Source organism: Quercus lobata, chromosome 9, assembly GCF_001633185.2.
Source record: "Quercus lobata isolate SW786 chromosome 9, ValleyOak3.0 Primary Assembly, whole genome shotgun sequence".
Lineage (NCBI taxonomy): Eukaryota > Viridiplantae > Streptophyta > Magnoliopsida > Fagales > Fagaceae > Quercus > Quercus lobata.
Window position 1 is genome coordinate 51,798,206 of NC_044912.1, and position 72,089 is coordinate 51,870,294.

The window sequence follows — 72,089 nt, forward strand, 5'->3', positions numbered from 1 at the left end:
TAGGCAGTAGAACCGTCGTCCCTTCTAGTAAGGCTTTGATCTCCCCTCTTGTAACAACGTTACAGGTAGGGCTAGTGGTTTCTTCTTTTTCTTTCGGGGGTTGGGAAACACATTGTAGGTTTTTTTCTTCCTTTTCCTTCTTTTTTCCTCTGTTTTGTTTTTTCTTTATAGAGTCTTGTTATTGGTTTTCGGTGTGAGTATGGAGGATCTATCAAGACAGTGGAATTGCCTATCCCTCTCCGAAAGGGAAGGGGATGATATAAGTTTTAACAGAGATCGATGCCGGCAAGAGTTCATCATTGCAGCGTTGTTCCTAACTAGGCATGCACTCAACATGGATGCAGTAGGCAGAACCTTCAAACCTCTTTGGAGATCTCAAAATGGTTTTAAGATTTCTAATGAAGGGGGTCACAAGGTTCTTTTTGTTTTTGACAAGGAAGAGGAAGTGGAGAGAATTATGTCTACTGGGCCGTGGAGTTTTGATGAGTCCCTTGTAGTGTTACAGCGGTATGAGAGGCACGTTGCATTGGATGATTTGAATTTCGACAAGGTCGCTTTTTGGGTGCAGGTCCATAATATCCCCATTAGCTATAGAACCAGATCAGTAGCGGAAGATATTTGTGAAGCTATTGGGGTGGTGGATCGCTCACCAGATACTTCAGAGTGTGAGTGTGGAAATTACATTCGGGTAAGGGTTACCATTGATGTCTTTCAGCCTCTCTGTCGAGGTAGAATAATAAAGCTAGAGGACAATGACAAGGTTTGGGTTACGTTCAAATACGAGCGGCTCCCTAATATCTGTTATTGGTGTGGCTGTCTTGACCATGGAGACAAGGAGTGTGATTTGTGGATTCAAAGCAAAGGTACCCTCCAAAAATCCTCTCAACAATTTGGATCGTGGCTAAGGGCAACCTCGTCGGGGCCATCTAAAGGTAATGTCGTTCGAGTTTCAGGGTTTTATGAGGACAGGAAAGAAAATTTATCTTCCCGCTGGCGGAGGACTGAGAAGTAGCGCTCAACTCCGATGACCACTCCAGCAACGGGTAGCACTACGGAAAAGGATATTGTGGATATGGAGGCAGACATTGGGGAATTTCCTAACAAGAATTCAACTGAGTCCACGATCCAAAAGGAAAGTATAAGTCCGAAATCTCAGGAGCACGAAAATATAGGGATGTCCTTTTCTTAACAACTGAATGATATTGATAAGGATCTCGGGATTTACGAGGATCCCTTAATTCAAGCCCAATCCGAGGAGTCTCAGAAAAATCACGAAAATTCTCCACTCTTTGATTTGGGCACGTTGAGGAAAGATTTGGATGTTAACCTTGGCATGTCACGTGCCCCCACTTTAGTCCCCCCTTTGGAAAATATCCCAATCACCCCTCCCTTAGAGATCATCAACTCCCAGACTCCACATATTAGCACTGCTACCCCCCATCAGGTTACGTGGAAACGCATCCCTCTCTCATTCACTGGGACTCAGCATCCCTCAATTAACTCAACTGCTTCGAAGAGACCTATTGATAGGGCTAATGATCATTGTGAGTTACCGAGTAAGAAGTTAGCAGTTTCAAACAATGACAGAGATAATACACATTCATTGGCGGAGGCTGCGGCACAGCCCCGCCAGTCCCAATGAGTTGCATAGTGTGGAACTGCAGGGGGCTTGGGAACCCTCTCGCAGTTCAAGAGCTTGTGGATTTGGTGCAAGCAAAAGCCCCCTCTGTCGTGTTTTTGGCCGAGACACTGGCAGATGAAGCTAGGCTAGATTACGTGAAAGACAGAATTCGTTTTGATAAGAAATTTTTTGTCCAGAGAGTAACTAGAGGCGGAGGTTTGGTGTTGTATTGGAAGAATGACATAGAAGTTGAAGTTGAATCATCTTCACTGAACCACATAGATGCTGTCATAAACAAAAGTTCGGGCAAAGCCTGGCAGTTTACCGGTTTTTATGGCAATCCCGAAAATCATAGAAGGAGTGAATCTTGGGATTTACTTCATCAGTTGCATGGTAGAAACTCCCTTCCGTGGTTATGTACAGGAGACTTTAATGAGATTGTTAAACAATCGGAGAAGTCAGGGGGACGATTAAGACCTCAAAATCAGATGTAGATGTTTAGAGAGGTTTTGGATGAATGCAAATTAATGGACTTAGGTTTTAAAGGCTTTCCTTTCACATGGAGTAAGCACTTCCGAGATGGTTTTTCGGTTTGGGAAAGGTTGGATAGAGCGGTAGCTTCGCATGAATGGTTTATAGAATTTCCGGGCACTAGAGTTACTCATATTAACAGTACTACTTTAGACCATAAGATGCTGTGGATTGATCTGGCTGATTTGGATTTTCAGCAAAAGAAAAAAGATATTCCGTTTTGAAGAAGTTTGGCTGTCAGATAAAGGTTGTGGGGATACGGTTGAGAGTGTATGGTTAGCTACTTATGAAGGGAATGAAGACACAAGGGTGATTAAGAAAATTGAAGTTTGTGGGGCTGAATTGAACAAGTGGAGTCGTGACCACTTTGGGAATATAAAAAGAGATTTGGAAAAAAAAAGAAAAGAGTTAGCTAAAGCAAAGCGTGTGGCTGTTCAGGGGGGTGGTTCAGACAAGATGTGGCAAATAAAAAAAGAAGTTAATGCTCTTATGGATAAGGAGGAACGGCTATGGAGACAAAGATCCCGAACTTTGTACTTAAAAGATGGTGACCGTAACACTAAGTTTTTTCACTGCCGTGCAACTCAAAGGAAGCGGAAAAACTTTATCCCTGGTGTTCGTAACCATTCTAATGAGTGGTGTACATGAAAAGACCAGATTGCAGAGTCTTTTCTGAAGTATTTTTCTGAGTTGTTTACCTCTTCAAATCCCGATCCCTTAGTAGGAGAGTTGGAGTCTATTCCTCAGGTGGTGACTGAGGAGATGAATACCATTTTAATAGGTGATTTTCAAGCTTGGGAAGTTGAGGTTGCTTTGAAACAAATGGCCCCATTAAAAGCCCCTGGTCCTGACGGAATGCCTCCGCTTTTCTACCAAAACTTCTGGAATTTGGTAAGCTCTGATGTTACTAGTACTGTGTTGCTTTTTTTGAACCAAGGTACTTTGCCTAATTCTCTAAATCACACTTTTATTACTTTAATCCCCAAGAAAAAGAACCTGGAGTTTATGACTGAATATAGACCCATTAGTCTTTGCAATGTACTTTACAAGATTTTTTCAAAAGTATTAGCAAATAGATTGAAGAGAGTCCTTCCTCACATTATTTCAGAACATCAAAGTTCTTTTTTGAAAGGTCGTTTGATAACTGATAATATATTAGTGGCTTTTGAGACTCTTCATTACATGAAAAATCATAACTCTGGAAAATCAGGTTTTATGGCGCTCAAGTTAGATATGAGCAAAGCCTATGATCGGGTTGAGTGGTCTTTTCTTAGAGACATTATGAAGCAAATGGGTTTTAGTGATAAGTGGATAGCCCTAGTCATGGAATGTGTCACAACTGTCTCATATTCACTCTTGGTAAATGGGGAGCCCCAAGGCAATATCAAACCTAGTAGAGGTATTCGCCAAGGGGATCCACTTTCACCATACCTCTTTCTTTTATGCTTTGAGGGGCTGCATAGACTTATCCAGAGAGCAGCAAATTTGGGTGAGATCCAAGGAGTTTCCATATGTCGTAATGGTCCTAAGCTAACACACTTGCTATTTGCAGACGATAGCCTTTTATTTTGCAGAGCTACTAAGCAAGATTGCCGAAAGGTGCTGGAGATTCTCTCTTCTTATGAGAAGGTTTCGGGGCAAAAATTAAATAGAGAGAAGACTTCTCTCTTTTTCAGCAAATCAACGGCTAGTGATATGCAAAATTATATTATGGCTGAATTTGGGGTAGCCGAAGTGAAGCATTATGAGGAATATCTTGGGTTGCCAACATTGGTGGGAAGGAATAAAAGGGCAAGCTTTGACAAGTTGAAACAACGAGTTTGGAAGAGACTCCAAGGGTGGGAAGGGAAGTTGTTGTCTCAAGCCGGTAGAGAAGTCCTTATAAAATCGGTCATCCAATCAATCCCAACTTTTACCATGAGCTGTTTCAAGCTTCCGGTTACTTTGTGTCAAGAGTTTGAATCACTCACCAGAAAATTTTGGTGGGGACAAAGGGGGGAGAGAAGAAAAATCCATTGGGTGAGATGGGGGGAGTTGTGTAAGCACAAGGAAGTAGGTGGTATGGGTTTTAAGGATTTAACAATGTTCAACGACGCAATGCTTGCCAAGTTAGCTTGGCGACTCCTTAATGACGATAAGTCTCTCTTTTATAGAGTCTTTAAAGCTCGGTTTTTTCCTAATGGTACACTCCTTGATGCTAAAGAATCAACCTCAGCATCCTATGCGTGGAAAAGTATTCTAAAAGGGAGAGATGTGATTTCTAGAGGGGCTCTTTGGAGAGTTGGGGATGGCAAACAGATCAGAATTTGGGGGGATAACTGGTTGCCTATTAAAAACAATGCCAAAATCACCTCACCAGTATTGTATGGGCAGGAGAATTCATGCGTAGCAGCTTTGATTGATCAGCCAACCAAACAATGGAGAACTGACGTGATTGATCATGTCTTCAGTAATGATGATGCAGAAGCAATTAAGAGCATCCCTCTCAGTTCATCGCAGCAACAAGACACTCTCATTTGGCCATTTACGCCTTCAGGGCAATATTCAGTCAAGTCGGGATATCGGTTTCTATATGAAAGGGAGAATACGAATCAGGTGGCAGCTGTAAATCCTGGTTTTTGGAGAAACATATGGAGTTTGGAAGTCCCTAGCAAGGTGAAAAACTTCGTGTGACGAGCTTGCAGAGAAGCTCTTCCTACAAAATCCAGCCTCTGCAGAAGGAAAATCATCACCGAGGCAACTTGTGAGAGTTGCAAGGTGATGGATGAAGACTGCTCACATGCTCTGTTTTTTTTGTTCCGAATTGCAGGTTGCTTGGATGGTGGATCCTCAATGGAGCTGGCTGGCAACGATGAATGGGAAAACAGCAATGGAGATCTTCGAGCGTGCATTCAATGAAAATAGAGATCCATCACTACTAGCTTTCATGACTTGGTCTATATGGAACAGACGGAACAAGATCCGACTGAGCGAAGTAGCATATCCAGTACATCACATCGACCAGCTGTCAAAAGAGAAGAAAGCTGAGTTCCAAAATCTCCACCCTATCAGACTGAAACAACAAGAGGTGATGCACACGAAGTGGAAACTGCCAGACCTGGGAGCTTTTAAGGTGAACTACGACGGTGCAACATTCGCAGGAACAGGGATAGCTGGTATTGGAGTGGTTATCCGCAACTTTGAAGGAGCGGTTTTGGCCTCTCTGTCGCAACAAATCCATCAACCAACTACTGTGGCACAGGTGGAAACACTTGCAGCAAGACGAGCAGTTGAATTTGCTTTAGAGATTAGTGTTACCTCAGCCGTTTTCGAAGGGGACTCAGACACAATCTCAAAGGAACTAAACAACCCTGAACAATCTTTAGCACTCCATGGACATTTGATTGAAGATGTTAAAGTCTTAACTTCTTTTTTCAATAGTTTCAGTTTTATTCATGTACGCCGACAAGGCAATAAGGTCGCTCATGCATTGGCTAGGTGGGCTATTAACTCGCCCTCTTTAACTGTCTGGATGGAAGAAGTACCATCAGACATTTCACATGTAGTTCAGGCTGATTTAGCCACAAATATCCAATAAAATTTCAACCGGTTTCTCAAAAAAAATCTACATAAATTATTGTAACAAGTATTATTAATAGAGTTTTGTATGTGATACATAAATTTAGAAAGGAACCTAATCTATACACACATATATATATTAGTAAATTATTTTCTATTTGTAAAACTTATTTAAAAAATTTTATATTTGAAAACAAATCTAAATACCCAATATCATATCTGAAAATTTATTGGAGATATAAGACTTTTTTTTTTTTTTTTTTCCAATCTAGCATCATTTAGTATGAATCTATTTTGGGGCTTTCTTCCATATTTAGAAGTTAGGTAATGACCTATGAACACATGTGATTTCAATTTTTTTTTTTTTTAAGAATCATGCGGTTTCAATTAAAGAATAATGTAATAGATCACATTTCTCAAAAAAAGAAAAAAGAAAAAAGAAAAAAAAAAAGCACGAATATGATTATATCAAAAGACTCCTTACATATATCACAATTTTGATGGTCTCACACGGCCAGCTTAGGCCTACACCTAAGGTCTCCACTACAAAAAGGCCCCTCCGCTTTATAAAACAGCTTCACCCCTCGAGACTATAAATTTTATTATAATAATTGATTTTTAAAAAATGGTTGTACACTATTTTTTGCATTTCTAATAATTAAAAGCCTAAAAATATTGGACCAGTAGAAACTAGAAACCTACTTGAAACCGTTTTAGAGAAAAAAAAGTATTAAATGTGCTAGATTATCGATGATAATTAATTTCGTAGTTTAAACATATTCTCTCTTATACTCTAAATACTTTATATATGGAGAGATGTTATTTCAACTACAAAACCCTTTGCTATAAATACCCCACTTAAATATATTACTTTATCTCAAATTGTATGATACCGTTGTTTAAACAATAATTTTCATTGTTTAAACAATAATATTTCTGACATGTATTTATATAACACTCAAACACATATTTCTAAAATATTAAAAATTGAATAATAATACCTAAACACTATTACCAATGGGCCATAATGTTAAAACTTTAGAGAAAAAAAGTATTAAATGTGCTAGATTATTGATGATAATTAATTTCATAGTTTAAACATATTCTTTCTTATACTCTAAATACTTTATATATGGAGATGTGTTATTTCAACTACAAAACCCTTTGCTATAAATACCCCACTTAAATATATTACTTTATCTCAAATCGTATGATACCGTTGTTTAAATAATAATTTTCACTATTTAAACAATAATACCTCTGACATGTATTTATATAACACTCAAACACATATTTCTAAAATATTAAAAATTGAATAATAATACCTAAACACTATTACCAATGGGCCATAATGTTAAAACTTATAAGCTAAAGCTCTGAAGTCTGAACACACCTCAAAAGAAATATTTTCAAAAACAAATGAAGCTTGAAAATACAAAGAGCACGCATTTCTTTGAGGTGTGTTCAGACTACACTTTTTTTTTTTTTTTTTTTTGATTTGTTCAGACTACTTTTTAATACTCAATTACGCAAATGATTTGACTCTATCGTATCAATGTCACATTAACATGAAGGAGAGAAAAAAAAATATACTGAATATAATATCTGAATATACTTGATGATTTTTTTGTATTCTGCATATATTAATCCAAATCCTTTTGGCCCGTTTGGTGATAGATTTTTTGTAATGTTATTTATATCTTTTAGAAATATGTGTGAATAAAAAAAATTTGTAAAAATAAGTATAATATTATTTAAACACTAAAAACTGTTGTTTAAACAACAATAATAAACAGGCCCCGATTCCAAAACGTTATTTATCCATCAATAAATAATATAAATTGAAATATCCTCAAGTTGATTGGTAAGAATAATATATGGTTCAAAGATTAATGAAATAAAAAGTCATTGATGAGATTATCATTGATTTTATTTCTATTTTTTTAATGGGATGATTTTAAGGTATTCTTTAAACAAAAGTTTTAATAAAACGTCCTCAAAGTTCAAAGATATTCTCCTCTGTCACCGTGCACCTTTGGTACAATAGTCACTCCACAAGTATAAATACTTGTGAAATGTGAGGGTAAGGAGTGTGGTTCACGTCATTAGAAGAAAGTTTCACATACATATACACTTATATCAGGTTAGAGTATAAATTTTACCTTATAGATATATAAAAAATATATATATACTCCTCCTAATTTTGATTTGACAACTCCAAGGGTCAACACTTTTTTTTTGTTTAATCCAAAAATGCTTAGTTGCCATTAGCCCATTAATAATGTTTTTATATTAAATAATGTGAATGAAGCAATTAGGCATAGAACATTCCATTCTATATAATAGTATATATAGTAAGCACGGTGCTGCTACTGCCGACAACTTTATTTATTATTATTTTTTTTGGTAATTTTACTTTAGTATTTAACATTAAATTTAAATTACAGCTAGGGTTTTCAATTACCAATCCACATTTTACTAAATGGCAACCACGGCTCGCTTAATACTAATTAATGGCAACGCTCTGATCCATTATCAGCTTTTGGTACATTGATTTTGTGTACTTATATAAAATAAGGGTTCGGTTAACGAGTACTCTGAGGGCGTTTATTAATTAACTATTTTACAAATGTTTTGATACTATTTTCATGAAAAATATAAAAAAAATCAGAAAAATTTATTGTTAACTTTTCCTCGCTGCCATAAAATAATATCTAAAACCTCCTGTATTATGATTTAATGGCAATTTAGGTATAGTTTTTTAAGTAGGTTTTAATTAGCTCAACTAGTAAAGTTTTTTATAATTGAATAAAAGATTTGAAGTACACAAAAAATCGATTGGTGTCTTAGTCTGATGATAGCCCATAAGTTGAAACTCTAAAAAAAAAAATAAGAAAAAGGTATAGTAATACATTGAGTGTTTTTTTTTTTTTTTTTTTAATGAAATTCAAATACACTTGGTGTTATTGACTAATGAATTGGGCAAAACTTAGGAATAATTTCTTAGTTACACTATATTAAATTCAATTATGGAAAAAAGTTCTCTAATTAAATGCAAATACATAACTTTATTTAATTTAATTCTTTAGAAAAATATAATATTGTTTGTGTTTTATTGGTTAATGCAACTATATGTTTAAATCAATCTAATATATTGTACCTAAGAAATTATAACTAAATTTTGTCCGTGAATTAAATAATAAACATTTTGATGAGGAACTGCAATTATTACTCTAAATATTTTCTAAACTTGGATGGAACCCATCATTGGCCCTCACTTCTCAATCATTTTAAGTTTTCAAAATCTATAATTACAAGAAACTTATAATTAAAATATTACCAAGAGTCTATTTGGTACATTTTGATATTTTTAACAAGGACATCTAAAGTTTAAATTCTCCCATATCAATTAAAAAATGATTTTTTTTATAAAAATTATATTTAGAAAATATGCGATAGTTAGAATGCTAAGAGAGAGAGAGAGAGAAACTATGGGTATTCAACTTGTCCATCAAAGTGGTTTGATGCTTCCTATGGTTGAATAGATAAAATGAATGAAGGATCAAAAGAAATAAATAAAAAAGTAATGATCTCGTTAATGTCAAAGATATTGTAGTCTAATGGCAAGTCGATCTATATGGGGATTGATAACTTCATATAGCAAATAATAAATTAAAAAATGAAAATATTAATGAATGCCCTAAGAGGCATTGGTTTAGGAACTACTTTTAAAAACATTTTATAGAAAAATAATAAAATAATAAATATTTATGACAATTTTTTAAATTTCTCATGAAAATTGTGTTAAAACTTTTCTAAATATAATTTATTAACAATTGACTTAATCCGTTAACATGACCCATTAAAAAAAAGGCATCATAGACTTCGTAGTTTTATCTATTTTTTTGAAAGTTCATCCTATCGTGGGTTTGCAATTTGAATTTTAAAAGGGATGGTATGCATGCATGTCATAAAAACTGGTCCATTAAGAACATAACAATTGTTTTTAATTTGTTAACTTTGTTGTTCATTAAGCTGGTTCACAATCAGACCAGATATATTCCCCAAAAAACTATTTTTAGATTTTTTTTTTTTATTTCAAATACACATTCCCTCCTAAAAATAAGTTTTTAAATTTGAAATATATATATATATATATTTCTTCAAAATTCGTTCCATAGTCTTCTAAACAAAGAAAATAATTATTCTATAAGATAACTTGTTAAAATACTATTTTGAAAAGGCTCAAGTGATAATTTTGTGGTAATGACATTTCTTGTATTGTTTTATATTGGTAATTTTAAATTTTAAAGCCCTACCTATCTCTCTTCATCTACCAAAAGAAGAAGAAGAAGCTATTTTGAAGAAACGCAAAGACAAAAATTTAAACCCTCTCTCCCTTTCGTGGATTATACAACTCTCAAATAATCTTTGTGCCATTTGATACATATTAAAAAACCCAAAAATATATAATTTTTTTTTCCTTTTTTGGCTGAATAAGAATATAAAGCCTTCCAATTTACAAAAAATATATCCGAAGTATTATTCAGTATTTCACAAATATAATTTTTCTAATCCTTTCTAAAGTTGTCAGTCAAAATGGGTAAATGAGTTTTATATACCCAACTCAATTATGCTCACCTCAAACCCATCCGTTTCATCACCCTAGTCAAAAAAGGCCAGCTTGTTTGACAGATCACATAGCCACTTTTTTTTTAAGACCTACGTGCTATGGACCAAGTTTGATTGTTTTTATTTTTATTTAATAGAAAGTTGGTTTCCTCCTCAGAAAGTCAATGCAATATTGCCATGTTGTGCTAGCTCCTGGCTGGCATTTGGTACGAAAAACCTAAATAGCGCACCAGCTCTCTTGGTTTTAATGTTAAACCATGCCACCTTTTCATGTACTTTGATATGATTTTAGAGAATACTTTGATGTGATTCATAGAAACGTATTGTTTATAATATTTTCACTATAAATTTTAAGTGATAGATTTTCACTTACTGTTATTAGTGAGCAAAAAAGTAGTTTCAAATGTAAGATTTATTATGAAAATATTATGAATATAGCATTTGTCTATATTTTATGAGTATACCTTTAATTTCTTATACTTTTTCATATACATTGATATGTTTTAGCTGGAATGTGTTAGAAAGACCAAAATGACTGACTTGTTTAATTATAAAAACCTTTTGGTCTTTTTTTAAAAAATAATAATAATAATTTCACTATTAATTTTTTTAATAAACTAATTTTTAATTTTTTGTCACACATTTATAGTAAACATTACCAAAAACTATATATTTTGATAAACACTATACAAATAAATTACCGCAAATAAACTGTTGCTAAACAAACTTTTAAATCATTTTCATGTGGATTTAGCCACATATCACAACAGGTTTTTTTTTGGTAGTATAAATAAATAATTTGGTAGTGGAACATCAATTTCAAGATTCTTAATCCACAAATATGACAACAGATCAAATCAACTTTTATGAAAAAAAATGTTGGCTTTTAGTCTTATTTTGTTTTCCTTCATTTAATGAAATATTTTATACCATGAATGGTATGGAATGGAGAAATGTTTTCGGAGAAAATGCACCAGTGCCTCAGAAGTCCCACAAAAATAAAAATCTAGGAGTTCCATTATCTATATATCTATATAGATATATAGTTTTTAAGTAGTAGTTTAATATAGCATCTGTTAACCTGGCAATAATGCTTTCATAATTAAAAAATAAGATTAGTTTTAATGTTTTAAATCCCAACTTGTTTGGAAAGGCTACAAGTTAGTGTTAGGTCGTTCTAAACTTCTAGTTCCAACAATTGGGCAAATAAATAATGCAATTTAAAAAGAAAAAAAATAATGTTATGTAATTTAAAATGTATGGATTTTGCTTCTCAAATGAAAGTTAAGAAGACTATTGAGAAAAGAGCACAACTTGCATTCTATCTTGTACTTATTAGGAAGCAAGTTGGATCACCAAGTTAGCATAATATGGGTTCTAGACTAGAGACCTTAAAATTTTGATATATTGAGTGAATATATAGTTCATAAGCTCCATTTAGCAATTAACAAATGATTATTAAAAAAAGTTAATTAGTAATTAACAAATGAGTTGTTGATATCCCCCTAAGTGGACTAATAAGGATGAACTTTTTAGTCAATCTCAAGGCTTGGGACTTATTAATCCTACTCTCTAGAAGGAGGATTAATTTGAATCACAATAAATCTTCATAATGACAATAAATTTACCTACAAAATTCAAATCAATCCAATTGTTCCTCAAAGCCCAACTTCTTGAATTCGGGTCAAATTTAGAAACAAAACATAAAAGTTTTCCTTCATGTATTGGAAACTATCACACATCACCATCAATCAAGCACTGTTGTTTTTGCGGCAAATGAAATGAATAATGGTCTTCTTTTTTTGAGAAAGAAATACTGGTCTTCTTGTGTCCCCATTGTGCAACAATATTTGCACACCTTATTAAATAGTGACACACAGGATGCCACAAACTATATATTAGCCAATATATTGTAACACAAAGAGAACCATGACTTCATCGAAACACAATAGCCTTTTTTTTATAGTTGACTTCAATGATTAATGTTGGAGATATATATATATATATATATATTTATATATTTTAAATCATATCTTTTAACAATTTGTTAAGGTGCAGTTATAATTGGTAGAATATCATCTTTACATGAATTTATTATTATTATTAACACAATTTTTTATTGCACAATATTGTCATCTCAAACATTATATATCTATAAATTATATCCTAATCTCAATTTCTAATGAGAATGAAGCACATATGACATATCATAAAGCACTATGCTCAACTACGTTGTACATAGTGGACTTTTTTTGGGTAGAATATATGTAGTGGAATAATTATATATATTGGCTCCACTTTTGTATTCTATTTAAGCGCTAGTTGCCAAAAGCTTTGTAATTGAATTGACATATTCTCATGCAGTGCTTGATAATTTAGGGAGGAAAGAATTTGAGCAGCATGTTGTAATTATATCTCAAAATAATTTAAGGGCTAACTAGTTTGTATATATTTTATTAAAAAAGAAAAGAAAAAAAGAAACCAGCTTGTATGTCTTTTAAAATACCTCAATAGTCAATACACTTGGCTTCATTTCTAGATATATACTAAATAAAAATGTGTCAAATATGGCTCCACCAAACCTATTTTTTTCTTGGACGAAATGTTTTTAGTAGTTTAATATTCTTTCTACTACTCTATCATATAAGCTTTACCTATTGCTTCATGTATTTAATTCCTATACCTAAAAAAAAGAAGAACATTCTAAACCTAAATTATATATGGAGTAAATTATGTTTAAGAGAATATTCAACGAAGAAAGTGTGCCCCAACCTCTCTCCCATTGTATCAAGTCGCATGTATTCTGTTCACACTGAAAATAATGAACAACTTATTATTATTATTATTATTATTATTATTATTTTAATCTTTATGTTCATGCATGGGTGAGGATCGAATGAAAGAGCTTTGCACGCATTTTAGATATCATTATAACTAGGCTGCAATAACATTGACTTATATATTTTTGTTTTCTAGTTCTTTTATTAATATAAATTAAACTGGGTTAGATCCATTAAAAGAAACATTAATTGTCAATGGTCTTTAATCTTTATGACTAAGAAATAAATCTTCCCTTCTAAAACAGCTGTTCGGGATTTACAACCTTTTAATGATGGCTTTGGTAAAACTTGATTTTTTTTGGGTTAATATAAATTTTTTTTTTGAGAAGGAATATAATATTTATTTAGTCAAAGTTATTAAAAGGTAAATTTTGAACATTTACCATATTATGAGTCATAAGACAAGCTTGCGTTGCGTACAAATGTTTCGGCTAATTAAAGTGTAAGTTTGGATTAGCCTACATATATATGTAGAATATTCTCAGCTTTGAATTTGCTTATGTTTGACCAATTTCAGCCATAACAAAATGACTGAGGTACCAATTCGATCAGACTCGTGCATTGATTATCCCTTTTTTAATTGGGGATTAAGTGTGAACTTAGAGGTTGAAGAATTAAAAGTTAAAAGTCATGGTTTGCAGTTCACAGACGAAATTTTACTATTTTAGACTAATTATGTTCAACTAAAACATATAGATTTGACTTACCATAATCAAGTATCAAAAGGAAATTATTATGAAAAAAAGGTATTAGAAGGAAACACAATAATTGTTAAATGATTAAACTGGAACAAAGTCATCTTACCAAAAGAAATGGAGGGCTTGGGCTCCACTCGGCTTAAGCAAGAAATGCATAAACTCATGTATCATCAAGGCTAATAAACCAGGGAGCTAGATGCCTTATAAGTTCATTAAATCAAGGCTAAGTATTTGACCCAACAGAGATTAAGCCTTATTGCAGATCTAGTGATGCTTCTTTTAGATTTTGGGCTGCCTGTAAAGCAGGAAATTCATTATGGTAATTTGGTCTTTTTGAGAAGACAATTGGGTTGTCTCATTAGTGTTAGACTTAGAGATATAATAGCCCAACAGAGCAGGTACAAGCTCAATCCAACTTTGTGTGCAAGCTGAGTCTTTATTACAAGTTTATTAATCATAGTTAGTGTATGGTTAATCTAGGGTTTAACTTTTTATATATACCCATGTTGGTTCCATTATAACACAATATTTGTACTTCACTCTTATAACAAGATAAAGTCATTACGGTAGGTTCCAGTTAGTTTAATTAGTAAAGTTTTTTATAGTTGAATAAAAGATCTGGGGTTCAATCCCCGCCTTCACTAAATTAAAATTGATTGGTGTCTTAGTCTGATAATAAAGATCTATTATCATAAATGGACGCTATAGGTTGAAATTCTCTCTCAAAAAGAAGAAGAAGATATAATCTTTAAGGCTTTTCTTCGTAACTATAGTCTATTAAGCTAAACCACGTAACCTTTGTGTTCTTGTATTACTTTCTATTTTATGTTTCCGCTTCTACATATATTTTAGCATATTTATCATGGTATCAAAGTTAATATTTAACAACTAGCAGTAGCAAATTTTTCAACGGATACGTGCATAGGACATGTTAGATAAAAGATTAAATTTACTATTTGTTAACGGTTTAGATTTTTGAGACAAACGATAATTTATCAAAATGAAAGTAATTTCCAACTTTAAGTGAGGCAACTTTTTATAGTTGATCGAAGATGGAATTGTGGACATAGGGCTCTCTCTATAGTCTTTATAGATAGGTGAGATAGAAAATAGGAATCGCAATAGGGAATCTAGCCAATATAGAGGTTATACGTGTTGAGGTTCATCAATGGGCAATCTGAAGAAGAGTAGCCTAATCGCTAGACCGGAGACCAACTGGTAGCACTGGTTGGGAAAATTTCGACGAGCAAGTTAGTAATGAAGAACATAGAGCCAACTTAAAGAAAAATAATAGAGATATGAGAACAAATGGTGCATACATTTCTTACTATTTTTAAGGAGTATTTATGGGATTATGTTAGTGGAGTTAGTGAAAATTTCCCCATGAACTCAAGATAACAATCCTAATGACATGCCTTTCTCAGAGCTCGGAAGTCGACTTAGGGACACGATCTAAAGGTCCATGTTCCCTCACATTTAATGCAAATGATGGTTGATGGAATGTAATAAATGTGAATGTAAATGAGTGATGGTCTTTTTCAAGCTTGACCGGCCCTACCCTTAGGCAAGTTAAGCAATTGCATAAGGCCCCCAAATATTAGCTAGTTAAATTATTCATTTACTTAGAAATTTTCATTAAGCCTCTCTCTCTCTCTCAACAATTCCGAGACAAATTAAAATAAAAAAATAAGTAAATCAATCACAAACCTTAATTATTTTGTGCTCATTCTGAAACTTTGCCTTCATGTTTTTTTTTGAAGCTCTTTTCCATTTGTTTTTGTCCATATAACCCGTATAATGAGATTGTATTTATATTTTATGTGTGTAAAAAGAAGCCATGTAGGTTTGTTTTTCTCTATGTTACTATGTAAAGGCTGTGTGGACCACTTTACATGGACGTGACAATTTAATAGATGTAACAATCGCATACTGCAGTGAAGTTACTAAATGACAAAAACTTTTGATTCCTTCAATTATTTGGTTTTTTTTTTTTTTTTTCAAATATTATTTTTCATTTTATATATATATATATATACTCTTAAAATTTGGAGTAATTTTGATTTCGCACTTTAAAGTTTCAAAATTTATATGTTATATATAATTTGGATTTAAGCCTTCATGTTTATGTATTGGGATGAAGTGTCCGTTAAATGTCACTTCAACTCAAAATGGCGTAGTTTTACTATAATTCGCAAATCTTTTGTAAATCTCATTAGCCTATATATAAATAAGCCTATTTGTACTATTCCTTAAAAAAACAAAAAAAAAACACTACAATAGATGTAACGACCCAAGGAAAAGCGCTAGCCACATCTGCGCTATACCTCAAAAGGACTAGTCACAATTGAGGCTCCTTGTAGTTGTTAATAAAGCCCAGTTCAACCCAGTAAATACCCGATGTGGGACTTATCACACACCCACACACATCACACAATCAATCAAATTGAGGCATCACAATCTCCCCCACTTAAATCCCTAACGTCCTCGTTAGGGCCCACTTTGTGGGGTAGTGTCTCCAAGCCCACACGGGGTTACCGGGCCGGTTCTGATACCATATGTAACGACCCAAGGAAAAGCGCTAGTCACATCTGCGCTATACCTCAAAAGGACTAGTCACAATTGAGGCTCCTTGTAGTTGTTAATAAAGTCCAGTTCAACCCAGTAAATACCCGATGTGGGACTCATCACACACCCACACACATCACACAATCAATCAAATTGGGGCATCACAATCTCCCCCACTTAAATCCTTAACGTCCTCGTTAGGGCCCACTTTGTGGGGTAGTGTATCTGAGCCCACATGGGATTACCGGGCCGGCTCTGATACCATATGTAACGACCCAAGGAAAAGCGCTAGCCACATCTGCGCTATACCTCAAAAGGACTAGTCACGATTGAGGCTCTTTGTAGTTGTTAATAAAGTCCAGTTCAACCCAGTAAATACCCGATATGGGACTCATCACACACCCACACACATCACACAATCAATTAAATTGGGGCATCACAATAGATATACCAAGTGAATTATATATAATACAAAGGTATGCATTGGGAATGTTTGGGGCAAAGAAAGATAGTTTTATTTGGTGGAGTTTTGGGATAAATTATTATTGTAAAATTAGTTTAAGTCGTAATATGATTTAGTTGGGTATTGTATTTTGGAGGGTACAGGTGAAATGAGGATCAAATGTATCAGTTTGTAGGCTTTGCCAATGATATAATGCTTATCTCCTTTAAAATAGAAAGATTTCCATACTTAAGTAATGGGTTTTGTTCTAATTTTTATTTTCATGCTTCTAATCTAATTGATTTTGTTATGATTTTGAATTTCTTACAATTTCTAGTTATATTTTAGTTTATAAACAGTTTATCACTAGCTGATGGTATAGGAATATCAAGGGTAAAAAAAGAAAAAGAAAAAGGAGTCAAGATGAATATTACAATTGACTAATTAAGAGAAATGTTTGATCAAGCAGAGGTTTAGGTTTGAATACATATGATATGCCCAAACCATAAGTGGACTGGACCTGCTTTCTCGGTTCAAATCACATTCTTTGAGATTCTGGCTAAGCCGCTAAAAGATATGCATAATGTGTAGTGCTTGTGGTGTACGCATTTTTCTTCTTCTTTGTTGTTAACATGACCAAACAAACTAAGTTATTTTAATTTATAACTTATAGAGTTTGGTTTGCGGTGATGTACCTTTAATGTGATGCATATTACGATGATTTGACATAAAAGTTTTTTTTGTTTATTTTATTTTTTCTAACATTACAATTTTTTAAAATTATGAAATATATCATATTATCTTAATCTCATCACCTTCATAAAGAATGTGATGTTGTATTCTTGTATTGAGATTACAATAACGTAATATTACGGCATAATGTAACATCATGGTGAACCAAACGCACCCTTTTTATATTTATTAAATCACAAGTAGAACTAAAATCTCTTAAATTCTATGGGAAAATTCATGTAAAGTTTGATTAATCTTCATTTTTAAAAATATAATTAGCAAATGGATCAAATAAATCGGGTATATGTCTTAAATTTATTGGAATAAAATAAGTTGGTATTCTATATTCCTATGATCTTTATTAGGACTTTGAAGGATAGGGTCAGCTTGAAAGGACTCGTAATTTTTTTTTTTTTTTTGGCATAAAAAAATTCTTTAACATACTTTCTAATTTCTTTTTATGTGTTTATTTTCATATAAATAAAAGATAAAAAAACCACTAAAAAATAAATGTTGAATAAAAAAAATTATAGTCGGATAGTTAATTTAGGATAGTCTACTACTATGGTAATTAATTATACAAAAGAAGAAAAATAAAACATGTATACATGTTATACATGAAACATGATAAAAAGTTAATAGAAAACCCAAAAGCCCTCCTTGCATCTATGACTTATTAATTATTTCATATCTTTGGGTTATTTTTTTAAGGCCTTATGACAAAAATTGTGTTCCAAAAATTGGTTCTCTTACACACAATTATGTCAAAAGGCTTTATTTAGAAAAAAAGTTGTGTAAGAGATACAAAATTTGCCTGTTCCACAACTATTTTCACTTTCATATTATGTTAATTTAGTCTATGAATTTAGTAATTTAAGTGGAATTTTGGCTATACTCAGCCCAGAAAAGAAAAGAGAAAAAAGAAAGAAAAAAGAAGAAGACATTTGGCAAGAATTCTACAAATGACGGGTGCTCTCTGCTAGTGCTAGTCATTCCGCTTGTCCAATTGCTGTATCCAGTAGCCCATTGGGCTCGTTGTTACTTGTCCATATGGGTCTACCAAATATCTGTAGGCCCTTTATTTGAGCCCATTCCTCCCGCCCTCCCCCAAATATTTTGAAACAAAATATTGAATTAGGTATTATAACGTATAAATTGAGTTATAAAACTCGTGGCATATATTGTACATTAATAAACTGTATTGATGTCTTTAATGCTAAGATTAAAAAAAAAAAAAAAAAAACTAGAAAAAGCGAAAGACTTGAGAAGATGTTAGTTTGTCATTATGTAATGTATGATTAAAGATGGAAAATAAGTATAAGCCGATCTCTAACTAAGAAAATGATAGAAAGAATTTAATAACAAATATTTATATATGATATACATTTAACTAATAAGTCTCGATAAATAAAAATTTAAATCAGATAAATTTGTAGAAAAATAAAATGATTACATTAATTAATTAGAATGTGATTGAATAAGAAAAAAAAAATAAATTTAATCAGATTTCTTTTAATTTTTGGATTGCTTTGATCATAATGTCAAGTTCTCATTAGTTTAAATTAACATATGAATTAGTATTATTTGTAACTTTAAAAATTAATTTTTTTTTTTTAAAAAATCGAATGTTATCTTTGAAAAATATAGCTTTCAAAACTTTTTTATTTCACTTCTGTATATGACCATAACATGTTCACGGTTTTTTTAATGGATAAACTGAGTCACATTCATTTCATTTTATGAAAACAAAATTATTTCAATAAATATAAGACTAATTCTTACAGAAACTTGCTCACATCAAAAGATGGAGTTTAGCTTAGGATAAGAGAAAAGTATTCTGTGGTTCAACTATAAGATAAAAATGTTAGAAAACGAAGGCCCCAGTACTATAATATTAGCTATGCAAAAGGAAAATTAGGGGAAAATTACTCTGGTGAAAAATAAGAAGAAAAAATGAAGAGGAAACTCAATGTCTCTAATGATTTTGCATTTGAAACAATTGAAAAGTGGATTAATGAAACAAAATTAAGTTAACTAAGAACACTGATTGCAGCTACTTAATTCTTTGATGAAGACTCCCTTAAGGCTTTAGCTTTAAGCATTGTGCAAAGAGATGATCACCTTAAGCAATTTATTACCACTATGACCACTATTGCGCCTATAATTGCTATCTCTAATCCTAACTGCTTACAATTAATTAACCAGTAGTTTCCACTCCGGATCTTGCAATAATGTTTACTAGAATCATCACCCACTTAATCAATTGAAAAAAAATGGCAAATATTATATATATATATATATATATATATATATGAAGATATTTGTTATTATTATTTCTCTCTAATAAACATGTTTTTTTTGAAGACTTACTAGAATAAAAATAGAATATAGGAATAAAATATATCATTTTTCAGAAAAAAAATTATTTTAAAGAATAATTATATAAAATAGTCTTTAAAAGAAGGCATTTCCTAGGGAAAAAAAAAATCAAAAAATTGAAATACAAAAATAATGTTACGTTTCTTTTTGAAAATAAATGGTTGTCAAGAATAACTTGTTCTACTTTGTTTATAAACTAATGCCAAAGGGATTTGCTCAAATTACTAATTTACCATAGAAAAGGTGATTAGGTCTATTTTTGTTTAATTTTTTTTGTGGACCCACCAGAAAGAAACTCACAAAAGAAGATAAGAAAGAAAAAAAAGAAAGAAAAGACAACATAGTAAGTAGCAACCCTGGCATTCGCCAATGACATTATGGCTTATTGCCTAATGTTTTTTAGAGGACTTGGTATTAATAGGTGAGATTAATTTCAAAAGCAACCCTTGGTATTAAGGAAAATAAAAAGGGCTTAGGGTGTGTTTGGATACAGCTGAAAACTGAAAACTGAAACTGAAAACTGAAAAACACTGTAGCGAAATAATTTTTAAATGTGTGAATAGTATCGTGGGACCCATTTTTAATGAAAAAGTTGCTGAAAAGTGAAATTTGTGGGTCCGTGAACAGTACACGATGTGCTGTGATTGGTCCAAAAAATTTTGAAAGTCAAAGTTTGCGGCTACTGTTCATTGAACAGTGCATGAACAGTAGCCGCAACACCCAAAACGCGTGAAAAAAAAAAAAAAAAAAAAAGCAAACGGAAAAACGCAAACGCAGGATTGGGCAGAAAACGCCCAATCCAAACGCACTCTTAGGGTGCGTTTGGATACAGCTGAAAACTGAAAACTGAAACTGAAAAACACTGTAGCGAAATAATTTTTAAATGTGTGAATAGTATCGTGGGACCCATTTTTAATGAAAAAGTTGCTGAAAAGTGAAATTTGTGGGTCCGTGAACAGTACACGATGTGCTGTGATTGGTCCAAAAAATTTTGAAAAGTCAAAGTTTGCGGCTACTGTTCATTGAACAGTGCATGAACAGTAGCCGCAACACCCAAAACGCGTGAAAAAAAAAAAAAAAAAAAAAAAAAAAAAAAAAAGCAAAACGGAAAAACGCAAACGCAGGATTGGGCAGAAAACGCCCAATCCAAACGCACTCTTAGTCTTAGTCCTTAAGACAAAACATTGGGCTTTAGATTAATGTGAAGCTCCCTGCCACAAATATATATCATATAGTTCGGGTTTGTTTAGGATCCGTTTATTTTGTTGAAATTGAAAACTTTTTGTTGAAAGTATTGTAGATAAATGTAAACATTAGCTAAAATAGTACAATGACATTTATAAATAGTACCAAAAGTGCTGTAAGACCCATAAATAATACTGTAGCAAAAATAAACTAAATAGTAAAATAAGCTGTTTATTTTTAGTTGAGAGCCAAACCACATTTCAAATAAGCTAGAGCTTCTGTCCTGGGGGCCAGACTTGAGAAAGTACAAGTAGTGGCAAGTCTTTTTAAACAATTAGAAGGGCACAGCAAACAGCAGTCCATGTTTGTTTAAACTTTAAAAGCCAAAGTAAAGCTGTACAATATACAATACTTCTCTCTCAAGTCTTAACACAAGTACACAACAACAATCATCTCCCCCACCTCTAAAAAGTCGTACACTTCTTCTCTGTAGTCTATACTATACGCATGATGATAACAATAATAATAATATCAGGCTTTGTGTCTGTGTGCCCCTAATGCCTTCCACTCCTAACTATATATGCTTTTTAATTTTGCCCTTTACTCTTCTAGACACAAGTTCTTTTCTTTTTGACTGTGACACCCTTCTATATTCTTTTCATTTGGCCCCTTTAATACCTTTTAGCCTAAACAAAGCAAAAAAGAAAAAAAAACCAATTGGCATATTTACAACCCCGTTAATCCCCAAACCAAAATTACCAAATTAATTTTTACAAAAAGCCATTAAAAGAACAAATGGGTCTCTGTTCTTTCTTTCTTTCTTTCTACATATGGCTAAATGCACAGATCTGTGGCGTTAAATCCTCATTGTTTTAAGATAAAACCAGGTTTTTTGAAGTGGGTTTCCTTTATTTCCTCAACCTATTTTAGGAAAATTAAGGCTTTTGCATCTGTTTACTGCTGATATGGTTCTGGTGTGTGTTTTTCTTGTTCCAATCAGAAAGAACAACTGGGTCTCTGCAAGGAAGTTTCTTACCTTTTGTTAATGGATGGGTCTGTCGATCTATGGATTTGAAAAAACCTCATTTTTTAAAGCTTAAAACTTGTTTTGGTGAAGTGGGTTTTTATAAATTTTTGTGAATATTAATTGGCATTGGAGAGAAAAAAAAAATCAAGGCTTTTTCCAAAGTTGGAGCAAGGCGTGTGTTGATTTGTTGAAGGAGAGAAATGATTCAGTTGTTGTTCTTGGTTTTGTTTGCTGAGGGTGTTTTGGCATTTCTTCTATTAGTCAAGATTGGGCCTTTGAGAGAGCTTGTGATAAAGAGTTTGGATCAGCTGAAGACTGGGAAGGGTCCTGCCACTGTGAAAACTATAGCTGGTACCATGTCTGTGATTCTACTATCAAGCCTTATGAGCATTGTTAAGATCCAGAACAAGGGTGCAAAGCTTGGAACCATGTCACCCATGGATCAGGTTTTATGGAGGACCCATTTGCTTGAGGCTTCACTCATGGGTATGTCTTCTATTTTTTCCTTCTGTGATTTCTTGTTTGTTTATTTCACTGTTTAGAATTTTAATTTTTCTTTGCTTTTAATGCTGCACAGCAATCTGGTTTTAGATGGAAAAAATTGAGGTTTCTAATTAATAGCTTTGATAGCTTGACAAAAAATTATTAATTATGTGGGGTAAGTATGAGCAAAATTAGGCATTTTAATTTCAATTTATTTTCATATTATGCGTTTCAATCGTCTTAAAAGTAATTACGTGGAGAAAGTATGATTAAAATTTGTGGACTATTTTGAGATTGTGGTCGAAATATGATAAGAGTGTAGTTCTGTGCCAATGACCCTTAGGTCAGTTGCCACCTCTTGGTCTCCCCAACTTAATGTAGCAAAAAAAAAGTGTAGCTCTGTGACCAAATTGATGTGAGCCGGGATGTTGAGAAATGGCATGAAATTTTACAATTATATGTGGCCCCAGAAGGAGTAGAGTCAGTAGACTGGAAAAAGTAGGAGTTCTCTTGTATAATTGCAAGGGAAAGAATTAATTATGCTTGAAAGAAAAGTAACTAGAACAAATAGGCACTAAATGTAAAGACTATGCTCAGAGGATGAAGCCGGATAAGTTAAAATCCCCAGCTTGTACTTAAGGTCTTGGTTCTTCACTTAGCCAGAAATATCCCTGTTGGTTGTCAAAAAGATTTATGGCATATAGCGGTTAAGAATTGCTGCTGGATCCCCATTTTTGTATTGACGGTAAGTTATGATCTGTTGATTGCTAGAGAAAGAAACTTTGTCCAGAAGTAGAGTAGGCAAGAGAATTTTTTTTTTTTTTTTTTGATAGGTAATGAGAAATTTTATTTAGAAAAAAGAGCCAACCCAAGTACATTGGGGATGTACTGTGAGGGCAAAAATCAAAAACCAAAATTACAATGATCAAGTAAGAAAAAGGGAAAAACAAGAAAAATGTGACAGAGCCACACTCCATACAAGGAGAGTATGTAAGAAAAAGGACTTAATCTCTAGCAAGGACCGTTTGCATCCCTCAAAGCATCTAGCGTGTCTTTCACTCCAAATACACCACATCAAGCAATGTGGCACAAGTCTCCAAAAATCTATATTGCAATGTCCCCTGAATTTACCTTGCTAAGACTTAAACAACTCAATTACCTTATGTGGCATAACCCAATGAAGTCCAAACAAACAAAACATTTCGAAGACCACAGCTCAAAAGCCATGGGGCAATGAAGTAGAAGATGATCCATTGACTCTCCACACCTCTTACACATGTAACACCAATCAAGAACAATAAAGAATCTTACCCAAAGAAGCTGACCATGAAAAGAAGGCCACCCTTGGAGGAACCTTCGATTGCCACACCAATCTCCAAGGGAAAGAAAGATGAAAACCTCTAACCTCAAAATCTCTACTCCTTGTTGGCTTCCAACAAACCTTATCAGGACCAACCCTCCGCACTTTCCAAGAGTAAACAATGTCCATAAACCGATCAAAAGATTCTTCCTCCCAATCCTACGGTGAACAACGAAAATAAAAATTCCAATGAATCATCCCACCAGACCAACACATAACCTTTGCCACTAAAGAGTCCCTTGCCCTACTAAGACAGTAAAGATCTAGAAAAGTGTCTTTGAGAGTACAATCCCCACACCACACATGCTTCCAAAACTTCACTCTAGTACCATCACCCACATCATACTGCAGGAGTTTAGAGAAGGTCAACCAGCCACTTCTAACCGCTTCTAATAAATCTCCAGAGGCTAACACCATATGCACTTGTCTTCTTTTTCATGCACCAACCACCCCAAACATTCCCATATTTCGCCAAAGCTAAAGCTGAAAAAATTGAGGCTAACACCATATGCACTTGTACTTAAGGTCTTGGTTCTTCACTTAGCCAGAAATATCCCTGTTGATTGTCAAAAAGATTTACGGAATAAAGCAGTTGAGAATTGCTGCTAGATCCACATTTTTGTATTGATGGTATAGTAATGATCTGTTGATTGCTAGCGAAAGAAATTTTGTCCAGAAATAGAGTAGGCAAGAGAGTAAAGAATCAGAAAAGTAAAAAAATAAAAAAAGAGAAAAAGGAAAACAAAAAAGAAAAAAAAAAATCTTGGGAATTAAGAAACTGTATTTTTATCTGATGAAATAGCACAAGGTATTGATTCCATTCCTAGGCTGTGAGTCTGTATGCTGGTTAGTCATTTGCTGGAATCAATGAAATACTTCACCTTGTGGTTGTTGCCAGACCCCAACTTCTCTTGTGCCCATAGACAGTCCTGTCTTAGAATGGAGTACATCAGGCCAGTTTTCATCCAAAAGAGCCCATGTACTATCCTCTCTTGATAACGTTCTATTGGTGTTTCTAATTCTTTTGTTTATATGTTATTCCTTAGGGCTTAATGTGGAGCAGTTGGAGAGAGGAATGTATGCACTTTTGAGGGAAACGAATTATTGATAGTGCAGCTGAAGTAACTATTTTTGAAATCCCTATATGAGTGGCCAATGAGCTCTTGCTCGATTGGCACCTCTTCCCCTTGCAAGTCTAGGTGGAGGTTGAGATCGTGGGTTCAAGACCCATTGGGTCCGTGTGCAAATTACCAATAATAATAAAAAGAAATCCCTATATGAGAGGACATTGACTACAAGTCCTTTCTCTTCCCTGAACTTTATTGAATTCCTATCTCATTTGAATTTTAGATGATAGTTTACTTATATTTATTTCTTTTTGGCTCTTCTGTTCTATACTTCCAATGTACATAATGGTACCCCTTTTTGCACTTTTTAAATGAAATTTAGTTGCTTATAAAAAAGGCACAAAATTCTTTTAATGTTTGAAATATAACCAATTTTTTTCATCTCTAAAATTTAAAAAGTTCTATTTATGTCCTTGAAAATTTAAAATGCCCATGATTTTGTCATTTTGTCCACTTTTGTTAAGGTTTTTGTTAGCGTGGCCAACAGAATATATGTTTTAGAGATGAAAATAGAAAATGAACTAAATTTCAGAAACAAAATGAATATAATTTAGGTTTTATTTTTGACCCTGAAATATCATCAAGGTTCTAATTTTATCCCTTCTGTCAAACATGTTGGCAAAAAACTTAATGATAGTGGACGGAAGGATGAAATGCAGAACATTTTCAACTTTAAGGATGATAGCATGGGCTCCAGCTATATTCCAAGGATGAGACAGATATTTTAACTGGAAAAGAAAAAGAACCAGGTCTAGTACTAATGCTTTGTTCCTAAACTATTATAAGATTAGTAAAGCTTCTAATTTCTAACCAAAACAATTAAAGCATAACAATTTTGTTTTTTCTTTTTAATTGCGAAAATGCTGGGTTTGAAATTGGTCTCAAGTTCCTAGGGTAGTATTGTTGAAGATTTGAAGCTATATATATGGGTTTTGCTTCTAGGGATTTTCTGGCGTTGGTCAAAAGCTACAAGGGGTCAATGACATGGGAAGTGTGTTTATTGAGCCTTTTGGTTGGAGTGTATCTGCAGTAGCAACAGCTTGTACCTCCCGTGAAGTTTGTAGTAAATCCTAGGAATATTCCTTCCCCATAGTACAGTGGTTTCAATGTTGTTGAGTATGGGATCTTGACTAGCCTGGCTCTCTTAATGTGATTCATTCATAAGTTCTGCTTGGTGATGTATATAATTGGTTGGAATTGGCTTTATGCTTAATCCTTTTACTGATCCATCCAAGCTTGGTTTTTTGTTTGAATCTTCGTGAATAGCGAATTGGTTGGTATCTTTGTCCATGGATTTGTTAAGTGAACCATGTATACTGTGTGTTTTGTTTCTTATGTGTTCCTAGTTTGATGAATTCTCTTGATTTCCATGCTTTTTCTGGCAGGATATGGGTGTTTTGTTCTATGTTTTAGAAATTTAGTTAATATTAATTGTATGATTTGGAAATAGAGGCCAAAAGCCGTAACCTGACTAACGTAAGTCATGAATTTGACCAGTAATGCTCCCTTGTACTTGCACATTATGTTATGTTATGTTATGTCACATGTGCAGTACGCCATTATGCATTAATGAAATTGTTTTAGATTAAATGACCAAATTCACCATTTTGTACTAGTTTAATTATTTAAGACAATTGGTAATTTGTCATGGTATCATTGGGTCATGCCATGTGGGGTTGTGGATCTTATAGCAAGTTGGTCAGGCAGGAGTTGTAGACTCAAAACTAAGTTGCTTTGGAGTATGATGCCTCATTTTCTTATGTGGGTCATATGGAGGGAGAGGAATACACGTACTTTTGAAGGGGGTGAAAGGTGAATTCATGAGTTGAAGCTTTTCTTCCTTCAAACTTTGTTAGAATGGGCAAATGCTTCGGGTTTCGTTACCTTCATGTCTCTTCCTGACATGCTTGGATTGAGTGAGACAGAAAGACGTGATCTTGCAATGGAGGAATGTCGATTATCAGGCCATTTTCCTTTATCATTTGACAAGATCTTTCATCATCCTCTCTTATCATTAATGACATGCCAAAAAACGTAGAAAAATGGGCAAATCAACTAAAGACCTCTAAACATAGGAAGCTTGCCTTCACGCCTACACCCTTAGCCAAGTCATCATTCCTCAAGACAGTCAATCGCTTCTCTCTCGATCATTATGCTTAGTCACCAACAGCTTCTTATGAAAGGGGAGCTTCTAATTCTTATATATATATATATATATATATATATATATATATATATATATAAGAATTAGAAGCTAAGGGGGCTAGGAATAGCCATCAGCTGGAAGCAGTGCAGAAATAGGAGGAGAGCTTGTCTCAGCAAGTGATTGGGCTTGCCACCTTCCTAACCCGCTGACATAGGCATAAGCTGACCTTTTTCAATTTCAATGAAAGTTTATTACTTATCAAAAAAATTTATCATGGTATCAAAACAAGAGGTTTTGGATTCAAATCCTGTCTCGATCTTAAATCCCATTTATAGAATTCCCATGTGTTTGGCCCCCATTTAATAAGGCCAGTTTAGGCCACACGGAAGGGGGAGTGTTAGATTAAATGATTAATTCACCATTTTCTAACAGCTTAAGTTTTTAACACAATTGATAATTGATCAGAAATGATGTAACCATGAATACATGAGGATATACTTTGTATTTTTCACTTTTGTAGGCAGTGTTCCTGTGTTGCATCAACAATTGATAATTGATCAGAAATGGTGATGTAACCATGACTACATGAGCATGTACTTTGTATTTTCCACTTTTGTTGGCAGTGTTCCTGTGTTGCATTAACTTGAAGTGTGAATAAATGGAGAAGCTTGAGTTAAACTTAAAACCCTATGAGATAATCAAACTCTATTTTATTTTATATCATTAAGGCAAGCCAAAAATAAGCTTCTCAAGTAAATATATGATTGTTTTATATTCACTTCAAGCAAATATCACTGCACTAAATTAACAAGTGATTTTATTTTTGAGAGGAAAATTAATGAGTAATTTAGGATCAATTTATTCCTTATAATTGTTTGAACTTTCTAAAAAAAGAAAAGAAAAATCTTTTCTCAACTATGTAAATTTGATTGCTATTTCTTAGTATTATCTGCTGTTCCCCAATTATTATATAAATTACCTGTCACTCTTTTTATTTTTATTTTATTTTATTTTATTTTTTCTCTCTCGGACACTGAAATTCAAAGAGAAACTATTGTTTCTATGATTGTCTTTAACTACTATGTACCTGTAATCCAAGGAAACCTTAAGCCCCCCATCAAATGGGAATTTAATGCAGATCTCTAATAACAAAGAGTCCATACCAGCCAAAGTAGCTGCACCTTGACTTACATTTCCCACTTAATGCTTTCATCTCCAAAGCATTGATGTTCTTTCATTCATGTCTAACCATGTCAAAGGAACTCTTAACTGTAATGGTTACAACCTGCAGTGATGCTAGATCAGTCTAAAAGTCATGATTAAAAAAATAATTGTTAACTTTATGGTGGAACTGCAGCGTGTATGTACTATTTTGAAAATGCGTTTTAGTCATGGTCATGATAGCCAGAGTGTATGACTAATTGGTTGAAAGGCCACATAACACCCATCATTTATGGCTAATGTGATACCCTGGATTGCTTATATTGTATTTAATTATTTGAGTGTGTGTGTATTGAGTTTCACATCAGGCGCATATTAAGTGGATCTAGGCTACTATATAAGTGATTACAAGGGGTCTCAATTGTAATTTGACTAGTTCTTTTAGGATATAGCACAGATGTTAATATTTTCCTAGAATAGTGACAAATGGTAGCAGAATGAACCTAGTAATGCTATGTGGCTTGGTTGAACCACAACGTGACGTGAGCCCTGACTAGAATGCCATGGATTTTAAGTGGGGGGAGATTGTGATATCCTAGATTGTTTGAATTGTCTTGATTGATTTGTATCAGTGTGTTGTGTGGCTGTGTGGTGAGTCCCCTATCCGGCATGTGCTAGGTAGATTTATATAAGCGATTATGAGGAGCCCTTTTTGTGACACTCAAAAATAAATGTTAATACATTGTTATTCTAACATCTAAGCAAGATGGCCACAAATGTTGTTTGGGAGGAGTCCACCATAAATTTTTTATCAGCACATTACACGGTCATGCAGTGGGTGTTGAACCCATGACCTCACTCATTAAATGTTCCTTCAAAGGATTCCACCAGAAATTTCATACCCTTTCTTTTTTTGGTTGATAATTAACTTATAAAGGAAAAGTTATTTATCTTACTTCCATCAGTTTGATGTGAGGGTTCTGTGGTCACAATATGAAAGGCCAATAAACATTTACAAGAATGTAAATGCTAAATGTTAGTTTAATGCTATTCGTTCATTTGCATGTTTGTATATAAGGCATATGTGTGCATATATGTATATGACTAAGGAGTCAATAGTCATTTGGTGCAAAAATAAATTGATAGTGAAGATGCTACCCTACATGTGCAATCTTAATGATCTCAAAAATATATATAGTAAAGTAGGAGCTAGGTGGGATGTCTTGTTTGACATTCTAATATTATAAAAGCTATACAGGGAGGGACTAGCCCCATCTACTTGTGAGGATTTAAATTAGGCGGCTACCTATATGACCATATGCTCATCTAGATTACAAATTGATTGTTGGTGGCTTCTGATTTATGCGAACTATTATTTGGCTTTAGGAAATGACTAGTTTCATTGAAGTTACTGTCTACTGCTTACTTTTGGATGATTGCATTCCTCAAAATTATGAGGTTTACATAACTAAAATCTTGTTTGAATAATGCTGGATGTTTTCTTTCGCCATTGGCTAAAGCGATTGAATAATGCAGTTTCATTACATATGTTAATGTAATTTCTTAACATCCATAAAACATAAGTTGTGGTTAGAGGCAACTGTTCTTAGTTTTGAGCGCTGTTTGCCAATTTGAGCTTCTCTGGTTTTGTACAATCACCAATCAGAGCATAGCACATGTTTTGGAGCACGCTGTTCTTATTGACCAAAATACAGTGAGCAATAAGCTGATTGTAAATTTTCCTTCGTTAGCAAGAAATGCTTCTCTTGCGGTAATGTATGCTTTAATTTCCTTTCAGATTGGTCCGACCAGTGTTTTCTGAAAGCCTGAATTTGATTTGCAGGTTTTACCCTATTTCTTGGATTCATAATTGACCGTATGCATCACTATCTCCAAAAGCTTATTGGATTGAGGAGTAGTGTGGGAGCTTCAAAAGAGGAAGTTGAAAGGCTTCAGAAGGAAAAGACGGAACTCAAAGAAAAAGAAGAGAAAGCTTCCAAGGAGATAAAGCGGCTGCAAGAAGAAATAGCTTCTCTATCAGAGAATTTGAAGAAGGTGAAGCTAGAATCTGAAGAGAAAGATAAGAGAGTTGAATCTGCTGAAAGCCATGTTGCTGCCCTTCAAAAACAAGCCGCAGACCTACTTCTTGAATACGACCGTCTATTAGAAGACAACCAAAATCTTCAGACTCAGGCTATGGGATATAGATAGGACTTAATTCTAAAAGACACCAAGGTTTAGTCTTGGCAGTTAATTTTGGTCACTAGTGACGTTGATGAAAATCCCATGTTTCAAGGAAATGGTCTTTATTTATTCGGCCCTGCCATTGGGGAAAGTAGATGGAATAGGTTTGTTTTTTGGTCCACTGCTATTGAAATTTTAGTTAGTCCACCCCAATGTTGTTCTAGTTGATAGCCACTATTCTTCTCTTTCAGTTTTCTGGAACAGATATCATAATTTTGTTTACTAATTTTTTCTGTGAGATAAATGTTACTAGTCTGAGGTTTGGTTATGTATCAGTTAAAAGGGTGTTAGTGATTTAATACAACAAATGCAAATAGAAAGAACAAAAAATGAAAGATAAATGTAATTAAACAATTGAAAAGAGTGAATTCACTTGCATCAATGGAAGAAGTGATTATGGTAGATTTTGTGCTTGGACCTATCGGTATCCAAGTGTAGAATGCAAAAAGTACTTGAAAATCTATGCCACCAGACTTATTCCTTTGATAAGAGAAACATCTTTGGTATTTTTTTTTTTTGAGTTTTTTGAGGGCATGATATATTTTCAAATGTTTTAATTTTTATCACATCTTTATAAATATTTAAAAAAAAAAAAATTAAGACTAAGAACTTGAAATAACGATTTTGAACAAATTGGGCACCTTACGGTCCCTACCTCTCATAGGTACACCATCAAAGAGCCTTCTGATGAGTAGATGGGGATACAAGAAAATGGTTGTTTTGATGATGCTTAATGCTTAATGTGTTCTCTCTCTCATCTTTGTAATATGATTTTCCGCAAAATCAACTTATCAAAGTTGTTGTTATTAACTTACTATCATGAAATTATGAAAAATATGAGTAATTTATCTTCAATTATATAGTATATATAGGGCCAAAAGCCTTGTAACTCCCTTAACTTCTCTTAGGAGACCAAGATATTTATAGCATATTAGCATGTCTAGGTGTTATGTATCATGCATCCCAACATCTCAAGACAACAAGATTCTACAAATAACAAAATTGGGGAATTTTGTGAATTTCATTATATGGAGAGCAAAATTTGACCCCCTAAATATGGTTGTTTATTTATAAGCAATGAAGAGCTGTAATAATAATAAAAAAAGCAAATTTGAAAGGTGACCTATACCTTCATTGCCAAAGAAAATGCACATTTGAAAGGTCACTTCTGCTGAAACAAATACTCTAAAATGTTGCCTAGGCTCTCTTGTTTTTCTACAAAATTTTCTAGTAAACTTGCTTTTTTTTTTTTGCAATTGTTTCTTGAGTGAATGACCCTTCTCACTTGAGTAAATTCTTCAATAATAGAAAAAAAAATTTCAGACTAAAAGTCTCACTTTTCTCTCACTAAAGCAAGATCTTTACAGAAAGTTGCTTGTCCTTTGCTGGAGCAGAACTTAAATCACTTGAGCAAAACTAAATTTTGCTAGAGAAAATTTAAATCTTGATCAAGTGAGATTTTGAAAAATTCAATTTAATTTTACATTAAAATACTCTATTCTTCTAATTACAGCCATGTAGAACTTCAATGTGGTAAAGGGTAGGAAATATCTGTCCCAAGAAAGATTATAGTATTATACAACTCTTTCAAGTGATTACATAATTAGCATGCATTTGACAACAAACAGAAGAAAAATACAAACTACATCACACTAAATTTATCATGGTCCATCTCAACAGATTTGATTACAAGGGAAGAAGTATATTGTTCATAATCAATGACAATGCTTTCTGTGCGTCCAGTCCATGCCAGCAACACCAATAACTACTACAACTTCAGTCCTCCCTATTGCAAACAAGCAGAAAGAAATAACACAAGTTAATAAACAAAAGTGGGTCTAGAAATGGACTTATATCTAATTACAAACATCAAGTTTAGATTGAATAAAAACTCAAATGCATATTGACTCAGCCTGAACCACTTCTTAATTAAAGTGACATACATATGAAATCAATCAATGTTTAGTCCAAGGTAATATAGGATACTAAGGATAGTATGTAGACTTTGGAAATTTTGATTGGAAAGAAAGTTAAACAAAGGAAATACATCAATTTGGATATGATAAATTTTTGGTAACTGTTAGAAGTAGTTGTCCATCAAAATTTTGAAAAAAATTCTAAATTCTAAATACTTAATACACACACACATGCACAAGATTTTATTAGAATTTTGCCCCCTTGCCCTAACATAGATTTGCCAATGCAGACGCCATTGCAGGAAATTCTGGAAGCGGGACTGAGTTTACTGAAAGACTCCCAGCAAGCCAAAATGCGAGGCCAGCTGTGATAAACCGAACTGGTTGTCCTGATATGATGGGTCTAATGAACTAAGAATGTAGGCAGTTTTAGTTTGTAGCATGTCACAAAGAAGGGCTGTAACGCTATGGTGTGGAACATGGTATATTAGTTCAACAATCAGTAGCCTAATGTTATATTTACACATGTAATCTTTTCAGTAACAACTTTGCTTATTTCTTTCCTCAATACTATCAATCATCAATTAACAAAGAAGCCATGTAGGGCCTTACCGTTTGCTTGAACTCTGAATATTATCATGCTATTATGAGACGAAGCCCACACTTCTGCACTGCCAAGCTTAGGCAACAACTTGCACCTTTCAGCTTCAATGTAATGGCCACATCCATTCACCTAGATGCAACAACATGATATTGATTTCCAAGTGACAGACAAATGAGACAATGAAAAGTTTCTAATTCCAAACTGTCATCAAGAAATACCTTAGGCTCTATTTTTCTTAATACAACAAACTTAAAAATAAATCAAACAGAAAAGTTGGGTCCCTTTCCCTTCCCCCTGTTTCTTAACTATTGATTTAATTGCATCTTTACTTCACATATGTATTCAAATATAACAGCATAATGAATCAAGGTCTATTGTATTCAACAAGAAAACTTCGCAAATAATTTCATCACCTGAATCTACCTATTTCTATAAAAACTAATTAGAAGAAGCAAAAGGAAAAATCTCTTGAATCTACCTTTGAAATGATTGATGAAGTGAGGAAAAAAATAACACAAACACATGGAAGGCAACCTCTCTGGTGAAAAACAGCCCTAATTTTTTGCTTTCCTTTTGAATACCAAGAGAGCAACAAGAGTGCACTATCTGTCTTTACCCCACAAAATAATCGTGAGTGTGCTATCTGTTGCACATATCTTCTTTGATCCAGACAATGCCACAGTTTCTCCTCACCAATAAACTACAAAGTCCAACAACTTCTTCGTATCCAGTGTGGGGAAACTAGCAGAAATAAGAATCACAAATTACCGAACTCAAATGAAAGCATATATGCCAATGAATTTAAAAATGAAAAATGAAATATAAAGCTACAGAAAAAAATCTGTAAAAGGGAGAAAGATATTGGTGACTTACAAAAAATTCAGCTGCACAGATTCATCAAAGCCACCACTTTCACTCGGATTTCTCTTCCTCTCAATCAATGTTACATTGTCCTTGTGTGCTTAAATTCCCAATCCAATTTCCCAAACATGGAATGAATCTTTCAATTAGATTAGAGGTACCTTCTCCATTAGTTCCATTCTCATCCCTATCATACTCATCATGGCTTTCACTCAGTTTTGGTATCTTTTGCTGAATCTTCCAAATCATTTTCATAAGGAGTGATGCTACAGCTGCTGCTGCTGCACCCATGCATAGTTTGGTTCAGATCTTCAATGTCTTGCTCGTATACCCAACGGGCCCCGCATTTTGTAACCTCTAATCCTGGACCTTTGGTTTCAAATCCAATCTCAATTTGACCGAATCCATTAGCATCCATGAACAAATGATTCATGGTTCACCTTTTTCCAATGTTAGTAATACTAGTGACTAGAGGTAGAGGATTCCCTGCCTCACGTATGGTTTTTCACTCCTCTTGCTTATGCAGTATGGACATGAGCATGATCTGAAGGAGAGGCAGTGTCAACAGCAATCTGCACACCTCCCCCCCCCCAAAAAAAAAACAAAAACAGTTGACAGCTTAAGAGCCGATATATTAGCATAACATTGTAAATATTTTCTAATTTACAACATGGACATCAATAATGACAGCAAGCAGAACTAATCGATGTCCTGTAAAATGGAGCACCAAACCAGAAAACACAAAGATGCTTGGGAAATTAATTGTAGTTATAATATATATATATATATATATATATATGCAACAAAGTTTCTTTGGCTTTTTCATTGGTGCAGGAGCATCAAAAGGTCTGATTTCAATTACAGCAGTAGCAACAATAATCCAGCAGGAAGGTTAGTTCAGCAGTACATTCAGTCAGCCAGCAGCCTAGCCTAATGAAACTTGTTATTTGCAGCAGCAAGTTGGTGATCACTTAAGGAGATTAACTGAGTGTCTGAGTCTTTGCCAATTCATATGGAAGCAGTTGGAAGGAGCTTGGAGGGCTGGAAGTCTCAGCTGTAACAGTCAAGTTAGAGGCAAGTTGTTTAGGCTTGTAACCAAACAGTAGGCTAAAGGTTGCTAGAGAAAAGTAAACATTGAGAACTTTTTGTAATATGTTAGTCAGGATGTTAAGTGGTTATTTAGTCTAGTTCAACAGTAGAAAAGATCAGATCAGGTTGATTTTTTGGCTGCACTCTGATACAGCCTGTATAAATAGGCATTTAACCTTCTGTTGTAATCAGTTAGTTTTGAAGTTAATGAAATATGTAGCCTTGAGTGCTGTTTGAGAGAACTAGGTGCTTTTTGCATAGGTGTTATCCACCCATAAGCTTCTCTAATCAACTTGCATCCTAATTAATCAACCAAGCCAAAATAGCCACCCTACTTATCATTCATTTACTGAAGTATGTTCAATAAACCATGAAAGAAACAAAACATTAAGAAGATTAAGAACAGTAGTTTTACTAGCATCAAGGCTAGTATAAAACTTCTCATTACATATACTTTTTTACTTACTAGAAAAAATCATTGTTTAAGTTTAAGAAAATTAAGGAATATTAAGGGCTCATTTAAATCTTGAGGATATATTTTCCAGTGCAGGTGGACATACAGAACACGTTAGGGATGGACCTAGGTGGGGGCCTGAGCCCCCCCTGGGTCCAATTATTTATTCATATATATATATAGTTATTATATATTTTATTTCTGTAGTTGAGCCCCTTTCCAAAACTTTAGGCCCTCTTCTCCCCAATCAACCTAGTTAGTCTAACCCAAAAAAAAAAAAGAAATACCTTAGGCTCTATATTTCTTAATACAGCAAACATGAAAATAAACCATTGTTCTTTAGATGGACAGAAATTTTTGGAACCACAATGCGAATGCTCTTAACTCTTAAGCCATATTAGTTACTGATATGGACAAAAAGAATATTTTGAAAACAGAATCAGATTTTATAGACAAAAATTGAACCAAAAATTAAAACAATGCCACATTTGAATAGAAAAAAAGTGTAATTTTTAGAAGTTTAGAATAGCTCATATTCTATCCAAATTGTAAATGAGTAGACCCCAAACCTCCAGTAAAAACCAATCTCACTCTCCCTCCCTCCCTTCCATCATGATTCCCATCCACAAACAAAAAACAACATGTTCACTCCACCATCATGGCCCGCTCTTTAACACCCCAACCCCAACTCCTCCTCCCCCACCACCACCACAACCACAACCACCACCCTCCTCCTCCTCTCCACCTCAACCCCATAATCACCCGCCGCTCCCTCGTCCTCTCCACCACTTCACTCTCCCTCACCGCCACCACTCCTCCACCACCCTCACTAGCCTCTCCTCCACTTAACACCACCATCACCGACTGTATCTTCATGGACTTCAGCCTCTGCCCCACCACTTTCCTCCCCCCAACACCAACCCCACTCTCTCCCCTGACCCCTCCACTCCTTTCTGCACTGAATCCTTCCTCTTAGGCCGCCTCATTCTTGGCCTCTATGGCCACCTCGTCCCTCTTACTGTCTCCAACTTCAGTCTATGTGTTCCTCCACTTCCTCTTCCTCATATAAGAACACCCTAGTCCACAAAATCTTTCCACTAATATGGCTTAAGAGTTAAGAGGAGTTAAGAGCATTCGCATTGTAACATTATTCTTATTCATTAAAAAATAAAAAATAAAAATGAATTAAATGGGGTGAGTTTTCTCTTTATGGCATTTACTACATTTTTCCAATTCCAGTATTGTTGTAAAATCAAATGGAAAGAAGTAAATTTGGGCCATTTTTCACCAGAGAGGTCACTTTTCTCAGACCAGCCATGTGGTTTTTTTTTTCCCACAACATAAATGAACAAAAAGTCAAAAAATGCAGATGGTTGAAATAAAAAAATGCAGATGGTTGAACTCAAATGAAAGCATATGACAATGCATTTAGAAAAGAAATATATAGCAACAAAAAAAGATCCGTAAAAGGGAGAAAGATATCAGTGACTTACAAAAAATTCAGAGGAAAAAGATTATCAGCTGTACAAATTCATCAAAGCCACCACTTTCACTGGGATTTCTCTTCCTCTCAATCAAAGTTACATTGTCCTTGTGTGCTAAATTCCAATTCCAATTTCCCAGACGTTGAATGAGTCTTTCAATTAGATTAGAGGTAACTCATCATGCCTTTCACTTAGTTTTGGTATCTTCTGCTGAATCTTCCAAATCATCCTCATAAGGAGTGATGCTACACCTGCTGCTGCTACTGCACCCACGCATAGTTTGGTTCAGATCTTCAATGTCTTGCTCCAATATCAAATGGGCCCCGCATTTTGTGACCTCTAATCCTGGACCTTCGGTTTGAAATCCAATCTCAATTTGAACGAATCCATTAGCATCTTGAATCCAATTTTCTTTCATTATCGGAGTGGGGTATCTATAGTGATAGTAATCCAGGTAAAGATAATTCGATTCAATCTTACCAAACCGTTCTGTAAAATAAATGCCTTGGCGGCTCCGACGGCTTTGATCTCCGTTGGCGTTCAAGTACCAACTAAGATAATGCCCAAATACGTCACCATCTGAAAGAAGTTGGTGAAGTGGACGATGATGGTGGAGTAAAAAAACTGCACACAGAGCGATTCCCATTAATTTATCTGAAGGCACTTGCAAATTCACTGAAGTCCCCTCACTTTGATGCCCAAACCATTTCGGAATTTCTCTTCCAGGAATTGTAATATCATAATTGAGATTTCCCTGAAACATACAAAATTACAAAATCATTATATTTAGAACCTCACAAGTGAGAGAGAGAGAGAGAGAGAGAGAGAGAGAGAGACCTTAATGATTTGATGTCTTAGTTTTGCTAATAACATGTCATCGTAGTCTTCATTGTTAATCAATTTATTACAACCGAGAAGAGAGAGGTTCGGAAAAGGACCATCTTCAGGTCTTAATGGTAATATTTCTAATGAGGTACAACCATCTGCACAAAGATACCCAATATTTAATGGAAGCTCTGGCAAAGATCGAAGATGTGTGCAACCGCGCAAAAAAAGATGCTTCATATTATATAGTTGAGTGGTACTCTTAGGAAGGCAAACAAAATTATTTCCACTAAGATGTAAATATTCTAAAGAGGACAAACAACCAAGACTATCAGGGATTGCCTGAAGATTGCAATAATTTAGATTCAACCTGGTTAAGGAGGACAAACAACCAAGACTATCAGGGATTGCTTGAAGATTGCAATAACTTAGATCCAAATAGGTCAAAGACCGTAAATTAGAAAGAGAACGCCCTAACATGCCCGTGGGATCTACTCTTCTTTTTTTCATTAAAGGAAAAAAACTGATGAGTTTATTTGATGACGTAGATGATAAGCCTTCACATCTACGAAGAGATAGCACTCTGAGATTTTTTAAGAGAACAGACGAAGACGGTAATTCTGTTATAGCAGTTTCACTCACATCTAGCACCTCAAGACCTTCGATATTCCCCAAATCCTCTGGCAGTTTATTAATTTTTGAGCAGCCAGACAAAGTGAGAATTTTTAGAGACATCAAATAACAACAAACAATTGGAAGACTTGAAAGGCACTTGCAACCATTTAGATCCAATCGAGTAAGCCATTTGAGATTTCCAACAGATGCGTGAATCTCATATAGTCTTATACAACGTCGAAGAATCAACTGCTTAAGCTTTGGGGCTCTACTAAGGTCCGGCATCTCAATCAAGTTTTGGGAGTCACTTAGGTCAATGAGTCTTAACTCATCTAAATCCTGTTATAAACCAAAAAAAATTATTAGATAAACTCAAGTATTAATGAAAAGGAAGAAAAAACTCATTTGCTTGAATGAAAATCTTACCATAATTCCTTTCCATAGGTGTTTGATGCTGCTCCAACGCATTCTGAGCTCAACAAGTTTGTTTGGTTGAAAACTAGTTGGCATGGATTTAAAAGGATATCCATGCCATTCCACAATGCGTAACTCGTCAGAAAGATAATTAAGACTTTTTGGAAGTTGCATAGTACTATTTATGATGTCCTGTGAAAATTCCTCATTACCAATTTTGAGAAATCTCAAATTTTTCATCTTTGAAAAGGCTTCAGCATGCAAGTGTTCCATTTTTTGAATAGGAACTTTTAACATTATGCCTTCAACTGCCTCGGTTCCCTAATAAATAAAAACAATGAATTTAGAATAATTGGTAAATTCTTAGAAAATTTTGTAGTAACATATATACTTCTTAAAGCTCAGGTTTATACTAGTCAACTTACAGTATTATTCTTCAATACATGAATAATATCCTTATAAATCCACAACCTACTACGTCCACCAGGCTCTCTAGGGGATTTGCGAAGAACGATTTCTTGACCCATATCTTGCAGCAAGTCATGCATCCATAAAATTCCATGGTCCTTAATAGTTATGAGAGATTTGTCTATAAGAACATCAATATTGCAATCTGGATAGTAACCAAAACTTTGTAGTACATCTCTTATGCAATCTATGTTCTTTCCTTTAAAAAAACACGCAATATCTAAAAATAATGCTTTTTGCGTATCCCTTAACCCATCAAAACTTATTTGAAGTATATTCATAATTTTTTCATCAAATTCTGCTTTTAGTCTATTTAGGGCACTTTTCCATTCATTCTTTGTTTTACCAAACAACAAAGAACCTAAAACTTTAAGAGCTAAAGGAAGGCCTTTAGCATATTTCACAAAGACCATAGACAAATTTACAAAATTTTCTTCAGGATGAGGTTTATGGAAAGCTTTCAAACTAAAAAGCTTCAAAGCATCATTGTCACTCAACCCCTCGATTGTGTATATATCATTCACACCACATCTTATCAATAAATGGCTATCTCTGCTTGTTATAATGATTCTACTCCCCGGACCAAACCAATCACGTTTTCCTGCTAATGCTCCTAATTGTTCTTCTCCATCCACATCATCAAGAACAATAAAAACCTTTTTATTATGTAGTGTATTTCTTATAACATTGAGTCCCTCATAAACATTCCATATTTTCATTTCACTTTCCATGAGGATCTGAGAAAGAAGTTGTTTTTGTAAAGAAACTAGACCACCTTGATTTTCAGTTTCTTCTCTAATATTAGCAATAATGCAACTACCTTCAAAGTTACCTGAAATTCTACTAAAAATTTCTTGTGCAAGAGTTGTTTTGCCCATTCCACCCATCCCGCATATCCCAACAAAGCGAACATCACCCAACCCTTCACCTAAGTATGAACCCAACATTTCCTCCACACGTGAGTCCATTCCAACAAGGTCCTCATAAACACTTGAGAATTTATGATACAACTCAGGGCATATCCTTCCAATGATTTCTTGGATAACTTTTGATTCATACCTGCAAAGAAAATTGCAAAACAATAATTTTGATGAGGCAAAGCTAGCCACATTTAAAGATAAAACATTCAGCATATAATCATAATCTTAGCTTCGTTCAGCCACATTGAGAATGCCTAATTATATTTAGTCCTCTTTGTTTTACATTTCTTGGAATGCTATTTTCCGGCGCCCTTTTTTCATAAAAATAAAATATAAAACAATTGAAGTATTAATTGAATAATTCTACTTTTCGCCTAACCACTTGCTTTGGACATTTTTACTAGCTTATTTTTTTTCTTCATATAAAAAAAAAAATGATGTGTTAACTGTATAATTCTACTTTTCGCCTAACCATTTGCTTTTGATATTTTTACTTGCTTATTAAGACAATTCTGCCAAAAACATAAAGTAGCAAATCGAATGAAAACATTACGGGTGGGTGGGTATAGCTTATATATAAGTCACGTGTAGAATGAGGATTACCAAGTTCGTGACTTTTTGCTCATATTGGGTAATTTAGGGACTACCATGCCAAACTAAGCAAATCCAAAGTCCAATATGAGATTATAATTTCCGAAGTTTGTAATATACATGGGACAAAGAAATTCATTGCAAGATATATTATGGGGGCAATTTTAGAGATATTAGGGGCCAAATTTGTTGTAAGGCCCAAGTCTGCGTAATTACGTACTTGCATGACACTGATTTAGTACTACTAGGATTAGACCCGTCTAGGTTATTTTAAAAATAGTTGAATACTGACGAAGTAAAAGAAAAAAAAAAAAAAAAAACAAAGGAAAAAAATGATAAATAAATTCAAAAAAAAAAAATGACAAAAAATGGCATTATTTCAAAGAAACTCTTACTTATCCTTTAAATCCCATCCAGCAAGATCGGCAACTTTTGTTAGAGCAGCTTTCCACGTTTCTATATTTCTCATGTTATCCTTGAAACTCTCTTGGTGTTTATCAAAAGCTTCTGCAAAAGTCCCCCTATGATTCCGCACATCACTAGGGTCTACATAGTGAAAAACAGGTAGAACTACCAATCCTGTCTTTTCCATGCACTCAACAATCTTTGTTAGTTCAATCAAGCACCACTTTGAAGAAGCATAGTCCCTTGATAAAATAATGACAGCAAACCTTGATTCTTCTATTGCTTTCAAGAGTTCTGGGGCAATTGATGTTCCTCGCTTAAGTTTTTCATCATCCCTAAAAGTGGATATGCCTTTTTGTTCCAAAGCTCTATATAGATGATCTGTAAATTTTTTGCGGGTGTCCTCACCTCTGAAACTAAGAAATACATCGTATTTCCCTCTTTTGGAAGAAGAAGAAGAAGAACGGGAAGATGATTGAAGAAGAGCCATAAAAGAAATGGAAGAGATTGAATAGTGAGGTTAGAGATTTAGGAAATTGCAGGTGTGACTGAAAAAAACTCAAAAAAAGCCTCTTGCAATAAGAGTGAGAAGATGGGTCAAAAGTTTTTATATTCTATGACCCATTACCTCATTTTTTGTTAGAGTTGGTGGGCAAGTGGGCATCCATCTGAGTCAGTGAAATTTCCCCAGGCCAAGACGAGTGTGTGAAATTTCTCAATTTCTTCTTCTTTTGCTGCTTTTTTCACGTGGGCATGGGCTCGCTCTGAGTAGACCTGCGTGTGCAGAGGAAAATACCTGGAAGATGAGGACCGCTTGCACGCGGAATCTAATAGAAATTCCACTAACTCATTATCACAATATTTTTTACAGTATTTTCATAACAAATAGTAAGTGGTTAGTTATTATTGGTTCAAATTTGAACATAATACTAAGATTATTTTTTTACCCCAACAATAACAACCAGTAACAACCTATCATTTAGGATTTATTATAAAATTATTGTGAAAATATTGTGGATATATCATTTCTCTTTATTAAAATAATCTACGGTGAGCAGTGAAAAAAAATGTGATTAGTTTTTTTTTTTTTTTTTTAAGAAGAAAAAAAAGGTGATAAGTTGATGAAAAAATAGTGAACAAGTTTCTTTGAATTGATTACTTGTGAATGTCAGTCCCTCTATAGGTTATTTTTTGCTAAATAATGGGCTTTTTTTTAAAAAAAACAATGGACAAAATCGCTACAAATCCTACTAAAAAAAATTAATATGATTATATATTTTAGAAATCTAACTATTAGAGTGTATGTTTTTCATGTTTTTAACAAGTATATCAAATTTTATGTTAATCAAATGTTATTTATTATTCGATTCATAAACTTATTTTTTATGCATAATTTTAAATTATAAAAATTTCAAATTTAAATATTTAATTAACAACATATCTATTCATATTTAATTTTTCAAAAAAATTTACAAACAAAAAATATAAGAAAAAAATTTAATCCAACAAAGCGCATTAGTCCAAATTCACGTCTAATAAAAAAATAATTAGTGGAGCTCGTTGGCAAACTTTATACTAAAATAAAAAGGAAATGGTTAGCAAGACAAAACTATAAAGATGAAATGAAATACGTACTTCTTTATTAAATAAAACATCTTTGAAGTCACTGAGTGCATAACAACTGTAGAACCTTCAAGTTCATGTGTTTCAGACATTGTTCGGTCTACGGAATCTGTAAACAGGCCCAGCAATACCATGACGTTATATGAAAGACCAATTTGTGTACAGATACACAATATAGAATACAACAAAGGGGAAAGTTCTACAATAGTCAATCTTCCAAACGATACCTTAAACACTGTACTTAGTTTAAAATCTGTTTATTAAATTAACACATAGGGAAGTATGTGGTTGGTTTTTTTTTTTTTTTTTTTTGATTGGGAAGTATGTGGTTGTTAAGTTGTAATAAGAATGAGCAGATGGGCCATCAGCTCATTTTCTAGGACCATCAATTAATTTTTTATTAGAGTCGTTGGCCAGGGCATCCCACTATAAGTTGTCACGTCACAATTTAATATATATAGTTGAGCAGATGTGTCAATAGTCGCATAAAGTCTTTCTTCTTTATTTAATAGTTATTGCCAAACCAACTTTTGTTTTTTTCAGTTTTCACGTGGAGATGGGCTCCATCTGCACAAACCTCCATATGCATAAGAAAACACTTGGAAACTGTCCAAATTCCAAAACAAAAAATACAAAAAGGAAATCGGAAAATGCTAGGAAAACACCTGGAAGGTATAGCCACTTGCACACGTCATAATTTATTAAAATTGAACAACAATGTCACTTTGTAATATGAGAATACTTAATTGAACTATAATATCTTTAGTTTTTAAATAATATAAATTTTATTAAATTTTTTTATTAATAGATATAATAATGGATATAATTGTTACTAGTTCAACAAGATAATAAATAATAAATAAATATTTGAAAAAAAATTTTAGAGTAACTTGTAAGATTAGAGCATCCACAGCAGTGGATGTAAAATTTTAGCTATTTAACTATACAAAAAGTCACTTTATCTATTTTACCTACATACATACTACAGCAGTAGATCTATTTTAGCTTTTAACACAATAAAATAATATAAACACTACAATAAAATAATATAAACACTACAATAAAATAATATTTCTTTCAACCACCAACGTTCAGCCACAACCACCGCCAAATCCATAAAAATCACTGCACAACCACAACAACCACAACACGCCGTGTCCATCAAAACCAGTGAAGCAGAACAAAACAAAAACCCAGAAAAATCAACACAGCCAAACTGAAACCCATGCCTGATACCCTGTCCATTTCGGTACCGGCCGACGAGACCTGCGCCAAAGGGCACGGTTTCACGGTCTTCACTGACGAATCGAGCCCTAACTGATACTGACCGCCCGATTTCGCCGCCAACGGTGTGGCTTGGTCCTTCTCAATCGAAACGAAATGAGTGCAAAGCGAAACGGAAGGGTCTGTGGCGACTGGGCTTGTGAGATCGGCGATGGAGAAAAGGGTCGGCGGCTGAGCTTGTGAGATCGGCGATGGAGAGAAGGTTTGTGGCGGTTGGGCTTGTGAGATCGGCGATGGAGAAAAGGGTCGGCGGTTGGGCTTGTGAGATCGGCGATGGAGAGAAGGGTTTGTGGCGGTTGGGCTTGTGAGATCGGGGATGGAGAAATGGGTCGGCGGCTGGGCTTGTGAGATCGGCGATGGAGGGAAGGTCTGTGGAGGAAGAAAGAAGAGATGGAGAGACACGGAGAATGGAGAGACAGTGAGGAGAGAGACACGGAGAATGGAAAGACAGAAATAATAAAAAATAAAAAGGTAGTGTGAACGTATAATAAAAAATTAATATTTTTTTTTAGCTTTGATGAACAGTGCACATCTATATATAGATGTGCACTGTAGCAATGGAGCTAAATTTTTTAGATTTAGCTCCACTGCTGCAGCCAAGTTTTTGTGTTTGTGGAGCTAAATTTTAGCATTATAGCATTATAGCTCCATTGCTGCAAATGCTCTTATGCTTCACTCTTTTTTCTGTTACTCTCTTCTTCGGATTTCTTTGACCACCAAACTCAACTTTACTTTAGCTGCTGTTTCTCCCTGTGGGCTCCATTTATGCAGACCTCCATATGCATAGGAAAAAACCTAGAGTACTGAAAAAAAAAAAAAAAAAAAAAAAAAAAGGAAAGGAGAACTGTCATTTTGTAAAAGGAACCATGTCTTTATCTTTTATTTTTTAGTAAATTATAACTTATTTATAAGAAGTTTGATTGAAATTTAAATTGTTTATTTAAAATTTAACATTTTTCTCATTGAAGTTTGATTAAAATTAAAATTATCTATTTATAGTTTGAAATCTTATAATAAAAATATTTTACTAAATCTTATTTAGTGTTTTTTTTTTAATATTTTTGAAGAAAAGAGACCTAAAAATTCATTTTCTTCGATACAAGAGGGGTCAAAAGCTCATTTTCTATGACCCTCCAATTAATTTATTTATTTTAGTCCGTTGGCGAGTGAGTATCCCACCATAAATTGTTGTATAAAAAGTCTCTCTTCTTTATTTTATTATCAGAGTAACTTTTGCTTTTTTTATTAGAGTGTGGGCAAGTGGGCAGGGCATCCCACTGTAAGTTGTCGCATAAACTCTTCCTTCTTTATTTAATACTTATTGTCAAACCAACTTTTGTTTTTTTTTTTTGTTTTGTTTTGTTTTGTTTTTTTTCAGTTTCCACGTGGACGTGTGGGCTCATCTGCACAGCTTCCATATGCACAGGAAAATACTTGGAAGCTATCCGAAATCTATAATATCTCTATTTATTAAAAAAAATTAAAAGTAATACAAATTTTATTAATAAATATAATAATAAATATAATTAATACTAGTTTAACAAGGTAATAAATAAGTATTTAAAATTTTATTTTAAAGTAATTTGTAAGATCATGCTTCACTTTTTTTTTTTTCCTGTCACTTTCTTCTACTTCTGTTTTCTTTGACTACCAAACCCAACTTTAACTGCTTTTTCTCTGCGTGGGCTCCATCTATGTAGACCCCCCCTCCCCACGAACCACATCCTAATCTTTTTATTTATTTATTTATTTTTATAAATTGAGCTAAAATTTAAATTGTTTATTTATAATTTAAAATTTGATACTTTATTCATCTAAAATTTGATTGAAATTTAAATCTCGGCCAAACCACATATAAGTAATTTGTAATTTAAAATATGATACTTTACTTACTTAAGGTTTGACTGAAATTTAAATTATCCATTTATGGTTTGAAATCTCATGATAAAAATGTTTTGTTAGATCCTTTTTGATCTTATTTGACTTGTATTTTTTTTTTTTTGAAAAAAAGAATATAAAAGTAGAGTAAAATTACATATTTAGACATTTTTTTAATAGAGGTATGTTATATTTCAAACCAAAAGCGAGAAACTTAAATTTTGACTAAACTACGTATGAGTAAATTGTAATTCACCCTTTATTTTTAATAGAGTTTGGAAGCAATTGGTAACTTACTAGGTTGTTAAGCGATATGTAACAGAGAGTGTTGCAGACTTAGAGAATGGGAGCAACAGTAACTCAGTAAGAGACTTTATGTTTCTCTAGCAAGGCTTTGGTTGGTGATACATGCAATTGCACGTCCTGAAAAAGTAGTCAAAACGAGTGAACTTCCAGGTGACCAGCTATGAAATTTCCCACTTGCTTTTGTTTTGTCTATCAAGTTGGTCATTTTTACACCATAAAGTCTGGCTTTTTCGTTTTGTTCTGACCGTGCCGGACAAGTTAAGTTAGTGACAATTTACATTTGTCATTGTTTTTTGGACTTTCAAACCCAACTAAATTTGCTGTTTTTTTCAACTGGGCTCCACGACCTTTTGTTTCTTCTTTATTTTAATTTTACTATCAAACCAGCAACTTTTGTAGCTATTTTCCATGTGCTTGCACAGAAAAATACCTGGATGCTATCCAAAATAAAAGAAAAAGAAAACACTTAAACATATGGAGGAGGAAGACAAGGGCCACTTTCACAATCGCACTCGCTCAAAATATCACAATTTATCAAAATGCTCTACCGTGAGTCGTGAAAAAAAGGGCGATAAGTTGACGTAAAAAATGGTGATCAATTAAGTTTCTACCTTATCAATTAAGTTGAATTTTTACTTATATTTATTTGAATGGATTACTTGTCAATACCAGCCACTCTTTAGGTTATTTTTGCTAAATAATACTCTTTAAAAAAAATAATAATAAAGGACAAAGTTTATTTGTAGCTAATGGCGACCACTCCTACTGAAAAAATTAGCATGTTTATATATTTTAAAAATCTATCTACTGGAGTGTTTGTTCTTTATGTTCTTAATATGTATATTAAATTTCATGTTAATCAGACATTATTTACTATTTGATCTATAAATTTATTTTTAATGCATAATTTTATATTACAAAAATTTAAAATTTAAACATTTGATTGATAATATAGATATTGATTTTTAATATTTTGAAAATTTTGCAAATATTGAAGATATTAGAAGAAAATGTTATCCAACGACACATTAGTCAAAATTTACATCTAATGAAAAAAAAAATTAGTAGAGTTAGAGCCTTTGGCAAACTTTGTCCTAAAATAAAAGGATATTGTTAGCAAGACAAAACTATAAAGATTAAATGATATATGTACTTCTCTATTAATCAAGTGACCATCCACTCTGTAGCTATAATTTCTTCAATATAATAATGCAGTAATGCTATTATGCCAATAAGTGAGGTGATCTTAATAAGATAATACCTCGTAGAAAAGAAAACAAATTGGATTATAGTAAATAGAATTTTACTTATTCATTGACGTACGTAGTATTTCTATATATCTTCTTATGCTTAACTGTTTTTTCTTTTTTCTTTGTTCGCCTTCTTCTTCTTTTGTTTTCTTTGACTATCAAACCCAATTTTAGTGGCTTTTTCCCCACGTGGGCTCCATTGGTGCCGACCTCTGTATGCTTAGGAAAATACCTGGAAGTTATCCAAAACCCCCCTCCCAAAAAAAAAAAAAAAAAAAAAGAAAAGGAAAAGGAAAAACACGTAGAAGTGTAGGGTCACGTAGAAGATGGGTCAAAATTTCATTTTCTATCACCTATCAATTAATTTTTTATTAGAGTCGGTGGGCATCCCACTATAAACTTTCGCATAAAGTCTTTATTCTTTATTTATTGTCAAACCAACTTTTGCTTTTTTCACGTGGACGTGGGCTCCATCTGCGCAAACCTTCATATGCACAAGAAAGTACTAGGAAGCTATCCAAAACAAAATAAAAAGAAAACGGAAAATGCTAGGAAAACAGCTGGAAGGAAAGGGCCACTTTGCACACGAAATCTAATACAAAATGCACTTACTCAATATCATAATTCATTGAAGTCTGGGTATACTTTAATTGAACAATAATATCTTTATTTTTTAGAAAATTAATAAAAATAATACAAATTTTATTAAAAAACTTTATTAATAAAATACTAGTTCAATAAGATAATAAATAAATATTAAAATTTTTTTGTGAGCGATAATTTGTAAGATTATGCTTCACACTTTTTTCCTTTATCTGTCACTTTTTCTACTTCTTCTGTTTTCTTTGACCATCAAGCCTAACTTTAGCTGCTCTTTCCACGTTGACTCCATATGTGTAGACCTCTATATGCATAAAAAAATACCTGGAAGCTAAAAAAAAAAAAAAAAGAGAGGAAAACACTCAATTTTGTATGAGGAACCACATCCTCATCTTTCATTTTTTTTAATTTTTTTATTATATAGTTTGGAAACTCTAAGGGCCCGTTTGGTTTATGTGTTTAAAAACTGAAAATTGTTGTTTGAAAATATTTGTAGAAATACGTGTGGGTGAAAAAGTGCGTTGAAATGCGTAAAATGCTGTTTAAAAACTGAAAATGGTTGTTTAAGACTACAAACCAAACACCCCCTAATGCTCTTTTGAGTCGATTTGTAAGGACTTAGGCCCTATTTGATTAGGGTGTTTGAATAATAGTTTTTCAGTGTTTGAACACTAAAAACTGTAAGCTAAAAAAAAAAGAAGAAGTTTGGTAAGAGCGTTTTTTACTAAAGTGTTTGAGTTACATTGGTCATTTTAAGGTGTTTAAACACGGAATTTAGAAAACTTATCTTACCAGTTTTTGGTTTTCAAATAATGCATGGAGTCCACTTGATTAGACAAAATAGAAACTGACTTCTCTCTCCTCAAATAAAAAAATATTAAATGGTATTGTGCTCGTCATCTTTTTAAAAATAAACACACAATTATGTTTTTTTCACACACTGAAACATGTTATTTGAAACATGATACTAAACACATTTTTTACTTTATAAATACTATAAACACGTGTTTTAATAACACTTTTTTAAACTATAGTTTTCACATCATTTTAAAAAATTACATACTCAATTTCAAGATTTATTAAAATAATTTATGTGAGCTGGAGAAAAAAAAAGAAAAGAAAAAGAAGATAAGTTCATATAAAAAGTTGTGGACAAAAAGTCTCCACCCTACCATTTAATCAACTACTTAAACATGTTATAAAATTGAGTATACAAGTGAATGTATTTTTGGATTAATATAAATTAGCTTGTAACTCCATGCACATGCATGTATACACTTAAAGATATACAATAAGATGCATAATATAATATATATATAATTTAAATACTATTGATAATCACTTTTATATTTTGTTAACTCTTTAAAAAAATTTGTAAGGAAATTATTAAGTATAAAATGTAAATTATCTGTATTTATTTATTTATTATTATGAAATATTTTTTTATTTTTTATGATTAATTTATTTTAAACTCTTTTATTTTTGTATTTAATAAAATATTTGAATGAATATTAATGATATAATCGTAGTTGTTTTTGTTTTGTCTACCAAGTTGGCCATTTTCACACCATAAAGTCCGGCTTTTTCGTCCTTGTTCTGACCGTGCCGGACAAGTTATGTCAGTGACATTTCACATTTGTCATTGTTTTTTGGACTTTCAAACCCAACTAAAATTTGCTGTTTTTTCACTTTGTAGCTATTTTCACGTGGGCTCCATTTGTTCAGACTTCCATGTGCTTGCACAGGAAAATACCAACAAGCTATCCAAAAATCCAAAAAAACAAAAGAAAAAAAAAAAGAAAGGAAATGGAAAATACGGGAAAGTGGAGGGCCCCTGCAATCGGAATCTTTTTTTTTGTCAAAAAAAAAAGTTGTATGAGGAACCCTTCCTCACGTGGAAGATGGGTCAAAAGTTGATTTTTATGACCCATCAATTAATTTTTTATCAGAGTTAGTGGGCAAGTGGGCATCCCACTATAAATTGTCGAATAAAGTCTTCTTCTTTATCAAACCAACTTTTGCTTTTTTCACAGGAAAATTCCTCCATATGCATAGTAAAATACCTGGAAGCTATCCAAAAAAAAAAAAACAAAACAAAACAAAAGGAAAACGGAAAATGCTAGGAAAACACCTAGAAGGTAAAGGCCACTTGCACACGGAATCAAATACAAAAGTGAAAATGCACTCACTCAATATCACAATTTATTAAAATTGAACAATAATGTCACTTTGTAGCATGGAGATACTTAATTGAACAAAAATATCTTTATTTTTTTAAAAAAATTATTAATAATAATACAAATTTTATAAATTTTTTTTTATTAATAGATGTGATAATGAATATGATTGGTACTAGTTCAAGATAATAAATAAATATTAAAAATTTTGTATCTTTTATACTCTTTTTGAATAAACTGTTATAGAGTTTCATAGAGTTGTATATTACAATATTAAAATATAAATAGAGAAAGTTCTCTGGTAAGAGGTAGCTTGTTGATTTTTGTAACAAATTGGTCATGAGTGATACTTATGAGCTAGCATCAAGAGGATGGAGAAATAATTTTATATGTTAACATGGGTTATTATGGTAGTTCCACCAAAATTACTATATTTTGAAAGAGACTCAAGCTTCTCACAATATATCAGCATAGTGGAAGTGAAAACAATTAGGCAATTCTTCGTACACAGATATAACTCTTAAAATTCAATTACAAAAACCAAGCAACATGATTTACAATTATTTGAAGTACAACCAATTCATTTTCAATTTCAAAGCAGTTATAGCTTTTGTCTACCAGCTGCCTAAGATTTTTTTCCCCTTTCTATAGCTAAGAAATATAAGTTACATATGAAAAAAGAAAACTTGGAAGCAAAATAACAGACCAATCAAATTTAAACACAAATGCATTGATTTAGGTTAATGCGAAGATAATTTAATACAAAACTAAGGTCATAGGTTGTGCTACGGTAAGATGGTATTGGGTAAGCTTTGTTGCATATGGTATACAAGTGAGATGATAAAGTTCACATAAAAAAAAAGTATAGAGTAGAGGAGAGATGAAAAGGTACAAGTGAGGGAAAAATGTTGAAGGAAGTATAATTGTAAGGTGATAAATTAATAAAGAGAAAAAAAATTGAAAAATGAGAGAGAAAGTGTTGAAAATAGGTAGATAATGTAGTTGTTGATGTGACTCAATAAAAACGTAGTAATAACAAAATTTACACTTCAACCGAGATATATATATATATATATATATATATATATTTGGTAAACATACTAAATTAGATGTCAGCTTAGTGTTATGGCAAGTGACATCCACTAAAAACAATTGGTTGCGGGATTGAGTACAGAAATCAATCTTTTCAATAAATTGGAAGTATTTAAGATGGTATTCTTTGGGTTATAACCTTTTTTTTTTTTTTTGATAGGAAGGGTTATAACTTATTATACGTGATATGTGAAGATGCATTTCAAAATCATATAATACAATGATCCTTATGGTTTTTAGTTTCGAAAAAATCCCGCCTTTGACTGTATTCTAAAGCAACATGTAGATTTAGGAAATTATTCGTTTTATATCCTAGCAAGCTACTACGTGCACCATGAATATTACTTAAATAATTATAAGCTATACCTATACCAAGTACCAACATTCTCAAAAAGAAAAGAAAAGAAAAGAAAAAATTAGTGGAAAGTTTCATCTTACTTATCTTTCCTCAGTCTCATCATTTCGTCAAAAAAGAATAAATAGTGAATTGATAATATTGGAAGTAGCGTGAAGTGAACAACACTACACAAAGTAAAACTTTTTCCTAGAAAGAATGACTCAATTATTGTATCTCCCATCAACAATTTGCAGTGCCTTAATTTTGACCGATAATATATTGACTTTAAAGACTAACTAGCTTGTCTGCAAGTCCTCTTGACAAAAGCTTTTGTGAATGTAATGAAACCCCTGGTCAATTTTCTTCCCCTGTCAATTTTCTTCCTCCTTCTCGGCCTTATATCCGTACATACCTCCAATGACAAGCTCCTTTCTCATTAGGAGATTCTTCAGTTGTCTTAATTGGTGGGGTTTTGGAGGCATCATGACTGGGCTGAAATTTGTTAAGCGTAGGAGACGGGAAATTAAGTCATGGATACTTACATTGGTAGTCAATTTCCTAATTCTTGATATTGGGCCCTCATATTTACCAAATCCATACATGAGAAGCTGAGAGGGAAAATACTGGGCCCTTATATTTGCCTAATTAGAATAATGTTTTATAAATTTGCGGCAATGTTTTAGTTCCAAAATTCGAATATTAGCAATGATAAGGGCCTATTTGGTTGGAGGATTTTTGTTTTTGTTTTCAAAACGGTATGAAAACAATTGAAATTAAAACTAGTTTTTAGATAATAAATTTTACATTTTATGTGTTTGGTTCTCATTTTTAAAAAAAATTTTAAAAAAAAATTGGAAGACCATTTCTATTTTTGAGATTTTTTTTAAAAAATTAAAAAGTAATTTATTGAATCTGCAGATTACTTTTTATATTTTTTTTTATGATAATGATAAGAGAATAGAGCTCTATGTACCTTTTTTTTTTATAATAATGATAAGTTTCAAATTTAAAGTGTGACAATATTTTTATGATAAAAATAAACTCTTAAATTTAAGAGATAGAAAAGTTTGGACAAATTTGTGAGGTCTACAATTTTCAATTTATTACTCTTACCAAACATGCCCTAAGATTTAGTTCTATATTTCCAATGTACTAGAAAGGTACCCCTTTTTGCACTTTTTAAATGAAATTTAGTTACTTATAATAAAAAAAAGGCAGAAAATTCTTTTCATCTTTGAAATATAATCAATGTTTTTCATCTCTAAAATTTAAAATTTTCTATTTATGTCCTTGAAAAATTAAAATGCCTGTGATTTTGTCATTTTGTCCACTTTTGTTAAGGTTTTTGTTAGCGTGGCCAACAGAATACATGTTTTAGAGATGGAAAAAGAAAATGAACAAAATGAATATAATTTAGGTTTTATTTTTGACCCCGAAATATCATCAAGGTTATAATTTTATCCCTTCTGTCAAACATGTTGGCAAAAAACTTAATGAGAGTGGATGGAAGGATGAAATGTAGAACATTTTAAATTTTAAGGATGAAAATATAGCATGGGCTATATTCCAAGGGCAAGACGGATATTTTAACTGAAACAGGTCTAGCACTAATGCTTTGTTCCTAAACAATTATAAGATTAGTAAAGCATTCTAATTTCTAACCAAAACAATTAAAGCAAAACTATTTGGTTTTTTCTTTTTAATTGCAGTAGCAAAAGCTTGTACCTCCTGTGAAATTTGCACTAGCCCGGTTCTCTTAATCAAACTCTATTTTATTTTATATCATTAAGGCAAGCCAAAAATAAGCTTCTCAAGTAAATATATGATTGTTTTATATTCACTTCAAGCAAATATCACTGCACTAAATTAACAAGTGATTTAATTTTTGAGAGGAAAATTAATGAGTAATTTAGGATCAATTTATTCCTTATAATTATTTGAACTTTCTAAAAAAAGAAAAGAAAAATCTTTTCTCAACTATGTAAATTTGATTGCTATTTCTTAGTATTATCTGCTGTTCCCCAATTATTATCACTACAAGAAAAATGCCTATTAGCGACCAAGAATTTTTGACGGACCCAAAAAGCCCTCTCAAAAAATCTTATTTGTGATGACAAAATAAAGCCCTCTCAAATACTTGGTAAAATGAGAATATTTGTGACTAACAAAAAAAGTTGTCGCAATTATGTGTTATAGCCGTCACAAATACTAATATTTTGGAGGGAAATTTTCCCTCCATATTATTTGTGAGAGACAATTAAAAATCCCTTGCAAGAAGTGTATTATTTGTGACGGTTAAAAAAGACTGTCACTAATACTAAATTGTTTGCAAAGGCTAGGATCGACCTTCACAAATAATCATTAAAATGTCAAAATTTTTGGAGGGAAATGTTCCCACCAAATTATGTCCGAGGGACAATAAAAATCCCTTGCAAAAAGTTTATTTTTTGTGTGGGTTAAAAATATGCCCTTACTAATACTAAATTATTTGCGAGGGCCACGATTGACCTTTGCAAAAAATCAATAAAATATTATTATTATTATTATTTTGGAGATAAAAGTTATTCTAAAATTCAAAGAAAAATAAAAAGAAACACATAAACATATAGCACTTTGTATTCTTTAGATGAACCTTTTGTTTACGGTCTAAAAAAAACCTTTTATATACATCATATATAAGAAAGGTCTCTCCTTATTTTCTAAACAATTGTACTCATAAAAAAATGATAGCACTTTCAACTTCAAAATGGTAGCCTAAAATTCAAGAATTTCAGCCTTTTGTACTCTCTCTCTCTCTCAAAAGTAAATAAAAATTTCCTCCCATTAAAATAATGCATAAAAGATGAGTTTATAAATCAAATGGTAAATTACATCCGATTGGCGTGAAAATTGGCATATATGTTAAGAACATATAGAAAATGTAATCCAATGGTTGGATTTTCAAATTATGAATTCAATGATAAGTTATTGGGTGATGTAACATTTTTTAGAGTTACAACATGTGTAACTTGAACCCAACTCTGTATTCCTCAATTCGATGTGAATTTTGAAAAATTTACCGGTAGATTACATTATCCTCATATATTTTTCATCCTTATAAAATTTCAAGGTGATCAAATATTTATTGTCATGTCATCAATCAATTGTTTAAATTCAAGTTTTTGTAGTTTAAAATAATGTATAAAAGATGAGTTTATAGATCAAGTGGTAAATTACATCCGATTGGCATGAAAATTGGCATGCATGTTAAGAACATATAAAGCATGTAATCCAACAGTTGGATTTTCAAAATATAAATTCGATAATAAGTTATTGGGTGGTGTAATATTTTTTAGAATTACATTAGGTGTAACTTGAACCCAATCCTATATTTCTTAATTCGATGTAAATTTTGACAAATCTACCGTTAGATTACATTATCTTTGTATATTTTTCATGCTTACAAAATTTCAAGATAATCAAAGATCAATAGTCATGTTATCAATCAATTGTCTAGATTCAAGTTTTAGTAATTTAAAATAATGCATAAAAGATGAGTTTATAGATCAAATGGTAAATTACATCCGATTGGCATGAAAATTGGTATGCATGTTAAGACCATATAGAACATATAACACAACGGTTGGATTTTCAAAATATGAATTCAATAATATGTTATTGAGTAGTGTAATATTTTTTAGAATTACGTTAGAAGAAGAGGGGTCAAAATAAAAGTAACACAAAAAGATGAAGGAATTGTAACATTAAGGTATAGAGTAGTTCACATTAAAAAAAAAAAAAGAAAAAAAAAAGAAAAAGAAGAAGAAGAAGAAGGTATAGAGTAATGGGGAGATGAAAAGGTAAAAGTAAGAGAAAAATGTTAGAGGAAGTGTAATTGTAAAGTGATAAATTAACAAAAAGAAAAAAAAAATGAGAGAGAAAGTGTTAAAAATAGGTGGATAATGTAGCTGTTGATATGGCTCAATAAAAGCATAGCAACAACAAAATCTACATTTCAACTTTTATATATATATATATATATTTGGTAAACATACTAACTTAGATGTCATCTTAGTGTGATGGCAAGTGCCATCCACCAAAAGCAACTAGTCCGGGATTGAGTATTGAAATCAATTTCTTCAATAAATTAGAAGTATTCAAGATGGGATTCTTAGGGTTTTAACTTATTATAAGTGATATATGAAGATGCATTTCAAAATCATATGATACAATGATCTTTATGATTTTTAGTTTCAAAAAATCCCGCCTCTGATTGTATTCTAAGGCAACAAGTAGATTTAGGAAATGATTCGTTTTATATCCTAGCAAACTACTACGTGCACCATGAATATTACTTAAATAATTATAAGCTACACCTATACCAAGTACCAACATTCTCAGTTTCTCACTCCATCAAAAACAAACAGCAAATAATAATAATAATAATATTTTTCAAAAAAAAAAAATTCAGTGGAAAGTTTCGTCCTACTTATCTTTCCTCAGTCTCATCATTTCGTCAAAAAAGAATAAATAGTGAATTGATAATATTGGAAGTAGCCTGAAGTGAACAACACTACACAAAAGTAAAACTTTTTCCTAGAAAGGAGGAGTCAATTATTGTATCTCCCATCAACAATTTGCAGTGCCTTAATTTTCACAGATAATATATTGACTTTAAAGACTAACTAGCTTGTCTGCAAGTCCTCTTGACAAAAGTTTTTGTGAATGTAATGAAACCCCTGCTCAATTTTCATCCTCCCTCTCGGCCTTATATCCATACATTCCTCCAATGACAAGCTCCTTTCTCTTTAGGAGATTCTTCGGTTGTCTTTATTGGTGGGGTTTTGGAGGTATCATGAATGGGCTGAAATTTGTTAAGCGTAGGAGAGGGGAAATTAAGTCATGGATACTTAAATTGGTAGTCAATTTCCTAATTCTTGATACTGGGCCCTCATATTTACCAAATCCATACATGAGAATCAAAACCAACCACCATTTAGCAGCTAAACTCATCAAAGGCTTCATAGCAGAGTCATCAGCAGAATCAAAACCAACCACCATTTATGGAGGCAAGTCCTCTTTTCCTCCAGAAGATAATAGTCAATTCACTGGCATTTGCCCAGCCAAGTTACATGAGCATGATCTGGAGAAGACTGTGTCAACACAACAGCCAAAAATCATTGTTTAAGTTTGAGAAAAATAAAAAATACATACGGGTTCTCATAAATCTTGAGAATATATTTTACAGTGCAGGTTGAGATACAGAGATTAGTATAAATCATGCACATGAGATCTATCAACAAAATTCCAAATTGGGACATTGTCCAATAACAAATTCAGTGGACACTGGCAGTGTACCTGATCTCTGACAGATCATATACACAAGCAGTATGCTTCTCTCATTTGTTACTTCCTATGACCACAAAAAATGATGTGAAGTGCAGGCAATTATATGTACTAGTTTAAATTTCTTTTCTGTCAGTGCCAATCTAATTCAACTATAACTTACAAACAACAATGAATTCTCAAACCTCTTAAGTTTTCAATGTTTACAATTTTATCACGAACAACAAGAATGGAAAATATATACATGTTGGCAATGTTAATGTATCTATTTCTGAAGTGTGGTTACACATTTTGTAGTAAAATTTCCATGTTTCTGAAATTCTTAAACTTCAAATCTTCAATAATCAACATCCAAACCATGTTGCACGGACAGGCCAAAATTGACCAAGTATCGGTGTCGGACACGAGTACTGGTAAGACACGCCCAGAAAACGTACCCATCGCGTACTAGAGAGATTTTTTTTATATAAAATTCCGGGTAAGGTCCGGACACGCGAGAGGGTAAAAAAAGAAAAGATATTCAGCCTCTCTTGCTCTGTGTTCTCTGAGTTCTCCCTCTTGCAAAGCCATTCCGCCCATGCCAAAGTTCTGCCAGTAAGCTTTAAAATTTGAATCCATTTTGGGGTTTGAGTCGTGATAGATAGAGAAAGTGAGACAGAGAAGAGGTTCCTGCCATGGTCTTCTGCTAGAGACAGAGCAAGTGGGCGAGAGAATAGAGAGAATGTTCTAGATCAAAAACAGATAGTTCCATTTACCCTCTAACCCAGACAATCAAGCCCGAATAGACATGAGCCAGCAACCCAACCTATCACAATAAAACCCAGATTGAAATTTAGCCCAACTAAAGCCAAGCCCACAACAAAAATATACCAACAGCCTAACCCAAAAATAATTCTACAATATAAAATTCCCAAACCCAAAATAAGAATTTACTAACTAATAATAATAATAATATTAATAAACCCCATGAGCACATAAATAATTTGAAACTTACTCCAAAACTCCTTGAAATCACATAAATATTTAATTTAGATATGTTTTCAAGAAATTTTTTAGTTGTTACATAATTTTTAATCCTAAAATAAACATAAATTATGTCTAAAAATATTTAAATTATACATAAAAATAAATATTAAATAACTAATTAATAGAGTTACCCCAAATGTGTTGTGCCCTAATTTTTCAAGAATTACTGTACTCGCATACCTATACCCGTACTCATACCCGAGTCTATGCAACTTAACAGTCCTCCTCTTCCTTCTCCGCTGCTTTTATTGAGCGCCGACAACTTGGTTGTGTTGACCACAAAACTAGTTGGGTCCCACATAATGTAAACCTATGGCCTTCAATTCCAATTACACCCGGGAAGATCAAAAGGTATAGGGAAGCTAAGTATCTATAAATGTATGGGATAGTTAAGGTTTAGAAATGGAGTTTCAAGGAAAGTGGGTTTAGATTGATTAACTATCCATATATTAGTGTCGGTTTGGATAGAGATTATTGTGCATCTAAGTTTTCTATTTCACATTTCCTTCCTTTTTTTTTTTTTTTTTTTTTTTAGCGCATGAACAGTGAAATCACATGGATTTACTATGCAGGAGACAATTATCACTATTCACGCACTGTAGCAGCACTGTTCATGTATTTAAAAATGGATCCCACGGTACTATTTACACATTTAAAAATTATTTTGCTACAGTATTTTCAATTTTCAGTTTCAGTAAAAATAAGTTGTATTCAAACAGACTCTTAGTTTTCATTATTGTAATAACAATGGGTATCCGCATTTTAGTGTTAGAGGTTTACATGATGAGAGTGTAAAAAGAATAACATAATATATACATGGAAAACCCTTTTGCATAAGCAAGAAGAGTGTAGGTGAAGAAGGTAATTCTCTACCTCTAGCCACTAGTATTTTACAGTGGTGAATTGTGCTCTTTATGAGAGTCAATCCCCCTCCCCTTAATAAGCCAAGGGAGGAGGTGGACCCCTTACAAATGCTGAATCCTTATTGGCTGTGAATATAGTACACAAACATTTTCCAAAGTAGAGTTAAGGTGAAAATAACCCTTAAACATCCCCAAAATGACAAAAGGTATGCACAATCAGCCATCAAGCAATAGTTCCACATGAACTTCTTGATGTTGCCCAGCATTTCAATGAGCACGTCTAGAAGCCACTTGAGCATATGCCATTCCCCACTTATCCATTAGTCCATGACTACAATAAGAAAAGGGAATTGTACCCTTTGCATAAGCTCAGAACTCTGGCATTCTTCCCCAAAACAGGGAAGAAAATACACCGAATCTGATCTAAAGAGCTCACAACCTCTATTAGCCAATACAATCAATTATATTTATATTTATATTATATATATGTGTGTGTGTTTGTAATGTATGTAGCCACAAGTGATGTACTAAAACGAATTACAATTGGAAAAGGGCTGCTCTTCAGACCATTTCTATAATGGTCTATATTATCAACTAAATACTAGAACATGTGAATTTTATCCAGAAATGAAAAACAAATGAAATTCCCTAAGTTGTGCCTATTCTCCCAATTTTGCTTTTGTTAGAGAATCCATGTTCTAAATGTCAAACCAAATAATATCATCAAAATTTTGGAATTTTCATGCGGCAGAAGTAGAAGCCACCATATTATGAGATGAAAAAATGTATCACCTTTGACACTAAAAAGCAAGAGAAAAAAAAATTATTAAGAGTTCAGAAGCCACCGATTTATGAGATGAAAAAATTTATTGCCTTTGACAATAGAAAGCAAGGGCAAATAAAATAATTAAGAGTTCAAAAGGATTAATAACCGGAGCTGTTTGAGGCAAATCATTCTTGTAGATACTAAGCACGCAGGAAGACATTTGGATTAAAAAGAAGAATCCCGCAAGTCCGTTTCTTTGGAATTCCAATTAGAGATAAATCCTTTCAACAATCTGCATCTACCGTGAGCAATAAAGAAAGTGTATCATTTTCAACAAAATCTCTTTGACCTTGGCTGAAGTAGTATAAAGGCGAAATTGATAAAGTGGTGGATGTATATCAACAGCCAAATTTTGCCAGCAACCCAGCTGGATATGGATATGTTGGATGAGACCATCTCAAAGGACTGTACTAGTTACAAAAGCTTCATCTATACACTCCTTAGAGATTGTTGTAAATGCAATCGAGATGTTAGCTTGCTTCTCTCTTCCATTACCCCATTACAATATTAGCAACTTGCATTCCAACAGAGATGTCAGATCCTACCCTGATATTTCAACACCTCAGCTGTGACATTCTTATTAGGCTTCTTGAAAACATGACAAGTAAGCTTCAAATGTCCATTCTTGGCATACATATCCACAAGCTAGTTTGAACTACAAAATCCATAGGAGGATCTTTCAGAATCAAATACCCATGAACAGAAAGACCCAGTTTTATGTCCCCAAGATTTGCATAAAACTTGTGTGAACAGAAAATAATATATGTCAAACGCTTCTCTTGGCAGCCCACTCTTTACAAACCCACTTATCATAGTTGTCCAACAAACAAGATCCCTTCTCAGCATACTATCAAATACCACAATTGGTTCATCCATCTTCTGACACTTTGCATACAAATTCAAAACTGAAGACCCAACAAACACATCAAACTCAAACCCACAATCCATTGCTTTACACCAAAGTTCCTCCCCTGTTTTCAAATCCGACAACCTCGTACATGCCTTGAGGGTCACAGTGAAAGTCAAGTTATCGTTACGGTAAACACTTTCCAAGATCATTTGACGATATAGATTTAGAACTTCATCTGGGTACTCAAAGCGTGAATAGGCTATTATCATGGCATTCCATGAATCTATGCCTCTTTGAGGCAATACATCAAACACTTTTCGGGAAACTTCAATGTCGCCTATATTTATTTACACATGAAATATACTTTGGAGCACACTGCTCTTATTTACCAAAATACGGTGAGCGTATAATATCAGATAATTTAATTAGAAAGAATGTCTCCTTGCTCAAACTACTTTGATTAAATTTAATTGTCTAGCAGCTCAAATTCAATAACTAAGAATTTCCTGAAGAGCTAATGTGACAAAGCCTAATCCATGAGAAAAAATACATGGGCTATTGAAATAAATCTTTGGCAGGAGACTAGGGGTGGATGACATACCAGTAACTTAGAAATGAAGGCAGCAATACAAGCATAGGAGATGTTATTATCTACCACTCATTTTCCCTTGGGATCAATGGGTATTCACTTCTAGGTTGAAATTCCACGTCACAAATTCCAGTTCTTGTGAGTCTTGCTTCACCAGTCCATCACAATTTTGCTTTATTATCAAATAAAGAAGCCGTTTAGTGACAAAGCCCACACTGTCAGGCTTGGGCAACAGCTAGCATTTGATACTCACTTGATAGCAGAGTATCCCTCTACTGCAAATATTCTAAAGAAATAAATCAATTTTATAGTTTTTCTCTTTTAACTCAATAGAGCTAACTTGTCATTTAAACACAAACATCAAGAATTCTAGACTAAGTTTCATCCTTATATCAATTTGTTTAACTGAAAACAGAAAAATAATGATATTTTGTAAGTTTCTTATATTGGGACATAAACAAACGAGTCAGAACTCAGGAGCCTAATTCTTCTACAGTTTCAGGCCTAATTCTTGGGCAAACCATCACAAAATCCAAATACCAAAAAGGGAAATTTCTACAGCTCTCTAATCAACCAAACAACGAATGGGCGGTGTGGGGTGGGGTCAAATAAAAAAAAAAGAAAGAAAAAAAAAGTGGGGTCCTTAAAATTTTAAAATAGTTGTAATAATTTCAAATGATAAAAAAAGTTCTCTCTAAACATAAGAGACCCAGTTGCACTTAAAGAAGCAATTTTATCACCTTTGCTGCAATTTCACCTCGCACGCAAACCCCCAAAGCCCCCACCAAATGCAATACAATTAATTAAAAGAAGCAAAAGGAATACAATCTTGAATCTAATTTCAAAACAGGGTCCAAAATTTCTTCTTTACATTTGATTTTACCACGCTGGAATGGCACGCATCTATTACATGGAAAGTTGTAGTAAATTCTATAAAAAGAGAGCAAAAACGAGAGTGACAAATTTACCCTTCATAGAATCAGTTGCCTCACTTTGTCCTCGTCAACTAGAGTCCAATAACTTCTTGGTATCAACTATTAGAAATTGTAATCACAAATTAGTTAACCCATATATATGGCCCTTGTCACAGATTAAAATGAAAATTAAAGAAAATGCAAGCATATGCCAAATGAATATTTAAAAAAGAAAAAATTAAATAAGAAAGAGGGGACTTACAAAAAAATCAGGAAAAAAAGTTTATCAGCCATGCATATTCATGAAAGCTAGCAAATCCAAATTCACTAGGATTCCTCTTCCTCTTCCTTGCAATCATAGTCACCTTGTTCTTGTTTGCTTGAATTCCCAATCCAATTTCCCAAACGTGGAATGAATCTCTCGATTATATTAGGGAGTACTCGTATCCTCTTTGGGTGTGGTACATCTACTTCATTAGAGGTACCTTCTCCACTCGGTCCAGCCATATCTCCTTCAGAGTCATCACGATGACTTCTTCGCTTAGTTTTTGTATCTTTTGCTGAATCTTCAAAACCATCCTCATATGGAGTGATGACGCAATTGCTACTCCCAACCTTAGTTTGCTTTAGATCTTCAATGTCTTGCTCATGATATACCAAACGAGCCCCACATTTAGTAACCTCCCAACCTGGATCATCGGTTTCAAATGTAACCTCAATTTGGCTGAATCCATTTGCATCGCTTTGACTCAATGTTTCTTTCCATTCCTTATCGAAGAAATTATAGGAATAATATATCAACGAAAGGTGATATGTTTCAAACAAACCAAATTCTTTAGATATATGTAGGCCCAATTGATAAGCTTCAAATCCGTTGGCTTTAACGGAACACCAAAGTGAAGGCGGAGAATCATCAAGTCCAGAAGCTTGATCAAGTGGGTGGCGGAAAACAAAGCACGTGGTGATTCCCAAAAATTTGTTACATAAATATGAAGGCACTTGCAATTTCACGGAATCCCCAACATTTTGGTTGCTAAACCATTTCGGAATTTCACTTCCAGGAATCTGGACACTATAGAATGAACGACTTTGATTATAGTTTCTCTGAAACCAGAAAATAAATAAATAAAAATCACGATGCTTAATTAGAACTTCACATGCAAAACAAACACACATAGAGAAAGAGAGAGACCTGGTAATTCATGAAATAACGTCTTAGCATTGTTGACAACACATCTCCGTAACCTTGATTCTCAATTAATTTGACGCAATTGAGAAGATCCAATGTTGGACAAAAATCATCATCTGGTCTTATTGATAATGTTTCCAATGAGGTACAATCTCTTACATGAATATTCTCAATACTTAATGGAAGCTCTGGCAATGATTGAAGGCTCGTGCAATAATTCAAGTCAAGAACTCCCAGATTAGATAGTTGAATCATGCTTTTAGGAAGGCAAACAAAATTATTTCCTTTTAGATCCAACTTTGATAAAGATGACAAACAACCAATAGCATCAGGAATTGTTTGGAGATTGCAATAACTTATATCAAGTTCAGTCAACGAACATAAGCCTGATAAAGCATGCACTAAAATGCCCATTGGATTCTGATCTAGACTTCTTCTTAGCATTAAAGGAAAATTTAGGAGTTTAGTGGAAGATTTAGGTGATAGCCCTTCACATCGACGAAAAGACACTACTCTAAGATTTTTTAAGAGATTGATGGATACAGGTAGCCCTTTTACAGCAGTTCCACTCACATCTAGCGCCTTCAAGCCTTTGAGATTCCCCAATGTCTCTGGCAATTCATCAAGTTTTGAGCAGCTAGATAATGTAAGAATTTTTAGAGACATCCAACTACAACAAGAATTTGGAAGACTTGAAAGATTTTTGCAATCTCTTAGATCCAATTTAATAAGACCAGTGAAATGCTTCACTGATAACGGTAGATCTTTTATAGCAGTCTCATTCAAATAAAGTTCTGACAAACGGGACATATTTCCCACAACGTCTGGAAATTTTTTTAATCTTGAACAACCAGAAAGAATTAAAACTTCCAAAGATTCCAAGTTGATCTTTTGTGGAAGGCTCTTAAGACACTTGCAACCATTAAAATCTAGTCGAATAAGCTGTTTGAGATTTCCAATAGATGCATGAATCTTCGACAATTTTGTACAACCTTGAAGAATCAATTTCTTAAGATTTGGGACTCTACTGAGGTTTGGGGTCTCGGTCAAGTTTTGAGAGTGACTTAAGTCAATAAGTTTTAACTCATCTAAAATCTGTTATAAACCAATAAATAATAAGAAAAACTCAAGCCTAAATGAAAAGGAAGAAAAATACACAATTGAATTAGTGTAAATCTTACCATAATTCCTTTCCAGAGTTGTTTGATGCCGCTGCAATGCATTTTCAATTCAACAAGTTTGTTTGGTTGGAAACCAATTGGCATAGATTTTAAAGGATATCCATGCCATTCTATAATGCGCAACTCATTGGAAAGATAGCAAAGGCCTTGTGGAAGTTGCAGATTACCGATTTTAAGCATTCTCATTTTTTTCATCTTTGAGAAGACTTCAGCATTTAAATGTTCCTCTCTTTGATCAGATGTTTTTAGCATTATGGCTTCAACTACCTCTGTTCCCTAATAATCAAGAATAAATGAAATTAGAATAGTTTACGAACATTTAAAGAATTTGTGCGTGTGTGTGTGCGCGCACGTGTATGTGTGTGTGTGTGATTCTCCAAGTTTAAGTTTAGATTTGTTAGCTTACAGTATTTTTCTTCAATACATGAAGGACATCCTCATACATCCATAACCTACTACGTCCACCGGGCTCTTTAGGGGATTCACGTCGAACTATTTCATGGCCCATTTCCTGTAGCAAATCATGCATCCGCAATTTCCCCGATATGCCAATGGTTATGAGAGATTTTTCCATGAGGATATCAATATTGTAGTCTGGATAGTAACCAAAACTTTCTAGTACATCTCTTATGCCACCTTTGTTCTCTTCTTTGAAGAAACATGCAATATCTAAAAATAGTTCTTTCTGCATATTTGTTAACCCATCAAAACTAATTTGAAGTATATCCAAAATTTTGTTATTAAGTTTTGATTTTAGTTTATCTCGAGCAGTTCTCCATGCATCGATTCTTCTACCAAATAGTGAAGAACCTAAAACTTTAAGAGCTAAAGGAAGGCCTTTTGCATAATTCACAAAATCCATAGACAAATCCATATAACTTTCTTTAGGATGGGTTTTCTTAAAAGCACCCCAACTAAAAAGGTCCAAAGCTTCATCATTATTCAACCCCTTAATTGTATATATATAATCCACTCCATTTCTTTTCAAGAAATGACTATCTCTACTTGTTAGAATAATTCTACTCCCTGGACCAAACCAATCACGTCTCCCTGCTAATGCTTTTAGTTGTTCATCTCTATCCACATCATCAAGAACAATAAGAACCTTTTTATTATGTAGTATATTTCCTATAACATTGATTCCCTCATGAAAATTCCATATATCTATTTCACTATCTATAAGGATCTTAGATAGAAGTTGATTTTGTAAAAAAAGTAGACCTTGATTTTTAGTTTCTTCTTTAACATTAGCAATAAAGCTGCTAGCTTCAAAATTGCCAAAAATTCTTTTATAAATTTCTTGTGCAAGAGTTGTTTTGCCTATTCCACCCATCCCACAAATCCCAACAAAGCGAACGTCGCCCGACCCTTCACCTAAATATAAATCCAACACTTCCTTCACACGAGATTCTATTCCAACAAGGTCCTTGGAAATGGTACTTTGGAATACTAGATTCAATTTGCTAAATATCCTTTTAAGGATTTCTTGGATAGCAATTGATTCATGCCTACAAAGAAGATAGTAGAACAATAATTTTGTTAATTGTAAAATCATATCATATATAATATATTAAAGTGGAAGCACAATCAAGAATCCAAATTAGATTCTAATTACACTATAATTTTGTGTCCTATTATTTGATGCCAAGTGTCTTTAGAATGCAATCCAATTTTATGTCAAGTGTCCTTCCAATTATACTCTAACTGTGTGTCAATTATATTTACATGCAAATTCCAATGTCTAAATTTAGAAAATATAAAAATATTTAATTCAAATTTATTATACTCCTATGTAATACCATGAATGTGTACAATGATACAATCTATTATATATATATATATATATATAAACACATTCACACAAGCATACACAATGATGTATGTATGTATTGCATCCCTAGATTTGCATGGGTTATAAACTTGTGTAATATATTACACTAAAGCTCAACCAAGAGTCCATACTAGATTTCAATTGCACTTGAATTTTGTGCCAAACGTAAATGCCTTATAATTTGATGTCAAGTGTCTTTAGATTTTTTTGCACTCTAATTCTATGTCAAGTGTTCTTTTAACTATACCCTAATTTTGTGTTAATAATTCTATTTCCAAATTAATACCTCTAAACTTTAAAAAAATATATAAAAATTCTCCATTTGAATTTATTATGCTTTTACTTAACCTATGAATGGTATAGTATATTACTTCTTAGAGAGGAATATATATATATATATATATATAATTGTGATTGTTCTTGATTGCACTTGTGCACATACATGGATCATAAGCCAATATATAATAAATACAAGAGAGTGAGAGACAAAACTTCATTCAATAACAAGCTTATGACATAGCAATGTAACTTAGGTTTCATTTGTTTCTATCTTTGTACTCTTTTTTTTTTTTTTTTTTTTTTGCTTTTATTCTTTACAATAAGAAAAACTAAAAATAGATATATAGACCAATTGAAGTGTTATTGCATTTAAGCACTAAAATCAAATAATTTTTTTTTTTTGGTTAATACAAGATATAAATTCTATTGTAGTCTAATTTAAGTGTATATGTGTGTAAAATTCCATTATGGAGACTTGAACTCCCAGCTCTTGCCTCCCACATTTCATATGCACTTATACCTGTGGAATGACCATTGCGCCAAGGGTGCGTGGTGATAATAAACTTAATTTTTAATCAAGTGGAAATTATAAAAAGGAAAGAGTCATTGAAGTGAAGTTATCTAAAGTAATAAATTTTATGTAGGTTTGGAGATATGCTTGAAGGCTATATAAAAAGATAAAAGTAGTTCTTTTTTTTCTTTCTTTTCCATTTGAGAGTAGTAGGTGGGGTTTAAATTCTAAATTTCTTATTCAACGACAAAAAACTTTACCATTTAAGCTATTTTGAATTCATGCTACCTCCAAGCAAAACTATTAATTAAGGTCAATTAAGTAGATGTCTAAACTTCCTTCTCAAAAAAAAAAAGTAGATGTCTAAACACAGTTGTCCTGATCATGGACTGGATCTGAGTCTTGTTACACTTACAAGATACATAAGGAAGTATTAGACATTTAGAACTGAAAGGAGGCAAGCATTTGAAATGAGATATTAGGGGTCAACTACAGCTAGGAAAGCCTCTTTGACTAGAGAAATCACTTATAGAATGCGGATTAATTACCAAGTTTGTGTCTTTATTTGTCCATATTGTGTAATTCAGTAACAGACTACCATGCCTTAAACTGTGTACAAGGTTCTTCGAGGAAAAACTGAAATTTTCTTTGATTCAATTGGACAAGAAAAAGAAAATAAAATTTTTCATATTAAATGTTAATCTAGGGGGAAGTGAATAGTTTTAGAGAGTACAAAATCACAAAATTTATACTTATAATTTGAACAAAAATACTCTGCAAAAACAAATGATACCTATCATTTACGTGCCATCCAGAAATATTGCCAACTTCTTTCAAAGCAGTTTTCCATGCTTGCACATCCTTTATGTTAATCTTGGGATCTTTTTCATGTTTAGCAAAGGCTTCAGCAAGAATCTCCATCTGGTTCCGTACATCAGAGGGATCCACATGATAAAAGACAGGCAAAATTGTCAACCCGGTCTTTGTCATGCATTCAACAATCTTTGCTAGTTCAATCAAGCACCACCTTGAAGAGGCATAATTTTTTGAGAGAACAACTATTGCATATTTGGACTCTTCTATTACTTTCAAGAGCTCTTGAGAAATATACTTTCCTCGCTCAAGTTTCTCATCATCCATGAAGGTGATAATGCCTTTTTGTTTCAAAGCAGTATAGAGATGGTCTCTAAAATTCTTGCGGGTGTCATCACCGCAAAAACTAAGGAACACATCATATTTCCAAGAAGAATAAGAGGGGGAGGAGGGGATGGTGGAGGCTATTTGAGTGGCCATGGAAGCAACTGGAAATTTACTAGCTTGTAAAACGATGTAGCAGAAAGTGTTTCAGAATTGGAGGAATATAGGAATAACAAAGAGAGAATTTAGATTCAGGAAATTGCAGGTGTGAATGAAAACGCTCAAAAAGCCGGCATGCACAGGTCAACAATTCATCAATTAGAAAACAAATCCTCTTCTATCGCACGACTTTGCTGCCAGCTGTCATGATTATATTCCTTTTTTTATTTTATTTATTCTTAGTTGAATAATTTTGGTCGTTGTTTTGCCACTTGCACGAGCACCTACTTTGTTTCAACAATCAGTAGTTGAGCATAATCATCTTCCACCTTGATTGATTCCAATACTCATTGTTCTCCTTTGACCATAATTATCTTCCTCTTTATTTTATGCTATGTAATTTGATAAGGGTAATTGCTAGTTTACACATGCTTTGTTGCACACACCATACCTTCAATTTATTTTTTGAACTAAAATCGTTATTTCAAGTCACAATTTTAGTTCAAAACTGAAATGTGTGTAATAGACGCTACCCAATTGATAATTTCAAGTTTTTGTTTTACCTTTAAGATTCCAAGAAGAAGGAGAGGACAAGGTGTCTGCCTACACTGTTCAAAAATTGAACTGTTGGCTTTACTCAAAACATATGGAAGTCTATGTTTGGAGCAGTTGATTGGGAACAAAAGATCTTCGTTTGAAAATCAACAATAAACAAGCATATGGAACTGTGCATGTGCTTAGTCTTAACAATTATAAGCACTAGTGGCAGAACCACGCGATGCGTAGAAATAGTTAATTATTTTATAATTTTGGTATAAAATATAATTTTTTTTCTAAATTTTGTTGAAAATAATTTTGGAAAATAATTTTGGAAAATAATTTTGTTCTCTCTAAAAATTAAACAATTTCTAAAATTATTACTTCTCTCTAACTCTACCAATATATCATTGTATTATTTTGGGTTGCGTTTGATTGATATTATTCCTTTATGAGGTGGTCCACATTATTTGAAATTATGTTATAGTGTACTATATTTTTCTATCTTTTTTTGGGTGCAATTAAACTTTTTAAGTTTTGAATAAATCATTCAAATTCCTCATTCTCTTAAAGAAGATTATTATGATAATAAAAAATCATAACAAAATCGCACTTAATATTACTCAAATAATTGATAGACACATTCAAATGCATAGCCAAGACTTTTTATTATTATTTTTATATAAATTCAAATTCTCACTTACAAAATAACCAAATAACTCAAAAAAAAAAATTAAACCAAAACTATAAGAGGGAGAGAGATTACTTATAATATAGAAAACTCGAAAATATAACACTAAAACGTATTAACCCAAAATAAATTTTTAAAAAATACAATGATTCGTCAACCTAAAGTAGAGTTACAAGAAATAATAAAAAATCAAGAGAGAGAGAGAGAGAGAGAGAGAGAGAGAGAGTAACAAAATTATTAAAAATTAGATAGAAAATAAAAAGAGTAAAAATATAAGATATAGTAATAACATCAAATTATTCAAATCATGCTATATAATATAATAATGATATATTCATATACACTATCTTTATAATGTAATAAGATGACATCTATTAAATCAAAGAAAAAAAAATACCATCGTAAAAATACAAAACTAAATCACATCAATCTAAAGTGAAGTTCTAAAAAATATAAAAGTTCATCAACTTAAAGTAAGGTTTAAAAATAGCTTACGTTGATAATATGAGACTAATTAATTCAATAACCTACAACAAAATGTTAATTATTCAATAATTGAAAATATACTTGCATTTCTTTATAGTGTAATATGAGGCTAGCTATACCACATCAACCACATTATAGGATGTAAAATTTTTTAATATATATATATATATATATATAAAAGAAGGAAAATAATTATGAAACTTTTCAATTCACAATTATCAATAATACTTTGGAAAGGAACTCATAATCTCAACCAAAGATATAAAAAAAAAAAAAAAAAAAAGAAAACTTAGAAACTCATATTGTCTAGGCATATTTGATATATAACTCAAACGGATATGTATCTCAAAATTTGGCATGGTCATGTTCAATTTAGGCCAAGTATATAGGTTCATTACTTCAGTTCAACACAAAACAATGATAACATAAACAACAATTGTAATTGACAATTAACAGTGGTATACTTAGGCTTCCCAAGCATTAGTGGTATACTTATCCCTTACTCCCATATCTACAATCAAATTGGTTGAAATCACAAACATGAATTCCATGATGTGGCTTGATGCAAATGAGCTGCAAACAAATATTAATGATAAATACGAAAAAAAAAAAAACATTTGATACCCTAAACCATTATCACAAAGGATTGGGACTAGACCATGATTTCTCTAGCATTACAAATTCATAGGAGTCACATAATAGGAAATCAAGATCACCAAAAATATATATATATATATATATATATAATAATAATAATAATAATAATAATAATTAGAGAAAGAGAGAGAAATAACATTTTGTGTGTGAGAAAACTATGCACAAAAGGTGAGAGAGAATTGGAAATTTATAATAAGAAGAGCAAAAAATAAAGGAAGATAAAGGGACAAAAGAAGAGAGATATTATGATAGTTAATAGTGGGAAGATGAAAGGGTAAAAGGGAGAGAGAGAGAGAGAGAAGTGAGTGGATGATGTAGTTGCTGATATGTCTCAAAAGAAGCATAATAACAATAAATACTACGCTTCAGCTTTTAGATATATATAGATATAGATTTGGAACAGGAGGGCTATAGGTCGACTAGCCCTCCTTCTCTTCCAACTGTGAATGTCCAAGAGAATATAGATTCCCTATAGGTTTAGGGTGTTAAAAATTATCTCAAATTCCTATTTGGATTTTGGTTTCGCTATTAGGTTTCTTTGGTAAGAGAGGAAAAAATTTTCCTTATTGTAGGAGAAAAAAATTCTCCTTAGTATAGAATGAAAAAGTATTCCCTATTAAAAAAGTAATTGGATATTCCTTGTGCATCAATGAATAGAATTTGTGCCTTATATATAGGTATTGTTGGAAAGGATTGGGTGACTTTTAGCTAAGGGTCCTTCCACATTGAGAGAAGAAAAGAGTCTTTTAGAAGAACATAGAGTAGGTTTCTTTGAAAAGTAATTTGAGTGCTTATCTATTTGTGTGTGTGAGGTTTTTTTTTTTTTTTTTTTTTTTTTTTTTTTTTGTGTGTGTGTGAGAGATTTTGTTTATGTTTGTTTTTGTAAGGTATGTGAGTGTTGTTTGTGAGAGTATGTGAGTTTGGTTTGAGGTTAGATTGAGTGTAGTTGTAATCCATATTGTTGATAGTGAATTTTGTTAAGCATTCCTCGTGGACATAAGTTTAGAATTGGCCAAATTACATTAAATATTATATTTTGTGTCGTTGTTTTATATTATTTTTCATGTAAATGTGCTTTAGCCCCAAATAACAACTATTGGTAATTAATTCATTA

At 32.9% G+C, this 72,089-nt stretch overlaps 5 protein-coding genes across 8 annotated transcripts; 3 read left to right on the top strand and 2 right to left on the bottom strand.

Annotated features, from left to right (window-relative positions):
* Positions 1–199: 199 nt before the first annotated feature.
* LOC115961981 lies at positions 200–1,012 on the top strand. Its single transcript, XM_031080862.1, has one exon. The coding sequence runs from the start codon at positions 200–202 to the stop codon at positions 1,010–1,012; it is 813 nt and encodes a 270-aa protein (XP_030936722.1).
* Positions 1,013–1,638: 626 nt separating this feature from the next.
* LOC115961982 lies at positions 1,639–5,729 on the top strand. The gene is made up of 4 exons (XM_031080863.1): positions 1,639–2,111; positions 2,350–2,767; positions 2,810–4,807; positions 4,962–5,729. Exons 1-4 carry the CDS (start codon positions 1,639–1,641, stop codon positions 5,727–5,729), a joined length of 3,657 nt encoding a protein of 1,218 aa, XP_030936723.1.
* Positions 5,730–21,713: 15,984 nt separating this feature from the next.
* LOC115960852 lies at positions 21,714–31,025 on the top strand. The gene is made up of 2 exons (XM_031079850.1): positions 21,714–22,696; positions 30,331–31,025. The coding sequence occupies exons 1-2, from the start codon at positions 22,411–22,413 to the stop codon at positions 30,696–30,698; spliced, it is 654 nt and encodes a 217-aa protein (XP_030935710.1). The 5' UTR covers positions 21,714–22,410; the 3' UTR covers positions 30,699–31,025.
* A 1,142-nt stretch (positions 31,026–32,167) lies between these two features.
* On the bottom strand, positions 32,168–42,169 carry LOC115959603 (TMV resistance protein N-like). 4 transcript variants are annotated; one of them, XM_031078046.1, is made up of 8 exons: positions 41,368–42,169; positions 39,419–40,520; positions 39,006–39,314; positions 37,149–38,918; positions 34,125–34,684; positions 33,730–33,992; positions 33,260–33,380; positions 32,190–32,517 (listed from the first exon to the last, which is right to left on the bottom strand). In XM_031078046.1, exons 1-4 carry the CDS (start codon positions 41,865–41,867, stop codon positions 37,926–37,928), a joined length of 2,904 nt encoding a protein of 967 aa, XP_030933906.1. In that variant the 5' UTR covers positions 41,868–42,169; the 3' UTR covers positions 32,190–32,517; positions 33,260–33,380; positions 33,730–33,992; positions 34,125–34,684; positions 37,149–37,925. The 4 variants fall into 4 exon arrangements, with proteins under 4 accessions (XP_030933908.1, XP_030933906.1, XP_030933905.1 ...); XM_031078045.1 differs by having other exon boundaries at positions 34,125–35,166; XM_031078047.1 differs by lacking the exon at positions 33,730–33,992 and having other exon boundaries at positions 34,125–35,166.
* Positions 42,170–62,260: 20,091 nt separating this feature from the next.
* LOC115961983 (TMV resistance protein N-like) lies at positions 62,261–68,601 on the bottom strand. Its single transcript, XM_031080864.1, has 6 exons — positions 68,102–68,601; positions 65,094–66,195; positions 64,688–64,963; positions 63,510–64,601; positions 62,580–63,421; positions 62,261–62,437 (listed from the first exon to the last, which is right to left on the bottom strand). The coding sequence occupies exons 1-5, from the start codon at positions 68,599–68,601 to the stop codon at positions 62,645–62,647; spliced, it is 3,747 nt and encodes a 1,248-aa protein (XP_030936724.1). The 3' UTR covers positions 62,261–62,437; positions 62,580–62,644.
* Positions 68,602–72,089: the final 3,488 nt, after the last annotated feature.

Coding starts and splice junctions, on each gene's coding strand:
- LOC115961983 (XM_031080864.1), bottom strand. CDS start 68,601: ATGGCCACTCAAATAGCCTCCACCATCCCCTCCTCCCCCTCTTATTCT. Junction 66,196..68,101: donor GGATGGCACGTAAATGATAG/GTATCATTTGTT, acceptor TCTTCTTTGTAG/GCATGAATCAATTGCTATCC. Junction 64,964..65,093: donor ATGTATTGAAGAAAAATACT/GTAAGCTAACAA, acceptor CTTGATTATTAG/GGAACAGAGGTAGTTGAAGC.
- LOC115961982 (XM_031080863.1), top strand. CDS start 1,639: ATGAGTTGCATAGTGTGGAACTGCAGGGGGCTTGGGAACCCTCTCGCA. Junction 2,112..2,349: donor TTAAGACCTCAAAATCAGAT/GTAGATGTTTAG, acceptor TTGGATTTTCAG/CAAAAGAAAAAAGATATTCC. Junction 2,768..2,809: donor GGAAAAACTTTATCCCTGGT/GTTCGTAACCAT, acceptor TGAAAAGACCAG/ATTGCAGAGTCTTTTCTGAA.
- LOC115960852 (XM_031079850.1), top strand. CDS start 22,411: ATGATTCAGTTGTTGTTCTTGGTTTTGTTTGCTGAGGGTGTTTTGGCA. Junction 22,697..30,330: donor GCTTGAGGCTTCACTCATGG/GTATGTCTTCTA, acceptor TTTGATTTGCAG/GTTTTACCCTATTTCTTGGA.
- LOC115961981 (XM_031080862.1), top strand. CDS start 200: ATGGAGGATCTATCAAGACAGTGGAATTGCCTATCCCTCTCCGAAAGG.
- LOC115959603 (XM_031078048.1), bottom strand. CDS start 41,867: ATGGCTCTTCTTCAATCATCTTCCCGTTCTTCTTCTTCTTCTTCCAAA. Junction 40,521..41,367: donor GGATGGGATTTAAAGGATAA/GTAAGAGTTTCT, acceptor TTTTCTTTGCAG/GTATGAATCAAAAGTTATCC. Junction 39,315..39,418: donor ATGTATTGAAGAATAATACT/GTAAGTTGACTA, acceptor TTTATTTATTAG/GGAACCGAGGCAGTTGAAGG.